Consider the following 70306-nt stretch of genomic DNA (forward strand, 5'->3'; position numbering starts at 1 on the left):
GCTCTGCCTCTGACACCTGGGCAAGTCACTTGGACTCAATTTTCCCATCCTTGAAATGGAAATAACGACATTGCCCTCCGTGAAGTGCTTTGAGACCAGCAGATAACCAGCCTAGAGTACAGCTATGAAATGGGGTTTCTATCTCTCTCTCCTCCCTTCACAACACACACAAATCACAGATTTAAAACATTCAAAACCTAACATGCTGCAGAAACCCTCGGAGTATTTGGGGGCTTTTAAGAGCTGGAAGCGGCTTTATGCTCAGGTTGTGAAAGCCTGATGCACCTACGATTATTTTTGTGATTAGACAGAAGAGTGAAAAATAATTGCAAAAAACATCTGCACTTAAAAACAACTTATTCAGCAGTGCCCCTGGTGACAGCTTGATTCCCCGAGCTGCTCTCAAGCTGTCTGTATTTATCAGCGCTCTCATCTACGTGTTTCTGGGCACTGGAAAGCCCACAGGGTCTTGATTAAGAGACGTACGTTTATTTGCAATTTCTCAGGACTCCCCTCAAGCCAATTTTCCTATTGCAGCGAAGTGCACGTAGCTGCAGCTTGTGCCAGTGGCGGACACACTTCTGCAGGCCCCAGGGCTGGTTTACTGGCTTTTATTTATGACAAGACCAATCTGTATTAGAAACCAGGGGAAAACCCGTAACACTGGGGATTGGGTTTTTTACGTACAGATTTTGCATGTAAGAGGTTCCCTCTGAAGAACGTCAGGGCCTTCAGCTGTTGACAATTCCATGGTCTGCACAGGACAAACGGGCCGACACTACCCATTCCGCCCCGCGTTGCCTGGAGGGGACAAGGGAGGAGTGCGGTCCAAAAGCAGGTAGCCTGTCCCCATTTTAACTGGTAGGGAAGCAGGAGCGAAGTGACTCAGCTGAGGCCCCGCTAACCCAGGGGGAGCAGGGAATCGAACCCAGGAGCCTAGGCAGAACTAGATCCGACACTGCCTCTCAACTAGGTCCCTTTGAAATCCCTTTCCAGCCGCTCCGTCCCCCTGGCAGTGACTCAGGGATGGGAGAGTGTGGCTGTCACGTTGATTTGCTCCAAAAAGCCAGTAAAGCCACTGCAAGCGAAAAGCGGCGTTAACCCAGGAGAGCGCGAAGAATGGGTTTGTGTTCTTGTGATTTGACTGATGAAAGCTCCCGGGGGCAAGGGAGAGGGAAACGGATTCAGGGAGGGATCAGGCCTTGGAGACAGGAAAGGGGGCAGAAGGCAAATGGGATTCCATTTGCAGAGCTTTTCATCAGCGCATCTCAAGCTTACTGGCGCTAAGGGGACCTTGTCCCCCGTCATATATTTGGGAACTGGGAAGTCTCCATTCAAATACTTGACTGACTAGCACTGGAAACCCAGACACTACACAGCTGACACCAAAAGATGCTGCCTTGTGTCACCGAATCCCTCCCTGGTTTCTGCATTCGACAGAGCAGGGGAGAATCAGTGTGTAATGGCTGCATGCAGAACCAGCAGCACGAACCAGGCGGTAAGTAACATACACTGTGCCTTTGGGTGGAGAAGGCTGCAGAGGTCAAGCCAAGAGGCCATGTCTACACTAGGAAAGAAGGCACATTTTTAAACACGTGTGGGTCAAAGCTAGGCTCTCCTCTGAGCAGCTTGTAGCATGCCAAAGGGCTGCACCTATGTCACATTTACAGACATGTACCTGGGTTTTTTAGCGATACGTTTTCAAACGTCACCAAGTGATTGTACACTGAATAGCCAGAAGCCATCCACGTTATCTCATCTCAAATGCCACTGGAACGGTTAAAGCTCAGAAGCTGGGGGGTTATTTAGTAAAACTAGTCACCAGACTCAAAACCCTGAAAGGACTTAATTGCCAGGCATGAGAAATTCCATCACCACAGGAATGTTTGAGGATGTTCTAGACACCCAGGAATAAGCACTTGGAAGAAAATCACTTCCTCTGGTGCAATCACAACCACGATGCTGTAGTTCATGCACCAATATGCACAGAGACTTTGCTATCAGCATTTCCCTTTTGGGAGGGGTTGTCAAAGAACCCCGATGTGGACTCAACATGAGGTCCCCATTTCAAGGCTCAAACTATTCCTCTTTCCACAATGCCCAGCCTCCTCCAACCCAGCAACGATCTCCAGCCGGAAGGGAGGAAGCCGGGAGTTCCCGTTCAGTCTGATCTGCAATGTCACAGCTCAGATTTTGTCACTGAGGCATTTTCAGTCTTCATTAAGTTCTAGGCACTTGACCTCAGGCCTGCTAATGACCCCGGCCGGCACTGGGATGGTGCAATCCCTAGCAGACATGCCCCCGCTGTGGGATTATGCTGCAGTCACTGACTGAAAAGCTGGGGGAGGGGGGTGGTTTACTGTCCCTACAAACAGTCCACTACAGAATCACCCATGTGGAATTTCAGCCACATCAGTTTCTCCAACTCATTTTGCCTAAGCCTGAGAACACGTGGTCAGAGACCTGCTTTCGGTCCCCACCACTCACCCCAGAGGTGAAAGCTCCTTATCCCACCCTTTCCGAGCTCGGGAGTGACTGAGCAGTCCCCACTGCAGGAAAGCACAGACACCAGTTCAGCGTGTCCATCATCAGCATCGTCTTTATTTGTACAACTACCAAGAATGCTGTGAGCAATCTCTGACTGGTGTTACCCAGGGTTAGCACTGCTAATTGTTACGGTTAGCAATTTAGTTTAGGGACAACATGGGGTAGGGACAGGCAGGGGGGAATAAAATAGAGACCTCCCCCCCCAAACATTAAAAATAGGGAACATCTAAATGTGTACAGGAAATATGCCTGGGCCTTTACAACTGCTGCTTGGCTCCACTGAAGGGTCCCGATAACAAGGGTTTGGGACTCGGGTGAGCAGTTTCAGCCTAGGCTACGGCTGGAATTCAGATTAGCTCCAAGGAAAATGAGACAGATTCCGTATGGCTCCCTCCAATCTGACAACTACCTTAGTTAAAGCCCCAGCACTCACATTTCACAGCGACCCTCTTCATTGCCAGTGTGAACCATGTGCTGTTACCAGCGAGAGCTGGCTGGGGGTGGGGCTCCGCCCACGGGCTGCCTCACCAAGGACCAAACTGGGAGGGTATTTTTGGCTTGGATTCCGCCTGGGGTTCCGTGGATAACTCTGAAGGAAACGGAGCCATCGAGATCCTTGGAGTTCCCAGGGGAAGCCGCAGCTCTGGCAGCAGCAAAGTGCACTCCTGCTAAAGCATGAACCCGTCACATGGCAGTAGCGCGTATGGAGACGCATTAAGTAGCTTCCACAAAGAGAAGAAAACGAAGGAAACACACAAGGGAGGAGAGAAAAACGTGGAACAAGAGAAGTGTAAACGTTCCCTTGTTAATAGCTCTAGCTAAGAGTGTCCTACAGTCCAGTTATCAAGCTGAATCTCTGGAGGGAATGGAGATCTGGAGCCTTTCAGGAATTTGCCTCTTCAGGCTGGCTTGACCTTGGCTTACGCTGTGGGAGCCCCTTGGTGTCTGTGCTGGGTGCGCCTGGATGCATCTGTGCTGAGGGGACGGGCTGGCTCGCCAGGGAGGCGGCACCAGTTCCACTGGTTCCTGTGGAATGAGTCTGGCCAGGGTCAGTAGCAATCCCTGGAGGTCGGAACTGGGAATTCTGAGACCGGGAACTGGACTGATACCAAGGCCCATTTCTGTACCGGTTCGTACTGTTGTGTCTTCCTGGATTGGAGGGGCCATTATGGCGCTGGCCTTGGGGCCGGTCGCCCTGGCCTTGTCTCCTGTTACCCTGGAAGACCTGAAACAGAAAGAAAGGCTGGCAAGGGACTGGAGAGAGGAGACTAGCAGAGCCAGCAGCTGCAAAGAGTGAGCTACGTGCAGCAGAGATCTATGAACCACTCGTGCCAAGGCCCTGGTGTGATGGAGTAGGGGCTGTCTGTGTGGGGAATGGGAGAGCAGGGAAGGACTTTAGGGGATGGACGATACCGGAGCTTGTAACCTGAGCTAGGTAAGGGAGGGGAAAGGTCAACACCTTTGCCCGGGAAGGGGACAAAGGAAGGGAGTGGCAGGAGGGAAGCAGTTTGAGTTTGGACTTGGGGCTGTGTGGGCGGAATTCAGGGTATCCTAGCTAGGAGCCAAGCACCCTGAAAGCCCAGAAGGACTCGAGGGAGGGGTCCTGACTGTGCCTGCAAGCTCTGCTGTAACCTGTGTTCCTGTTGTCCAATAAACCTTGTGTTTTACTGGCTGGCTAAAAGTCACTGTGGGTCCCAGGAAGAGGGGTGCAGGGCCGGACTCCCCCACACTCCGTGACACCTGGATGATCCCCTCTCCAGCCACCGCCTTTCCAGCACCCTGGAAGCCCCTAGCTCAGTGGCACCTCATGGGACTGTCTCAGAAGATAGGCAGGTGTGGTGGTGGGTTAGACGTGCTCCTCCCCAGGAGATGTTGCAGCATGCAACTGTGGCTGACTTCGTACCCACAGCTGCCATTGCGGAAGTAGGGGGTGCTGCTCTCTGAGAAAAGCCAAGGTTCCTCCTGTCATGCTGTGATGCCCTGGACTTTTATCATGCCCTCTTGTCTTGTGAGCAGGGCACACTGCCACTGCCCAGTCTGCACCAGGCAAGCTGAATGCCCTCAGACCAGGCACTTGGCAGGAGGGACCCATTAAATACAGAGGAAACGGCCCTGAGCTGGGGTTGAGCTCCATGCCATATTTAAAGGCTTCTCTTGTGAAGTCGTCACTTACCTCTCGGTGAGGCTGGCATGGACGGCTGCCAGTGCTGGCTCCAGCTGCAGGTGTTTCTGCCGAGGACGGGGGCTTCCTGCTTGCGGTGGGAAGGCTGGGAGCAGAGGCACGCTCCAGGGTGGAGGGATCGCTCGGGCTCAAGGACACGGACGCGACGGAGCTGCACCGTGCTCTGATTGAGTAGCTGTTCTTTGGATGGGAAACTGCAATGGAACCACAATGAAGGATGGCGTAAAGGAATTGCATGCCCCTCCACACGCACACACGTCCCCTGAATCTCACCTAATGTGGGCGACAGCGCTATTCACTCCATGACACGAAGGGAAGAACGATGTTTCGGTGTAGTTACACTACCTCCTCACTTGCTGACCAGCCTACGATCTGTGCCAAAGCTCAGCTGGCGGGGGTCAGCACCCTGGCGTTACAACGCCCTGGGAAAGGGCCCTGACTGGCACTGGGCCTGGAAAGCACCGCACATTCCAGCGAAAGCCGACAGGATCATGTCCCGTTTTCATCACTAGACGTGTCCCTCCTTCCCCAAACTAAGCAAATTCCCGATGAAGGAGACCATTTCACTCCTGCATAACTTAAGGGCCTGAGAGAACTGACCAGCCTTCCCAGAGCTTTTGTGGGGTTTAAATAGGATCTGGACAGATTCTGGTAATACACCACACTGTCAATGCTATTGATGTATTCACATTTATACATATGGCTACACGGGGTCCCTGCTCTCGCACCATACATTAAACACAAACATTAAACGGCCAGCAGACTGCTACCCTCCTCATCCCCACCACCAATCCGGGCTTGCACCGAAGCTCACCGCCCACCGCACTGCGTGAAGATACAGGGGCTTTGCGGCATGCAGAAGGTCAACAGACTCCGGCTATTCTGAACAGAGGGGAAGCTTCTTCCAGAGCAGAGAGCCCCCCACCCAGACAGTGCTCTACCACTGGCCCCTTGTTTAAATCCAGGGGCTCCTCTGAACTCTCTCCTCTGCAACAGTACTTGTCCCTGTCCATCCCTGCCAGCTCTGCGCCAGGCACCTTCTCACCTGCCACCTCAGGCCAGCTCACCTTGCCCAAATGAGCTGATGCTCTTCTTTACTGCATCCAAGTCACAAGTGAATCGTGCCACTCTGCCCAGGTCTTCATCATATTTGCGTTCACTGACAAAGTGCTTAATGGGAAAGAAAATGCTTGCAAGTTAACACAATCTTTATGCTAATGCCTGGTGACAAACTGGCGCGTAAGATGGGAAGTTGAAATCAGAGCCTTCTGCCTTGCCTGGTAACAGTGCCTCAGGTCAGGCACGGCTCTGACAGCCTTGCCAAGAAAGGTTACAGTTAAAGCCACGAGTCACCCTGGAGTAGCATGGGCTCTGCTGCATCAGTTCCACCTACACATGTGCAACCAAACAAGTGGCTGCAGCCTCCCCCAGAAATTAACATTTCCAGGTAACTCAATCTCAGCAGCTCAGTCTGCTGCTCTCCACCCTACGGAAGTCAGGGTGGCTCGCGAATCAGCCTTGGATGCTATCGGCAGCAATAATCCAGCTGCGGGGGAAACAAAGCTGGTCTAGGACGGACTTGCTGGGAGAACACAGCGGACCGGTGATCTGACTTTTAGACTGGGTTTTAATTCAGCCTGTAGAGAACATTTTACTGACCTCTAGTGGTAGAAATAAGTGCATGTGTCTGAATACAACGGTACTCAGCGAGCGGTCAGGTGCCTGCTGATGCTGGTGGAAGGGACACCAACCCAAATCGTCAGCACACCCTGTGGTGCGAGCCCTGGCAGAAGCCTGCCAGGCAAACCCGCCATGCCAGAAGCCCTGTTCCGGGCCAATTCAAAATGGTTAAAAGCTGCACTAAGTGAAGTGGTGTTAAGGACCAAAAGGCCCTTTGTTTGCTGAAGTCGGTATCTTGCCAACCAAATGCTGTACGAAAAAATGCAGGACAAAGTGCGCTGAAGCTTACTACACCGTCCTGGACAATATGCACGTGCACCGCTAGGAGCGAATCTATTTTGGGAACTACTGCTATTTCGTGCTGAAAAGAAACGGAAGCTTTACAGACACAGGTGCTGCCCTGAATGTACTTCTGCAGAAGACGGGCAGAGTGATTTGATGTATACACAGGACTGGAGCTTAGAACTCCCAGCTATTCACCTGGCTCCATTTGAAATCTGTGTGTCCTTCAATGGTCACTTCACTTGGGTCAGTAAGAGAAAGCCGGCACATACCTGACTCACCGGGCATAACTAACATTTCATTACAGCATATGCAAAAGGCCGTTCATTCCAAACACAGGCCTGGGGATGCGTCAGAGGCAGAGCTCTCATGTCAGTGCCTGTTGTAATAGGACGGAGGAGGAAAAACGGTCACCTTTATGTCAGCTCTAAGCTCTACCAACTGCTCCTCTGACATGCGCACGGCAACATCAGTCATCTTCTTTAGCGCCCCAGCTTTCTTTTGTCGGCTGACCAGGATTTCCACTGAAATATAATGAAAGGGAGACCAAAGCTTATGTAGAATGAATGCTGAAGAAAGAGTCAATCTGCCAAGCATCTCACTGGGACATGGAAGGTTTAACCAAGCACCCAAATGGGCAGCTCAGACAGTGGGGTGCTGGGTTGAGAAATGGAGCATTCAAGCACCACCACAATACCATTTTGTAATCTACAAGTTAACTACACTGTCCAGATTTGACCTGTTTCTGACCACAAGAGCGTCTTGCTAGGGAAGCCATTGGAAGTGAGTTTAAGAACAGATCTGGGTTTTGTTTCTAGTAAATCCCAAGCACTTCTGAGGGTCATTAGCACAACATCTTCACTGGCACACACACGAAAACAGAATCTGTCTCTCTTCCAATTCCATTTCCTTCCTGATCATCCCAGACTGCCTGCACTGACGGGCAGCTGCCGAGCTGATTTGCAGTACAATACCAGAAACTGAGATGGAGGACATCCAAGAGGAATTTATGCCCTCAGCTTCAGCCTACACTTTCTGTGCTGCCAGGGATCCTGCTTCCTAGCACAAAACAGCCTTTGGAACTGGTGCACCACAGAGAAAGCAATGATTTGGAGAAATTGTTTAATACTCAACCACAAGCCAGATATTCTGCCTTTTGTTAGAATAGTTTACCTTATCTGGTAACAGAACGTTTTGGTTAAGTCTTGGTGGCACTGCAAGTTTCAGCCAGATTAAAAACAAACCTGGTACAGTAAGACCAAGTACAAAACACAGTGGTTATATAAAGAAAGGTATAAGTATTTAAAGGGACTTCACCTGGTTAAAAATATTTCCTTAGCTTTGTAACCCCCCTGGATTATTAAAATTGAAAGGCTCTTATATTTACTTGACTGTTCACCATTTATGTCACTCATTTCTCTCATTAGAACATAAAAATAGGCTAGTGAATTTCACTTTATTCTTGTAATGCTCTTACACACTGGTCAGATTGCAACCACTACAAAGGGATGTTTGTTTAAAAGAAACTTTCCATTGGAATTAGAATTTTTACAGCATTGAAGCCCAAACTTAGCAAAACAAATGTAGCTTGTGACCAGCTTTGATTTGTGCCCCTTTAACAGCTAAATGTCATTCTAACCCATAGAGAGAAACCTTTTAAAAGAGTGTGGGGGGGGGGTGAGGGGAGAAGGGGTTAGTTTACCTGGGAACAATGGAAGTTGGAAGATGTACTGCACATACTGCTCTCACTGGGGCAGTGTCTGTTTAACTTTGCTGTTAGAGTGGAACAGCACCAACTGTTAAGATGAGCCATTTTTAAAAAATAAAAACAGGGCTTACTTGCTTCTGCTTTCACTTTGTCCATTTCGGCCAGCAGCGCTACCTCTCGGTCCATGAGGCTAAGAAGAGAAGGTGACAGGAATTAAAAGGTCTGATCAAGAGCCTGAGTTCACAAACAAACAACCCAGAATTCAAAGCCAGTTACCAAAGGACTTTCTGGGGGGAAAGCAGACAGTAAAAGCTCCCCTCCCTTTATGTGGCCAGCTGCATACAGTACAGAAGCAGGAGGCTGTTCAGTTAGATGTTGGTCAGAATCAGCAGAGAACAGGCCAGCAGATGGCGGCAGAAAGCCAGTGTTCCCATGACCGCAACCTGTCCCGTCTAGCACGCACCTCAACGCTCTCAGTGACTGTTTGGGCTGGAAATCTGAGAGCTCTGTGTGAATGTTTTTAGCATTACAAAACCCAATTCCACTTTAAAAGCAGCAAAGATCCTGTGGCACCTTATAGACTAACAGACGTTTTGAAGCATGAGCTTTCGTGGATGAATACCCACTTCGTCGGATGCATCAAAAGCTCCTGCTCCAAAACGTCTGTTAGTCTATAAGGTGCCACAGGATTCTTTGCTGCTTTTACAGATTCAGACTAACACGGCTCCCCCTCTGATACTCAATTCCACTTTGGCTCACATAAATTACCGGGTTTGTTGCCAGCACAGCCTGGGCACCAGTGCAATCCCCATATGACATGGGAGGGGAGAATGGTAAAGCTGTGCTCTGGAGACCTGCATCAGCAAAACCCGCTTTTCACAGATGAGGAAACTAGGCCACAGAAGTTCAGTGACTTGCCCAGGTCACAGGCTGGGTCCGGGGAAGTACAGGAGCAGAACCCAGAACTCTTGATGGCCAAGACCCCGACCTTACCACCATTTGTCAGTAGGAGCTGAGCTCTAGGACACAGCAGGGACATACTTTAAGTCTCTCGTTGCCCCATCTCATGTTGTGTGGACAGTGTTGGTAACCAGCCTCGTTAGAGAGGGGATTTGTGTTCACGCTCTCACTGGGACGGGGGCAGACACAGACAAAGTTCACTGGGCTTGTTATGAAACACAACGCTAAAAAGCATACTTCCTCTGTTCTGGCTAGCCACATGGCAGGCTTGAGGGAAGACCTCTGAGAAGCTGCTGAGAGGGTACGAAGATGGCTTTTGTGCAGCAACAGAAAGATTACTTAAGAAATCCCAGCAAAGGCCCAATGCTAACAGCATTTCAAACCAACTCTCCAGCCTTTGCTATGGCAAAGCAGCAGGCACGGGGGGCGGGGAGGGAGGGATTTTCTCCTCTAATCACAAAGGCTGAATGCTGATGCAGAAGTTTATACCACAGAGGCACTTTAACAGCTGAACACACCTTACGAATGAATTGACAAGCTCAGGATCTCTCTCTCTCTCTCTCACACATACCCGTATGTGTGACATTCAAGATTTTAACAGCTAAGACACCACTCTGGCCTCCAGCTGTCACCACACACAGAAAGCAGCCCACAGATGTCAAAGAACATGGCATGACCCCCCAAAGCCCTCTATGACTGTAACAACTTTCCAGCAAAGGCAAAACCAAGAGGATCACAATGAAGCTCCCTCTCTCATTTGCCTGTAAGTTGTACTGTGACTTGGCTGCATATGTGTTGCTAGGAGACTAAAAATTCCCCAAGACCTTCAGCTGGCAGCCTGCACTGGCAGCTCTCGCTAGAACTTCAGGTGAGGACCAGGTTCAGACTGGGAAGTGATCTTCAGTTCGCTCCTTTGGTTGCTCAGCTCAACCACTGAAGAGCAGACAAGGAGGCACTTCCTGTAGCTGCTGCGCAAAGGACCAGGCCTTGTGGAGAAGGGCACTTGAGTAACCTGCGTTACTCAGACTTTGTGGAGGCAAAGGAGGAAAGGCCAATGCCCAGAGTCTGGATTCAGATACAGATGGGGAGGGGCTCAGGTCTCCATTCTGCTCCCTCCTCCAAAGAGGGGAGGGAGGCAAGTTCTATTAAGAATTCTGTTAGAGACACACCTTGGGCTTCTCTGTTTCCTTATCACTGTGTCTGTATTGCCTAATTGGACGAAATTCAACAGTGAAAAGTGAAGTACTTTGCACTTAGGAGGGAAAAAACCAAATGCACAAATACAAAATGGGGGGGAGTAACTGGCTGCACGTTAGTCCTGCACCAAGGGATCTAGGGTGATAGTGGATCACAACAAGGCTAACATTCTGAGCTGCGTTAACAGGAGCGCTGGATGTAAGACACTGGAGAGAACTGTCCCACACTACTTGTCCCTGGTGTTGACGACACACTGGAGAGAGTCCAGAGGAGAGCTCAATTGTGATAAAAGATTCCGAAAACCTGACCTAGGAGAAATGGTTAAAAAAACTAGGTATGTTTAGTCCTGAATAAAGGTAACCGAGGGGTGGGTGAGACCTGAGAAGTCCTCGGCTATGTTCAGGGCTGTTAAAAAGAGGACAGTGATCAGTTGTTCTCCATATCCACTGAAGGTAGGACAAGAGGTAATGGGCTTAACCTGTAACAAGGGAGATTTAGGTCAGATATTAGGAAAAACTTTCTAACTATAAGGAGAGTTAGGTACTGGAATTGGCTTCCAAGGGAGGCATGGAATCCCCATCCCTGGCTGTGTTTAAGAACAAGTTAGACACCTGTCAGGGATGGCCTAAGGTTACTTGGTCCTGCCTCAGTGCGGGAGAGATGTCCTAGATGACCTCTTCTGCCCTCCATTTCTAGGACTGTGAGCTACTCAGAGCAGACAGTGCGTCCATGCCCAGTACAAGAGGAACCTGTCCCTGGCTGGGGGGCTCTGGGCATTACCAGAATACAAACACAAAATTTACTAGTAATGAACGAGCACAAAATTAAAAAGATCCAGAAGCGACTTAACCTTGCCTGGTTGACAATTCCCAACCACATCAGAACCAGTTCAGACAGACTGTGTGGTACAGAGCATGAGGGGACAGGAAGGGCCTGTACCCCATGACTGCACTCTGCTAACGCTATCCCACACTGTGTGCCAGGAAGGATTCCCCGACAGAGCATACCAACGACTATTCAGCCATGGGTGCAGGGCCTGAAAAACCCTTGCCTATCTCCAGGGTTAGAAGTAGCCTTGCTGTGCATCGTGTGACCACCCCAGAACTAGCCGCATGCTGCACCCTACTTACACACACAATAGTGCTAAAGCAGCCGCCTGTTTCTATCAGACATTCCTGGCCTAGTACTCCAGGCCTCTGTATTGGTTGCTGGGCAAACCCAAAAGCAGGCCGGGCAGCCTGTGTGAACTCAGGTTTGCTTTGGTTTGTAATTTAGTTTACCCAGCAAAGCTCAGCTGGAGCCTTTTACGCAATTTTACAGCTGGGCTCACTAAGGGACAAAGGTCAAGTGGCTTTGCCTGAGGTTCATACACTGAACGAGCGACTCTCAGATCCAAACCCAATGGTCTGTTACTGAAAAATCCAGACTGCACGGCTTTTAGTTCAAGAAACAAGTGCCTTGTGCCAGACCCTTTCAGAAACAAGGATTCATTTTTTGACTGCTCTGCCTCAGGGGCAAATCTATGTGGGGGGAGGGGAGACCAGTTCAAAGCAGAGATCTGAAGTGCAGCTTCTGAGAAAGCAAGTTTAGGAGAGGAAAAACCCCAGCCAGCTGGTAGCTGCTGAAATTCAGGGGAAAATGAGGAAGGTGAAATAATGCTGACCACACCGTTGTGATCTCACCAAGTGTTAGAGGAGCTGACTTCAGCTGCACCCAAATTCTGGTAACAGCACCTGCAAGATGTTGCCCGTTAGTGAAGTAAAACAGATGTTTGCCTTTGCACATGCACACTAAGGGTTTTGGGCCAGGTTTATTTCAGGCTTAAATACAACAGTCTCTGAAAGACTGGAGGTTGCCTGGCAGCTCCTCCACAAGACAATGAAGGCAACCTACAGCATGTGACATGCATAAGCGGAGGTGGGACTCCCGGATCCAGCACCCAATGCACAGCATGTCCACATACCCCACAAAGCTCAATCCCTTGTGCGCAAAGCCATTCTCCCCATACCAGGGAGTGAAGCATTCTGGTCAATATACATGTTCCCCGGTCAATACTACCAGCCTGAATGCCAACCCAAAGACAGAAAGAGCAGAGGGGGGGATCTGAGAAGCAGAGGAGACTGCAGTCCTTCAGCACAGCACCAGGCAGTGCCCCCAACTGACTAGCCAACTGCAATGCCCACTTCACTGCTTTATAACGCCTCAGCAGAGCCCAGGTTGGAGAACGCTCTGCTGAACACTGGAAACGTCACAGGCTGAACAGAACGTCCGAGGGCTTAAGAATGCCTTTGGCTATTTCCACACGGAGACAGGCCTGACATTCTGGGGAGAGTGTCAGTCATCACGGACTGGAGCAAGTCCAACCCGTCAGCGCCTCATGTTTGGTGTAAGCGTCAGGTCTGTAACAAATGTGTAAGAGGACATGAACCAGCCAATCAAATGGCAGTCATCTGAGTACAGCTTTGATGGCTACAGCACCAGCAGCTGTTCTGCAGCCCACCTGCACGGCCTCTAAAGAGTCTGAACTTTGCCTTTCAGTCAATGCCGGGCCCCCAAAGAACAGACGGCTTTTGAATCTAGCACTGGGGCAAGTACTCTTCAGCCGAAAGCCAGCGGGAGAGATGGCTCAGTGGGCACCATTAGTGCCAAGATCTTGGTTTGTGCCAACAGGAGTTAAACATACTGATTGTTCTTTGAAGCATGGAGCATAAAGGCCGTTGAAACGATACTTGAAGGCACAAACCTACTTCCCAACTGAGTGGCAAGTGCGTCACTTTCGGGAAAGGGCAGGTCATCGTCTCTCTAAAGTTAAACTGACCTGGCTGCAGAGCCCTGGCTTATCAATCTTATATACACAACCTCCCAGCAGGGAGGCACTTCATTTGGCATTTACTGAAGGAGGTTCCCACTGGCTGCATTCCAGACATGTACTCAACATCTCTGCCTCACGGAACTGTTTCCTGGTTCGTGCTGGTTCTGTCTCTCAGCAATCAGAGCTTATCGGAGCAATGCTGCTAAACGGGACTTGAATCTATACCCTTTCTGGAAAAAAGACACGAGTGTTTCATGGACTATAATCCAAAGGGCATGGAATTACTGATACAGAACCAGACACAAAGCTTTCCATTCCAATGGGAGGTTTTTCAGAGATTGTCCCTACAGAGAGGCAGAGGATAAAGCTGCTGACAGAAAAAGGTCATAGTAATAATAATTAATATTAGTTCAACTCCTGCCACAGAAAATCTACGGAAACAGATCATAAATAATAAATAGTATTAATTCCCACCCATAAAAACATTCACTTCAGTTAAGATTGTAAATATCTCAGTTATTTGTAGGGAAAATCTCTTGAGAATATTGGAAAGACCAGAAATTCCAAGTTAAGGTTACACCGAGACATCCCAAACAATTAGAAAGCCTTGCAACAAAGGCAACGTCACCCAAACAGCCTTAACTCTGCCCACAGCTGGGAGCACATTAAGGATGCCTCACAGATCTGCTTCAAACACTACAGATGACACCAGTTTATGGAATCTACACATTTGCTGATACAGGCCCCATCCCTGAAATCATTTACACATGCTTAATTTTGCTCCTGGGAGTAGTTCCATTGAAATCAACAGACTGTCTCACAGTAGCAAAGTTAAGCATGTGCGTGTTTACCGGATTGAAGACATGGTGATCACACACCACTACAGCATTTGAACTGAGTTACATCACTACAGCAAAACCCTCACTCCTTATTTATGGCCAGCTGAGTCGCCAGACAGGTTTTAACACATCTGCAAGCCTGCCACAGAAATCTACTCTCATCCCTTATCACAAGAGTTCTATTTAGCTGCCTGTCAAGCAACGTGACTCACTCCAGTGAGTTTTTAACATTTCTTCACCAAAACTGACCCTATTTGGGACCATCACGTAGGGGAATTCCTCAAAAAATGATGACAGACTCAGCACAGACAGCTATGTAATAGGTACTACCAGTTTAAAAGGGCATCATCTTAAAATAAGTCCTTCAATAACATAGCTGTGACACATGCAAGGTGCAGCAGTTCCATAGTGTGGAAGGCGGGCCTGGGAGGGGGCAAAGTTAAGGTTGTGTGGGATGATCTCTCACGTGTGTTTCTTCTTTTCCACTGGGTTTCTTCCCTCCACACCCGTCACACTACCCTTAACACGGAATTACCACCAAGCCCCAACATTTATATTTTTGAAGAAAACTACAGCATTCTCTTACCGCGTTTCCCTGCAATAATTGGTAGGATTAAGATGATAAATACCTGTGAATTTCCTCAGATTATCAGTGTCTAGAAGAATGTGTGTGTTGGCCTGGATGTCGGGGCAGTGACGATAGCAGCACCCTGTCAGCAATTCCAGAGAGTCATGGCTGGGGTGGGAATAAGGCACACGTGGTACATTGCTCCAACATGGGCCGTATGAAGGCTGTAGCCTGGGAATGCAGGTGTGCTAAGGCACAGCAGGCCCTAGGCTGATACAGGTGTTGCTGATGCCAGCACCTAGAATTCCTGTTTATTCTTTAACAGTGTTGATGTGCAATGTTCGGGGCAAGGGGAAAAGACAAAGAAACGATCCATGAGGTAAAACATTAGGTCTCCTATTTACTCAGTTCGTTGATCCCAATTCCTAATTGCTGGATCTCTTCCTATTCTACTTACCAACTCTGCAGTTCAGCAAAGGCCTGCTTCATTTTCTTAATGGAGGCATCCATCTCCTCTTTAACCACAACCTGATACCGTGCCAATGAGACTGTGCAACGCTGGAGGTCCTTCACTGATTTTTCAATATTTGAACCTATCGATAGAAAATAATAAAAATAACAAAAGAGCCAAGCACATTAGATTATAAAATCTTCCAGATTGTGATAAATCATAAAGGCGTCTTTCAGTTCATTTCAAAACCACAGACTGCTTGGCTTTAAACTCCCCTCTGCCTTTTCCTGTTACAAAAACATTGGATTTAGTCTGGACAGCTGCGGAGTTTTCCACATGTGCAAGTTTTTCTGGGCTTACGAAATCTCCTCCTTACAGCTGAAAACACAGACGTGTCACTGGATTTTCATACACAGGAGAAATCTAATGCATCTCTTGTGTGTCGCTTCTTTGCTACAGATTGGGGGACTACTGAATGGAAGCCCACATCAAGGAACAACAAGCAGAAGCATTGAATCATATGGAAAAATTGTCCAGTTGTCAATAAAGTTTACAGGGGAAGGGAAATCTTTTAGAAACTAAATCAAATCCATGCAGAGAGCTATTTCCTCTGAAAGAAAAAGAGATGAAAGGCTTGGCTATTTGTTACAAAAGTTTGTCTCTACACTTCAGATCTCCAACAGAGCAGATCACCATGCCTATGTGCGTCTCTGCAGCTCCCTGACTGCCATCACCCCCGACAAGCTAAATTAGCAATGGCTCGTTACGGTCCTCATTACAGCAAGAAGGTGAACTACCAGCACTAGGGGCTGGATGTTCTCATCTCACTAAAGCAGAGGATAACGATGGTGTTTAAAATTGGGGTCTCAGAGGTCTTTCCTGCTGATAAGATAACAGAACAGAGGTGGAGAAAACAGAAGGGAGGAAAAATAACCAGAGGCCGTTGTTTCTTGTAACTGGGTCTCTGGGAAGCTTTGGCTCCTAGACAAACTCTCATGGAGGAGGAGAAAGAGCACACAAGCTCTAGTCCCTATGATGGGACACACAGAGAAACAGGCTAAGCACACGCAGCATGAGTGACTGCTTATCTACTACCCCTGTCGTAGAGATGGGTTTGGTGCTACAGGCATTACAGCTAAACTGCTGTCAAGACTCCAGGTGTGCACAGAGAGGAGAGTGCACTACCAGTTACCAGATAATAAAAAGGATGCTAGTATGCATTACAAAGAAAGTCCAGTGTGCCTCTCCATCCACCAGCAACCAGCTAAATTTGGACAGTACAACCAGAGAGGTGGTCACAGAACCCTGCTGGAGGTAACCAGCTTTATAACTCAAGCACATGTAAATCCTCAAGGCCTTACCTAACTTCTTGTTTGAAGAAGAAACCGGAACATCTTCCAGCATTGCTGGAGACAAGGAAGCAGACGTCTGATTGCTTGCCGTGGACCTAGACAGAGACTTGCTAGCATTCCTCTGCTCTGGCTGTGGCCTGACAGATGGAGGGCTCTGGGAAGAGTGCATTATTGGTGACTTTGGCTCAAAGTCCACTATTCCACTGTCTAGCTCAGACACTGCTGTAGAAAAGCAAGTGAGTTCAGGGAAACAAACAAACAAAACAGGGAGCACAGAAAGTATTCCAGGCTCAACAGCCCCCTTCCCACCAAAACTTAAATCAGCAGGGTGAGCAGCCCTTCTTTCTGTGACAACTGCCACAGAGTGGAAAGCAAACAGAGTATTTACACAGCCAAAGAGTTAATGCCATTTAAAAACACCTCCGTATTCAGAACTGGTACAGAGAAAGGCAGCAGTAACAGAAGGGAGAAAATAGCTGTTTGAAAAATTACTGAGCTGTTCAATTCCTACAATGCTTTAGAAAGTCTAACCTGTTCCATCGGGCACGTCAGGTGTGGCAGACTCACAATCCTCTAACTCTCTGGCATCTATTGAAAGTGTATCCAAGCCTTCACTCAGCGAGTCCACAGACTCCGTATCATTGGCCGAGCCATTGACATGGTAACCATTAATCCCGCCCTTCTCAGAGGAAGCTGCAGACTGTTCCCCTTCGGTGGATGCCAGTTTACCAGGATCTGAGAGGCCTGGGCTTGCTTCAACTGCAGGTTTGGGTTTCGTTTTCTTCTTTTTGTTCTAAGGATTAAATTCCCATCCCACAAAAAATAGGTTAAGCTTAATTCCTGAAGGGAAAATTCATTCTGTGCTTACTGACCGGGAATCGCTGAATTAAATGCTTTTTCAGACCCCGGATGTTTGTCCTATAAACGCAGGAGGGATTTATTCAACAAAAAAAGATGAGGTGTGAGTGCACTAGCCCCTGCAGCGGCTGGTGGGGGAGGCCGAGCCTCCGTTACCAGATGAACCCTACCTTTCATTTCAGTTACACAGCAGTGACATTCCACACTACCTCCCCGTGGTTAATCCTGCTGGGTGACAGTGATCCAGGAGATGATACCATAACCCCTGCCTCAGCTCACACCTATCCACCGTTAAGAAGTGACTCACTGTTCCATCCACCATCAGCCCTCACACACTCCCTCTCTTCCCCCACGTCTCCTATACTTTCTGCTCATCAGAGCTATAGTATTTTGTTTTGCTCCTTAGTGCCTGTTGGTTATTTAGCAAGAGTAATTTGGTATGATCATAGCTTAAATTCCTACACTGTAGTGTACTTCAATGCGATGGTATTAATCACTGAAAAAATAAGTGAACCCCCCCCCCAAGTTAACTGTTTGTGTAGGGCTCTGAACAGACTAGCAGGCAAAACTATCAATGAGCAAAACATGCGTTGCAAAGAAGGGCACCAAAGCAGAGGCTGCTCAGCCCCACGGGTTCATGATGGGACACACAGAATAGGCTGAACACATGCAAAGTGAATGACAACTTCTCCCACGAAGATGTGAGCCTCGCAGCATAAGGGTGGGATGGGAGGGAGGGAGTGTTTCCATCATCATGGCAAAGGGCAGGGGAGGACAATGTGTGGCCAAGGTAGTAAGCGTTCATGGTGATTCTGCAAGGCAGTGTCATCAATATTACACCACAGAACTGAGCTAAATGCATTATGGTGTTTTGGGGGGTTTCAAACCTTCTTTTGAAGTCATGAGATAAAGCATTTCACCTCAGCTGGGAGTTAGACTAGCTGGACTGGTGACCACCTCATGTGAGGCAGTTCTGCCCACAGCAATATATCTATCTGTACCTGTATTTTCCCTGTGGTTTCTTTCCTTGTTCTTCATGATTTAGCATGGAATTATAAAGGGTGCTGGGTCTCTAACATGCCCTGGAGCCATTAAAGAAGAAAATGCCAGGGTGATATAGATCCTAGCAAAGTAAGTTAAAGCACATTTTAAAGGTTACCTTTTTCTTGCCTGTTATTGTCCATTCTTTCAATACTTCACTGGCATTGCCTGAAATGAAACTTAAGATAAGCAATGGAGAATGCTTCACACTCTCTTACACCCGTGCCATGCAAAAACCAGAGAGTCTCCATATCTAGAGCAGCTGGAATGTGTCCTGCAGCAAATGATGTAAAGAAGTTAAGTTTCAATTCTCTTAGCTGATTAAATGAAAGGATCGGTTTCATTTTTGCTTTGGGAACATCCCACTGATTAGACTGACTCCTCCGATATAATGTTCTGTGCTGGCTGCTTCCAGGTAACAAACCCCCTATCGGCACTGCCATGTTAAAGATTTTAGCCATGTTGGAACTTGGACTAAACAGGATTCAGTCCAGGTCAGAGGATTTATACGGCTCTCCCCTCCAAGGACAATTTTATAAAGTTGTTCCAGGCATTAGGAGTAGCTGCACAACTCATATGTACTCTTAGTCAGAGGTAAAGCACCATGCTGTGAGTGAGGGTTAGTACAAGAAACAGACAAGAAGTGCAAAAAGACAGTTTCATTGGTGAACACCTCCTGTCCTACAAGGTAGGAACTTGGTCAGATGCAATATGCCACCGGCTCCTGATACATGAGCTGTGATCCACGTTTCAAAAGGGAGGACAGAACTACCTCAAGGTTGATGCAGACATTCCTTTTCTTGAGCACACGAGCAAGAAATACAATGGTTAGATACTTGGTATCTCCTGGATTCGGTATCTTTTGGTACAAAGTAACTGTCTTTTTCCTCTTAAAACCTAATGGGGCGGATTCTGAATAAAATTATGGGAAGGCCGAGAGGAACATCTTTGGATTGTCTTCCAGGAAAGCCAATCTGGGAAGAGTCCATACTTGGATGCTTTGCGAAGAAGATCTGAGAGAGTCCCCAGCCAAAGTATACATACTGTATAAAAACAGCACATGGCCCTTTCCTGAAAGCTGTACGGTGCCTGCTGAAAAGCCATGCTATTTCTAAACGAAACCCGCAATAAACATTGTCGCTAAAGCCCAGTTACCCAGATGACGAAACTAGAGATTGTTACCTTCCATAAAGGCCTGCACTGTTCTATCCACACAGTTGTCAAAGTGCTGTAGCACCAGGATGATTTCATTGTTGCTCCTGTTGGGAACCACCGCACGCACTGCACTGATCTGGAAGAGAGGAAGGAGGAGTCACATCTTTGCCACTTGCTTAACTTCTTTGTACCATCATTGTAACTGCGAAGCTTGCATCAAAGGGTATTATACTGTATGGAACATGGGATCACTTGGATACGGTTTTAATAGGCCAGGACAATGCATCTTGGAGAGCAAAACTGTCCAAACAAAAACTTTAGTCAGTGCATGTTTTCCCCATGCCTCAAGCAATAACTAAGAGATGCACTTTCACTAGCACTTCCACTGCCAAAGAAAACCTACAGAATTGCCCGTAGTAACACTTACCTTCTCCTTCATGTTTTCAAAGGTTCCTCCTTGGGCCATCACGGTGTTGGATTGCACATCAAAAATGAACCCTGTTGGCTCTGTAAAAACACGAAAGGCTGTGCTGTGAATGGTGGACATCAGAAAGAGACATTCAGAATAACCTAAGGCAACGGGTTAGCTCAGATGCTTGCCTTGCAGCGGAAAGCAGGAGACAGTTTTCTGAAGCTTCTGCTGAATGTGCAGCAGTGAAGAAAAAGGCGAACAGAATGTTAGGGACTACTAGGAAACAGATAGAAAATAAGACAGAAGATATCACAAGGCCACTATATAAATCCATGATATGACCACACCTGGAATACTGTTGTCCACTTCTGGTCACCCCATCTCAAAAAGGATATAGCAGAGCTGGAAGAGGTTCAGAAGAGGGCAGAGATGATCAAAGGTATGGAATGGCCTCTGTGTGAGGAGAGACTAAAAAGATTAGGGCTGGTCAGATAACAAAAGAGATGACTATGGCGGGATACCACAGAGGTCTGTAAAATCATGAATGGTGTGGAAAAAGTGAATAGGGAAGGGTTATTTACCCTCTTCCACAATACAAAAGCCAGGAGTCACCTGATTAAATTAAGAGGCAGCAGATTTCATACCAACCTTTTTTCATACAACGCACTATTAACCAGTGGAACGTGTTGCACGGAGATGTTGTAAAGGCCAAAAATATAACTGGGTTTAAAAGAGAACTGAGTAAGTTCATGAAGCACAGGTCCATCAGTGGCTGTTAGCCAAAATGAAGGCTGGAGAGGAAAAGGGGGTGGATCACTCCAACTGCCCTGTTCTGTACACTCCCTTAAAGCTCTGGTAGTGGCTTCGGTCAAAATACTGGGCTAGATGGACCATTAGTCTGATCCAGTATGATCACTCTTACTTTATCACCTGCAAAAATACAATATTAACTGGCTAATTCTATCATGCAATCAATGAGGATGAATAGCAGCATGGACTCAGACACATTATAGCCGAACCTCAGACTATGAGGCAATAGCAGATTGATCTGGCTAAGAATTGCCTGTGGACTGGCTATCATGAACAGTACATTTTCTTCATGCTATAAAGAACATCGACTTCCAACATCAGATAAGTTGGCACCTGTTCCCTGGTAACATTTTTATAACATGAATTTTGCTAAATAAACCTTTTTCAATGTCCAAAGCATCAAGCCTAAGATTGCTCCCTGCCTTGCTCTAGATAAAATAAAAATGATCTAACATGTTAAAAAAAAACCAAACTATGTCAGCTGGCAACATCTTTAACTAAACATATAGTGAATGACAGTTTGTATTACAGCCTTAACAAGTCACTGAAATTCTGATTCATTCTTCAGCTCCGGGCCAACTGAAATAAAGAAAAAAGCACTGCAGATCACAGCAGCAACCAGCAACTTTAACCACCAACAGGGTTGGTCTGACGCACTAAGTTAAGTTAATCCAAGCAGCCCAATGCATCTTTTGTATTTCTGTACTAATCTTAGGACAATGTGCTTTTATTGGGCTCAGTAATAAGGAACCACCAATAACCCAAGCACCTTGGCCTTTGCTCTACATTTAGCAATTTCACCTACCAGGAAATACAAACCGCAGACACTTCGATAAACATCCAATAGCTTCTGTTAAGTGCTACTATAACTTCCAATTAAACGCTTATTTTCTGCCCTCCATCAATCAATTATCCTGAAAACATTTCCACTTCTCCACCCTGTGCTGGAAACACTTGTCATCAGGACTCTCATGTCTTCTACCCTAGTGCGGACACTTCAAAGTGCAGACATAAAACAACTTTGCAGCTGTTGACTCCAGCTTGACAATGACCATGTAGGGCTGGCTACAAAGGAACTGATTTTAATGCCATTAAAGCACAGTCATCTCCACTAGATTTGGTTCCCACTAGCCAGTAAGGGTCACATGGATCTGCAAAACCTGCCATTTGTCATAGCACACACATCAGAGCTGATACAGACGAAAAGCCAACCGCATTCAACAAGAAGGATAGCGGATGAGCTGCTGCAGCAGTAGATATGTATCTTTCCATTTTGAATTCAAACACAGTTGTTTCTTGTCCAACATTCTCTGTACACACACCAGGAGCTATAAAAGCTGTGCAGTGATCCTCATTCATTTCAAACCACATTCCTGAGACTATGATCCGGCACAGCACAAAAGACATTGCCCCGTTTGGTGACATTCTGTAAGGATGTCTCTCACTACTCAACACTCCTTCTAATGCTCTCAAATATCTATTCAATATCACTGCTTACATGACCTGAAATGTTAGATAAACACTATGATATTTATGCAACTGACAGACCCTTTCAAACTAGACAGGTCTCTCCGGTGGAAAAAGAGAAGGCATGTTATCTACAACAGTAGTGTCTCAGTGTGCAAGCTTCCGAAAGATGACACAGAAAAGAAATCAAGTGCCAACAATTAAAGCAACAACCTGATAGCAAGTCAGACTCTTTCAGTTAGCACTGGTGAAGACAAACAGAATCTTCACGCTCTCTACATATGTGGAGCTCTAATATCTTCATCTAATGCCGCATTAACAAAGTTGACCATAGCACTGTGCTTGGAGCTACAGTCCATTAAAGACTCGCAAGGTAATGAAACCCCTGTTTATGTAACACGTATTTGTCTGTCTTCCTGACGTTGCCTCTGCACAGCAAGGGGAAGGGTACGTATACCCTGACCAGCAAAATGCAGGACTGGAGGGATAGCTGTGTGCGCCCTGTAACATTCAAATACTCTTCAAAAAGGTTTGTGGCCAACCACATGATTTCTACAGTTCTGTAGGGACAAAGCACAGAGAGTGACTTAGTAAGTAACCTCTTTTCCTCCCCCTCCTGAACTGCCTCATCCTGACTGCACTGCTGTGCTAAAGTATCTTATCCTGCAAAGATCAGGCAGTGTGTCTTGCCTGGGCAACAACGAAATATGAACTACAGTGAACTAAATAAGCAGCCTAGGCAGGAGTTTCTATACTAGTAAAAGACATGGGGGATGTATAGTTTACATCTTATGCTGTGTTTTAGTTGTTTGATGGTCCAACTCCTGTTATTCCTGATGGGAAGTATCCTCTGCAGCACACTAAATATATAGTGCTAGGCATTCAAAGGGTTATAATCAACAATAAATAATGCCTTCTTATAGGGTCAGAAAAGCTAGCGATGGAGACGCATACAATTTCCAATTCCTTATTGGCACACAGACCTGTATTGTCCAGTTTTAAAAGCCTTACTCAACATATCTGCTCCTAGTGCATATTGAAGCCATAGCTGCTCACCAGTTTTTATTTCCCATTAGCCCTGCAGAGACAATACAGCTCTGGGAGATTGAGTTGAGTTCTAGTCTGTCTTGTGCAACATCACTAGAAGTCAAATTCACAAGTGTAATGTCTTCAGTGACAAATCAGAACACACGAAGATTTTTAGATTCCACAGAGTTTGTGGCACCAGCAGCTAGAAAAATAATCTTTTAACTCGTAGGCTAAGATCATTAGCTCTGGATTCACTGAAGGAGAATAAAAACGAAATCTAACATTTTTACAATTCCTTTACTGACTATAATTCACTTTAAAGGATGCCTATTGTGAGAAAAATGCTAGTTTCTAGAATAATTTTAGCATGTAGAATGATCCAGCATCAACAACATAAGACTGAAAAAGAATTCTCTTAATTTCCAGAATCGTTGGAAGAGGCTATGAACAAGTTCAGATATTTCTTTAGCTTGTTACACAATTCTAGCCTTTCTATCCTCACAAACACACGGGACAAAAATGACACTTTCCTTAAAACAGCCTGTCTGGTCAAGACAGAAGTTACAAGACCATGATACAGTCAATGAAAAGATTTTCCTCGCAGAAAAGTACTTCTGGAATTCTGGGAACTGAAGTACTTCCACTGCTGGACTGTGACTACGTAGTAGCTAGATCATTTTACTTGATAGCTAATAGATGCTACATTAGATTACATCAAACGCGTTCTGAAAATGGAGACCTGGCTTGTCTACAAGGTAGAGTGGTGAACGTACTAGTCAAAATCTTCCTTCACATGGCCTGTCTAGTTACCACCTTGCCCTGCGGTAGATGATCATGTGCCATTACCTACTGCCTGTGTGGCACACTTCAACACTGGCATCAAGACTGCCTACGTTCCATTCTTATGAGAGTTCATTGAAAGCCCAGTTAGAAGTAGCATAAATTTTTCAGTTAGGCAGGCAAGAGGACAAAGCTCCCCTTGGTTTCTATTCCCTGCCTAACGACTAAAATCATGTTCCAGACAAATGGCAGATTCTTCTGCCTGTCCTAGTAAAGACCCAAGCAACTGACTGACTATGGGGAATTATGTAGCATAGATCCCTGAAATCCCACCCAATAAAACTTCAGCTAAACTGTGAAACATTTATAGTCACAATGGCTTTTCAGGTCAGTGGTAACTGCTCTTACTCTCTCTCTGGGATAACACATAAGATCTCTGCTAATATGAAATAAAAAGCTATTTAAAAATGGAATTTTACTGCAGGCTAAGAGCAGCTTGAATTTGCTCTAATTACAAGTTCTCTTCAGCTGTTCCTGGATCACAGCGATCATTAAAAGTCAATCGTGGATATTGCAGAGAAGGCCAAACCTGAATTATTGTTGAGCATTATCTTCCTAGGACAAGGTGAATTTGTCTCAATGGGATTAGGCTGATAAAAAAAATAGTATTACTTTACCATTGATCTTCTACCATGGCCAGGGGTCACTGAAAGACATGGAAGATCTATGCAGAAATTAACATCTCAAAATTCTTTGCAAAAAAATATGCTACATAAAACTATTCTCTAAGCCTTAAATACCAAAAGTTGTCATAGCTTCACTGGCACCAGGACTCAAGGCATCGTGCTTTAAGAATGCACAATGCAACAAGTCTATTTTTAAAAAGTAGATATATGTTATATTCCGCATTTATAGCTGTTTGTGAATTTTAGCAGAGTATCTTGCTGTTCTTCCAACCTTTGTAGAAGTACTGCTCCTGAAAGAGACTGGAGCCACAGATGTGAAGTGCCTTCCACAAAGTTACACAGAAAGTCGAAGGCAAAGTTGGGACTAGAACCCAGATCCCCTAACTGCCCATTGCTGCTCTAACCACGAGAGAAGGCACTGCGTTTCCCCTCCATCACCAATCATACAGCACCAGAATAAAAGTATAGAGCAACATTATAAACATTCATGCTTTACCAAGACTGAGTATACATCAGGTTTACAAGTGTAGCTTCACCACAGCATTTCAGGTCGTGGAGAAGGCAAGTTAAAGTCTCCTGCATGGTTTTTGCTCTGAAATGGCAACTTGTATCTTTCTTCGTGGTCCCTGGTGAGGAACGTCTTTTTCATGCACACATCTATTCACACACAAATGAAAACACTAAGATAGGATTTTAAAAGGCAGGTTGGTTAATAAACCTGTATCTTAAACTCCTCCTCCTGCCCCAAATCACTTGTGTACAGCCTGCTCAGATAAAGAAATCCAGGCTTGAGACCTCAATCTGTTTCTATGGAAGTTATTTTTAACAGCACAAGGGCCCTGTTATGATCTCATTGTATTGTCAGCCAGGGGAAAAAAGTGGCAGTTGCACGCAAGGAGGCTGTCTAGACAAAAATATCACTTATTTTCCTCAAACAACATTTTAAATACATCTCCAAGTAGGATACAGCCTCTATAAAGTCAGAAATAAGAAATATTGTATTTGAAGGTTGTCAGCTCATCAAATTTTAATTAAAAACTCTTATTGACAGTCTTATACTGTCTACTACTGTGAAACTCCGCGTGTTGTGATTCAAAGACTTCCTTCACAGGTGAGCAGATTAAACCTGCCAGCTACAGGATCCTCGAGTTGACACCTGTGAGATGAGAATGGAATCCTCTTCTTGAGGAATACACTGAGCTTTTCATTCGGCAGTAGGCTGCATTTCCAGTGTACGGACACACATTCATGTGGAGGTGGAGGGTTGGAACAGATCAGCACTAAAAAAATTAATATTTTAAAAGGTTTCACGTTCTCCCCAATAATCTAGCTACGAGGAAACAGGGTAGAGAATATCTGCACACTAATTAGTGCTGCTAGAGTGCCTACAATGTTAGCCATTGCAGACAGCCAAGACCTACCCAAATATGTGAAGATGGCATTTCAACTCTAAAGCCAGATGTTTCAAACTTGACAGTTTAGTCCCAAGGTAAAACTCCCATAAGACATAGGGAAAGTTGATGGTATGAATACAGTGCCCTTAAGAGCACAGTGCTTCCTTTCCAGGAAACCTAAGAAATAAACCATAATTTAACCAGCAGAATTTTCACTTCACCCCATGTAGATCCCACCTACAGTTGGAAAATGACAGCAAATTAAATTACAACTGCACATTTCCAGCTACTTTTCTAAAGACAATGCGGTTAATACTCCAGTACACAGAGTGTTATGGTATAAAAATATCCAGCAACTTCTTATTCCACCATTCCCCTCTGTGCAGCATCTCTTCATGTCAAATCTGTTGACTTTACTTACAAGCCAAGTTTTACTCTTATCAATGACAGAGGAGCATGTTGGAAACTTTTATCCCTTGTGTATTATCAACAAAGCTACCAGCAAAGTTCTGGGCTGCAGAATCTACTGCCTATGTCAGGGGCAGAAAAAACTCGGCTGAATTATTCTGATCACAAGTTCAAATTCACAGAATGGGCAGTTTAAAAAGTGGTCTTGATTTATAAATTGAAAAATATTGCTAATGAAGGTCACCAAGAGAAAATTAATAGGAGTCCTCCATAATTTGATTGTCAATTTCCTGCATAAACTTTGAACTCTTTCTAGAGTGCTGCAGCTTTATTGACACGTCTGCCTTTGGCTCTCATACCAAGCAAGAGCCTCTGTTTCGCTCTACTCCCAACCCGACGGGAACCAGCGAGGTGATGTGCCTTAGTGGGGGCTGGCTGGAAAATGAAGGTGAAGGAAAGAGCTTGGCAATACAAATAATGATGCTATTATTTCAGGCAGCAATGAATCAGCACAACCACCAAACTACCCAAAATATTTACTCAGACAGTTAGCACCAAGAAGGCCTTTCCTTTGAATCTCTAAGCAGTTCCATAGGGAATAAGTTAGTCACAAGTTTAAATGAAACATACGGTATAACCCAGATACAGTCCTATATCTGGACACAAGAAACTACATTTCAAACAGAGATTCTAGGACTGCACTGGGGTGCAGTGGTTTCTTTGCAGTAGATATCTTTCAATAAAAAGTTATAATTAATACAGCATTATGCAAAAGATACAAAGTGAATATATGCCAATACTTTGCATGCAAACTTTCAAAAGATTTTAAAAATATCCTTCCGAATAGTTCAGAGGAAAATTCTACTCTCTGGTGCTTCAGTGAGCAAACAGATGGACCCATGATTTGGTTTCAAAACTGCTACGTTATTAAAAATAGTTACAGCTCCTCTTACAAATCTTTCAATAGTTCTCGTTGAGGTTTTGTTATAAAGCAGAGGTGGCTTTTTTGAGGGAAAAGATGCATCAAAATACCCAAGAATAAAGATATTCCCTCACTAGCCAGGTTTTTTGATTTTTAAACAAAGCAGTTAAAATCGCTGTTGACTAAGTTAAGGCTATAAAACAAAACAAAGATCTGATTGAAAATTCAGTCCAGGTTCAAACATCTCTATTGACTCTGACCCTGTAGCCCTGCTTGCTGTCCACATGTATGTTCCTCATTCCTTTACTCTTCTGTAGACACTTGGTGTGTCCCCAGTACTCTTCTGTAGGCTTTCCACATGACTGACCACCTGCTACAAACCCAGCCGGGGCTCCTCATGTAGGCAACTGAAGCAGGCTTCCCGCACTCAGTAAGAGACCTGCAGGTCCCCACAATTAAAGTTTCTCACAGATAACTGCTTTCCCTGCCCCTTTCCAATACTCCCTGCCCCTTTCCAATACTCCCTATCTAGCTAGGTTAATTCCCCTCTGCTATCTCCAGATAAATTTTTCTCTTCAAGTTTGTTCATCAGTTTAATCGTGTGGCGTGTTGCTAGCAGTGAAATTTAGTAATCAAATCATTCATGACACAGTATTTCAGCCCCTGACTATCATTCTGATACAGCATTTTAAAGTTATCCAAGATTATCCTATGCAGTAATCTTCCCCAAGAACGCTAACCTCTCTCAGAGTCCTTCTATAGACAAATCCTGACTTAAGGACCAGATCCTTCTGGCAGAAGGCCATTTCAGTGTAGAAGCTCCCATGAAAATCCTTGGAGAACAAGAACTCCTTTCTTCAGGTAAAAAGCTTTCATTGTGAAATCCAGTCACATTAAAGTGTTCATTGATAAAATGATTCCACAGCAGCAGACAAGTCAGTTCAAACTAAATACTTAGAAAACTGACAGGATGTTTCAAAGAGGTAAATCTGTCAAAAGGGCGTCAGTGCCTTAGGAGCCTACATCTGATTTTCACTTGAGCCTAAATTACACTGAAAGTTACTGGCACTTTGTCTCTTCAGTGCCTAAGGCACTTTTAAAGATGAGCATTAAGCACTTTAAAGCGCTACTCACGTTCTTAAACATTTTCATAACAATATTTTGAAATTCTATTGTTCAAGTAATTGGAGTTATAACAACCCTCTCTCCAAAACAGTAGTTTGCAAAAGGTTTGGGAAATATTAGCAGTAAAACCAAAATTCCTTGACCAATTTCCTTCAACTGTTCAGAAAATGTACTAAGATTCAAATCACAAGGATTTATTTTAAAGAAAGTCTGAAGAGCATCCACAAGGCTTACAATCGAAATCTTATTACAGCCTTAACTATAAAACTGCTACCAATCCATCCACCAAAGTCTGAATAATAATTAACAATTATCTCGGCAGTATATCTTCTACAATAAAGAGGACAGGCATAAGATAGATATGAGAACAAGGAAAGCAAGGTCTAGAGAGAAAAGGAATAAAGGAGGAAGTTTATTTCCACCAAGGACAGTTATTATTTGGAATAAAGCTACTTAAATAATTACAATGAGGAGTCAAAGTATGTAAGCAAAAAAGACTACAGCTAATTCAAAAGAAGAAATGGACCTAACCACATACCTGTTATTCTAAATGATCCAATATGTGTATATGGAATATCTCTTCACGCCAAATAGCTCCAGCAGTGCCCAAGGCAATATCCATTTGCTAGAGGTAACTGTTACACTTTGGAACACAGGATGTGAGAATATCAAGTGTGGACAGCTGGGTGTGAAACTAAACCAGACGGCTATTTGCATATTTCCGTGGTCTGTGAAAGAAATGGACTGTGTACCTTTTGTGGCTATTATAGATGCTACATGTTATGCAAAAGCCATATTAAATGTAAGCAACAAAACCCTATTTTAGTGTCATTTGCAAAGGCAGATACAACTGGCAGGTCAAAAAGTACACGTGTAGAATGTAAAGCTACTTCATTCAGTTCATGGCAAACCTAGGCATAGTTAGATGCTAAATTAAGTATTATGTGACTGTTGTGCCCAAGAAGGTTGCCTAACATACCAGAAAGTCTTTTATCTGGACTTGGTAAGGAAGCAGGATGGTGGTGGGGGGTCACAGTATGATACTGTTCATAAATATTCATTTGAGATACGAGGAGCAAAAAAACCCATAACGTACATAAAAGAGATTTTCTTAAAGAAAGGTTTAATAGGTAACAGTAGTCCCAATGAAATCAAAATTAAGTACCTGCATAAGTGTTTGTAGGATCAGGGCTTTAATTAAAAAACAAATATCAGTTTCAACCATCATGATAAAACTAGTAATTATTTTCTTTGTCCAGGATAAATTAGGTACTCAATTTTGCCAAGTTTTTTGTTTGTTTAAGATTACTGTTTTGCCTGAACTGCCAAATTAATAGGAAAACCAGGTAGGTTTATATAAATTTCAGAGACAGAATAAAAGCTTCATTTCCCTGAGTAAAAATTATTTGGCACTATTACTTTGCAATAAGACACTCCAATGATGAACAGCAGGAGTTCACTCTTACATAAATTGTCGAAATGGTATAAAAATCCATTAAAATATAAAAAACAAAACACACCAGCTCATCACCAACTGATTTTAATATCTTCATAAATTAGTGCTGACTCTACCATGCGCCTGTTAGTCATCTATTTCTCCACTGACCTTTGTTCTCTGGGATACAAACAAATCCTGTTACAGAAATACAAAACTATACCATTGCAGAATGGCAAGTGGGGTAATCAATGCAAATGAGATGTCACTCACTAGTATATACCATGCAGTTGTGGTATCTATTTCCAGACATTACAGCAGAGCCTACTAATGCGACCGTAATTAATGCAGTATTAGCATTTAAAACACCCTGGAAAAATCATGTACTCTAGAAATAACATTTAGGCCTAGGTCAGAAATTGTCAGATTTTTTCATAGGTGAGGGAGAGTCCAGTCAGGATGGGAAACACTGCTGTAGGATAAAGCTTGGTACGTGCGCCAGAATCTCAAAGACCAAACCATAACCTTTGAGGGCCACAGCCAGGGAGCAAGTCTTTCATGTACAGTTGGCTACTCAACAGTGGTGAAATGTCCATGTTTAGCGTACTTTTGGATCCCATGTCAAAGACATCGTATTTAAATGGTCTCTGGTTTGAATCCAGATCAGGGAAGTGGTGACCACAAGGCGGCCTCACACACCATCTGGCATCTGCTCAATGTCTATAAAACAGCTAAGTGGTTTCAAAATGGTTCCTAGTGGGAAGGTGCCCACAGCCACAATCACAACTGGTGCCCTTGTTTAAAAGTTTCAGCGGATGACCGAATCCACGTAGAATTATAAATAGTAGGCTCATGAAAAACCCCACACACTTAGGACATCCAGCCTAGTCCCTGAACTTTGGCATGGAAACCAAACTGCTTTCCCACTCCCAGAAGTGATCCCTAGGCCAAGGGGAAAGTGTGTCTTACAAAGGCAGTATGAGGAAACTTGCATGGTCATTGCCATTTCTTTGGAGAAAGGACATCAGTTTATCCTGTCATCAACCCAGAACCTTTCGTTAGCTCTAACATGGACAAAAACTTGTGTCTAGAATTTGGTCTAAACACTTATACAAGAAGCTGCAAAAAAAAAAAAAAAAAAAAAAAAAAAAAAAAAAAAGCAGAAATACTGGAAGGCTCATTCATCTTAAAAAAAATGTATATATATACATACACACACACACATACACACACATATATAAAGACCTCTGTCCAAATAGCTTTACTTGTAACCCTAAGACCCTGTTCTTGCAATGCTTCGTGCGCAGATGGCCCCTGCAATTGCACGGAACTCCATTTCCTTTACGCAGACACAGAGGTTTGTCTGTGTGCGTCCCACTGCAGAATCAGGGCCTAAAATTGTTACAACTGAAACAGATCAGAGACAAAGTTATGTTCCTCTAGGATTTCAGCTTGTTTACTTTGCGCATTTGACAACATGCTGTAGCTAGTCAGTCCCACCGTTTCCCTGTTGTCTTTCACAGAGCAAGAAAAGAGAAAGATTTCAAAAAATAGGCAGCAATTTTAAAGACAAAAACCGTCAGGATGGCTTGGAGGCAGGTGTGGTACCTGAGATGAATTTTAATTTTTTTTTTTAAAAGCACTAGATTCCAACTTGACAGTATCCCTTTAACTCTGAGATGTTATTATGCATACATAGTCATTCTTCACAAGTATTTTAATGGCACACAGAGCATGTGACAAAGACACTGTCATGCCACTTCTGAAAGGAAGCAAACTTGGTCATCACTTCTGGAGTGAAAGAATGATCATACAAAATGCTAATAACCAGAGAATGCCCATAGCTTCATCCAGTCCAATGTGTGCTATGGACATCTATTCAAACTCAAAAAGAACAAGAGTCCTTGTGGCACCTTAGAGACTAACAAATTTATTTCAGCATGAGCTTTCGTGGGCTACAGTTCACTTCATAGCCCATGAAAGCTTATGCTGAAATAAATGTGTTAGTCTCTAAGGTGCCACAAGTCCTCCTGTTCTTTTTGCGGATACAGACTAACACGGCTGCTACTCTGAAACCTATTCAAACTCACACATGCAACAGCAAAACAGTGTCCCCACAGGAGATTATTTTGGTTCTAGCAGATCACAACTATCAACCCCAATTCTCTGATCTTATTTCCATACAGGCTGATTGCAAATACGGTGCAATATTCACACTGCAGTGGAATTGCCTGGAATCAGATGCTATCTGGATGAACAACTGAAGTGCTAACAGAAGCAAGACAAAAACATGAATTATACAAGCTGACAAGTTCTGTTATCAGATTTGGAAGGGACAGGGAGAGCAATTGTCCTCCAAAGTTGTCAAAGTTTTTACAAACTGATCGCTTCAGAACCAATAACCATATTAACTGATGCATGATCCAGACAAGAAAGCGTCATTCACAAGTAACCTTACCTTTCTGATTTTGTTTCTTAGACATCCCCGCGTATTTGTTTCTTTGGGCAATTAATTACGTGAGGGGAAAAAATAGTCCTCTCCCTTGAATAATGTGGCTGACAGCTGCAATTCACACGTCGTCTTGTATCAGACAGGAAATGGCAAATATCTGGTATGGACAGCAAATGGGAGCTAGAGTAGTCAGAAATTCTGCTGACTGAACAGCAAAACAGTCTAGGCTCCTTCCTCCCAACACCAACTTTTCAGGATGCCTGAAGGTAGCAGCTCACATTGTCCTTTTCACAGATTCTGGAAGTAAAAAACAACAAAAAAACAAGAAAGGAATTAAGTTAGAAAACTCCTGCTGTATTAGCCATGTCTGTAGAGGAACTCTCATAGGCTACTGGGCTCTTCTGGGTAATGCTTTTTAAAAATAAGATTTATGTTGCTTAAAGGTCACTGTAAAACTACCGGTAAAAAAAAAAAAAAAAATCTAAATACAAAGCAGCGAGGTCTCTAAAGACTTTGCCCTGCGTTTCAGCAATCTTGCACTTCTGGAATTCAGAGTCAGTGTAGCCTTTACATGACAATTTTATTGACACACAAAAGCATTACGGCCAATTTATGACCCATTATAAAAACAGCTGTCTAAACTGATAGTAGCGTGGAGATTACATTTCTGTATGCAGGGTTCATTATGCAAGGGACTAAGAGCCCGAATTCCTATATTAGACAATAAAATTTAGCAGAACTTTCATTCAGGAATCTCTCTTCATATTAAGTAGTGTTAGCACGTTCAGTTTGAGCAGGGCACAGCATTACTTTGCTCTGATTTTTCTCTAACCACACCCATAGTTTCTGTTACTTTTTTTCAGCAAAGAACGTGACAGCAATTGACTAAAGCAGGAATAGTTCTCGCTCCGCATTGCATTGTTTTAAATTTCAAGAACTGAAGGGGTCAGTTATGTTACTGTTCTTGCTCCCATTAATTAGTGCAGGAGCCTTGACAGCAGTCACCACAGTCAGGTGTGACAGGTGAAACAAAGAACAAGGTACTCCCTTCCCCCCTCAAAAAAAAAAAAAAAAAAAGACTAATAAGGAATTCTCTGCTACTGTAAATTGGCACAGCTCTGCGGAGCCAGCTGGCCTGCGAAAACCTGACAGCCACATTCAGAAGGAAATGTAAAAACTCAATGAAGAGCTGATAGTAAACCACTGCTCAGGCATGTGTGCTAAAGACATTCCTGGGATATGGTTTACACATCTATGGAAAAAAATGAGGTGTCCTTGTGGCACCTTAGAGACTAACAAATGTATTTTGGCATAAGCTTTTGTGGGCTAGAACCCACTTCATCAAAGCCCAAGGAAGCTTATGCCCAAATACATTTGTTAGTCTCTAAGGTGCCACAAGGACTCCTAGGTTTTTTTTTGCTGATACAGACTAACATGGCTACCACTGAAACCTGTCACCACATCTAGGGAACGCCAAAACACTAACGTAATACAAGAAACTAGTAACACTGGCCAACTGAACGTTAGCAGATTCCTACTACACAGGTGCTTACACAAATGTATTTGATTTATAAATGAAGTATTTGCTATAACTAAACTTTCCAAGCTAAACTATACAAGTGTTCAAAACACTTTTTACTTCTAGTCACAGAATTCAAACACACTCTTTACAATCATGAGACATACGCTCTAAGATACAGAGGAAGCTGCTAGAATACAATCAAGGCTCAGTGTATTTTGAAAGCTGCATGCTTAAGAGAGCCCTTTTACCTGTCAGCAAAGCTCTTGAAAGGAAGAAACACAAACTCCTGTCTTGCTGCCTTCGGCTCTTGGAATTAAATAACGCAATTGGTTAGGTTCTGCTGCCTTGAGGCACACCCATCCATTAAATTTGGAGTGTGTCAAATGAAATTCAGAAAATAAAATGAGATCCTCACAAAAGCCAGGAAATTTAGTGAAGGACTAAATCTTCAATATTTGGATAGAACAAGGAAACCAGCTGAACTTTTTCCTACTGCCAGGAGCTTTAGAAAATCATTGCTTGAAGAAACACTCTCAGTGCTCAAACAGCTGTGCTCTGCATCATACCAGTATGTGTAAGTTTCATTTCCCCATCCTCCTGCCTGCTCCCTGGCTGTGAGCAGGCAGTAAGTACACTGTAAATGACACAAGGAACCTGCTGTTGGAAATGCTAGAACTGAATTGCTGTAGATTAAGATAATTCCTGTTCAGGAGAAGGAATGTGGTATATATACACACTTGTGATCACAGAACTAGGACCCAGAATTTGTGTAGGATCTTTCAGGAACATAGCGATAATGTAAGGTCAAATGCAACATTTACTTTCAGAAAACAAAACAGCTTCTGCAATTCAGAGTAGTCTGTGAAAATACCCAGGCAATTTTAAATATAGAAGCAACATTTTTTCTATAACACTTGACCAGAGGCAAATTAGGGGTTTGTGGGGCCCTGAGCCAAAGCAAATGGGAGCCCCCACATCCTGATCTGGCTCCCCAGCGCTCCGCTGAGCAGGCGGAGTGCATATGGGCACCCATTTTTCCAGGGGCCCACGCTCTATTGGCTCAGCGTTTAATCCGCCACTGCACCTGACGGTCCCTTTAAGTGAATCTCCTTGCTTTATGGGATTGTCTAAACCTTGATTTACTTTTTTTTAAAACAGTATTTTTGACTGTGGATTTTCTATATATGCAAATTCTTGGACAGTAAATAGCTAGAGAGATGCCTCAGACAAAATATGGCAGCAATACATTTAAATAGCCTAATGTATTATATATTGCTCTTCTCCAATGCCTTTTATCTGAGGATCTCAAAGCACTTTGCAAAAGGTAAGCCTCTCCAACTGTGAGGTAAATTATGTCTTCATTTCAAAGAGAAAAATAATTGCAGTAATTAAGTCTTGGAAAAAACAAAGGCATTTACCAGCAATTATAAGTTATTCTTTACCAAGCCTGACAATATCATATAAGTGATACTCTAGTAATGGATCAAAGGAATATAGCCATCGATAAATCTGATAAGCATCAAATGGCTGGCCATTATATTCTTGAGGATGGAATCAATAGTACATTATCAAATGAAACTGCCAGGGTGGAAACATAACTTGGATAATAGGAAGCAACTTCAGCTTATGTTAATATTCAGTTTCATAAAATTGTGCAACATTCACAACCAGATGCCTTGTAAATAACTGACCAGCAGGGAAATTGCAACATGGTTGTTAGATGAAAGGCTTGGATAAATCACTTTTGTTTTTAAAAACAAAGTGGAAGCATCTCTTTAAATTCCAAGACCGGTAAAATAACCAAAGGGTAGTATAAGTTAAAAAAAAATTGCAAAGGACAGTGTATTTAGTCAGAAAAGATATCCCAACATCTAACACATTAGGTATGGTATAGTTCAATAAATCTGTATAAAAACAAATATTAACCTTTAAAAACAGTAAGAAAATTTAAAAAATGAATTAATATCTGATTTGTTGGATTTTAAATAACTTCATTATTAAATTTAAATCCACAGACTATGTAGGACCTATAAAGGAAAAACTACAATGATTTGTGCTTCTTTTTCTGGCTCTGGAGCAATTAAGCCGTTCCCAGAGCTGTGCAGTCACTCAGCTGATTACATAACACAGGATGTGAAAAAGAAATTAGGGTTTCTAAAGTAGCTTGAAATTTACAAGTAAAAAAAACCACATCCTTTGGGATATATTTTCAATTTTCTTTATGCCTTTATTGTAGGAAGTATCAACTTTAAAATATACTCATCCATAGTCTCTCAAGAATACTATGATAATAGTCTAGGACTGATAGTCAGTATTTTAACGCACTAGCTATCTAATATCAGAGGCGTAGCTGTGTTAGTCTGGATCTGTAAAAAGCGAGAGTGTCCTGTGGCACCTTATAGACTAACAGAAGTACTGGAGCATAAGCTTTCATTGGTGAATATCCACCTAGTCTATAAGGTGCCACGGGACTCTTTGTAGCTATCTGATGTTTGCTGGAAGAAAAAGCATCTACCTGCTGAAAGCTTTCTATGGGTTATCTATTAAATAAGCTACAAAAGCTGCTGCTGCTGCTGCTGCTATCCTGAAGCCTAAAGAATAAGTCTGCTACTTAGAAGGATTTTTGCCATTTTCATGCTGGGATTTCAAGCAAGTAGTGGGGTTTTTTTCTCTTGAACTTAAACAACATAATTTGTGCTATACAGTAGCATCTGGCTAATTGGCTGTTGAGTAAAGTAGTCCCTTATCAAGCTATTTTAATCTTGTTGATCGAGCACACAGAAGTTTCTGTGATTCTACACACAATAGGATTTCACTAGGATAAATCTTTCCATTTGTAATTTATCATCATTCACAAAAAGAAGCTATTTCCAAGATACCAGGATGACTACCATCAGCAGAGGCCTCAAAACACAAAGATGTTTATCCAAAATATTATGCACCCTGCCTTTGTAACACATACACATGGACACAGGATTAAAGATCAGTTAAGTCCCATGTACTAGAAGTGCCCACAAATTAACCTAGGAATCCAAAGTATCGTATTTTGTCTTACCACAAACAATACTTAGAGCTGTAACAGGTTTCATATACCTGCTAGGGGTAAGAACAGCGAGAATAATTAAGAATACTTTAAAAAACCTTTAAAGTTTTCTTTTTTGTTGTGTCCCTGCAAAAAAACCCTGCCTCCCAGCTGAGAGCATTCACTTTATTTGTCAGCCTGCACTGGATCTCCAACACTTCCTCTTTAAGCGAAAGCCAAAAGAGCCATAGAATTCCAACCGCCAGCATCATGAAAGCTTGACACAGGCCTCCGTCATTCCTCTTCAAAGACTTTTAGCTTTTCCGCTCCAGAAGAGATTTAAACCTGGTTCACAGGCTAGTGAGCCCAGATGGCCCCCATCACACACTAAACTTTACGTGCTCAATGTTTTAATAGCAGGTTAGCTTTAGTATCTCCTGACAGAAGAGGGAACAGAATATGCCCAGGAGTACTGGAACAATTTGTATAGTGGAGGTTCTGAGAGCCACTGAACTAAGCTGTCAACCCTACATATGATGGAAACCACTTCAAGCCAGGGGTGCGGCAGTGCCCCCAGTTTCAGCACCCACGAATATGCCAGACAGCAGCAAAAGCTATTAGAAAAGCATGACAGGAACTGATTTTTGAATCTATACAATCAGATTCCAGAAGTTTATCAAAGAAAAAAGGCACATTTAATACACAGTGCTATTAACAACTTGAGATGAAGAGGAAGGGAGAGGTAGAGGGGAATTTTTATGCTCTCTGGCCACCTTGGTTTTCTGAGCACAGTGTCTGAAAGTGTCTCCAATACCAATGGCCCATGGGGAATCTCTGTTGCATAAAGCAACTTTTTTCCCCTGCCCCAGACTAATCCTTTAATGTTTCTAGAAGAGGAAAGCAAAATCATTTCGTAAAAAACAATCTTTTCCTACTATCCCATTCAAACTTTTATTCAGGATTTTTCCAATTTGAACATATCTTGCTCTAACCAGTTCATTATTCTGTACAAGAATGAACTGAATATTTAAACAGAGATGTCACTGTCTATAGTCTCCTTAAATCCACACCTATATTGTTCTTTCCATTAAAGCATTATGACAAGCACAAGCTAAGCATTACATATTCTAGAACATACATACCTCTTACAATCTAGTTTTATATGGTCTTACACCTTAGAGAAGTGAAAATGCAAACACTGCTCAGAACACACTGATTATTTGTTGCACAAACACACAACATATGTGCACATGCAGATGCAGTATACAAAGGTAAAAAGCAAAAGACAACCATTCAACTTTTCCACAAATTTCAGATCACCACACCACCAACCAGCAGACTGCATGAGTTAATGCCAGGTTATACCGTGTTTTACACAACTGTATAGTGAATGGATACCATTCAATGCAGGATTGTTCTTATAAGACTTTCAATATTTAAAAAAAAATGCTGTAGTCCAGCGACTAGTCACGGAACTGGAAGCAAGAACTCCCAAATTCCAGTCCCAGCGCTACCACTAATGTGCTGTGTGGCCTTGGGAAAGTCACTTCACTTCCATGTGCCTACTGTAATGCGGGGACAATTCACATCTGTTGCAAAGTGTTTGTATTGGTGTAAAGTGCTGAGTATTACTCTGGTCTTCAACTATTTCGTTCCAAGCTCTTTGGTCCTGAGGGAGGCATGTGTGCCACACAGACAGTGTAATTAGGCCCTGTACAGAAAGAGACCCTCATGCTCTAGCAGCCATTCTGGATGGGCCTGCATCCAGCCCAGCTTGGCCACATGAGAGGAGACAAAGACATTGCATATTCATGTGGGAAGAGGAGACAAGAATAGATAAGGAGGAGTTGAGTAAAGGGAGCAGAGACTAGCAGAAGTCCATGTCTTCAGATCCCTGGTAGAAAATGTAGAGGGAAAGAACGAGATAGAGATTCTTGTCCTGATGGTATTTCAGTGTCCTTACAACCAGCTGTGAAGCTTTAAGGCATACTCTGGACTGCATCTGTGTGCATACTCTATCAGGTGTTCCAGGCCATGTCTAAATGCATTGCCACCACCGTTACTTTATCAAAATTCTTACTTCCCTATTGCAAATATTTCTTTACTCTTCACTCTAGAAAACCTTCTATTAGAGATTTCAAAGCACTTTGCAAACATTAAATAAATTTCAAGACTGTCCCCCAAGAAGTAATAATGGATATGAGCTGTTTGCTCTTTAGATGCAGCTTGCTCAAATAGATACACACGAGTTTCTCTCTTGTGTTTGTTGTTAAACCACCATGATTACTTTCAAATAGCTTTCTGGGTCTGAAAGACACAAAAATAAGATTTTTGCTCGACACTGATCTATAGAAGGATTTTTTTTTTTAAATGAGCTGGTGTCTTTTTGGCTAGTCTTTCAACATAATCTGTAAAAAAAATTCCTTTTAAAAGTTCAGATAGCATCAGAAGAAAAGAAAGTCATGGAAGACATGCAAAAAGAACTTACTGGAAGTCTCAGAAAATGTATGCTGTTAAATCTCCTGCCTTAACTGAAGGGGCAAAGGTGTTGAATCTTTAAGATCTCCTAAATTACATAGGGGTTAACAAGGAACAAACAATGAATTTTAAGAAGTCCCACTTAAAGTTCCTTTCTCTCAGTTGCTCAGCTTTCACTCTTCTGGCTCTTGTGATGTCAGTTTGAGTGGTCCAAGTCTATCAAAGAGTCATCCAATAGATAGATATTTTAAACTTAAAAACAAGCAGATTTAAAAAAACCTCACACCTTCTTTGTATTAATAAAAAGTTTATAAAAAACATGCATCTATCCTCACTCTTTGTAGGCCACCATTTCCTTTGTCTTGAATCTAATTAGCCTCTTTTGCTTACGGACTATAGTGCAGTTATTCAGCAAAATCATAAAATAATTGAAAGATACGTGAAAAGTATCTACAATTCAATACACAAATCAACTCTCCCTCAAAAACAGAAGTACATGCTGGCAAACCCTTAACTACAGTGGCTCCAGCAACCACCACTACCGCTGTACATTTGTGATGCAGGACAAATTAGCTGATAGATATGTATTACTTCTGTATGGATTGTGTCAAATGCTTTCCATCAAAATTTAATTTTTGTCTAAACAAAAATTTTAGTGGAAAGTATGATTTCCTTGAAAAAAATATTTGTATTGGAAAAGAGTTTTCTGACTAAACAATTTTTCATCAGAAAACTGAAAACTTCATTTTTTCAGCTGTAAATTTAGACAAAACCAAAACATTTTGATTTTGTTGAATTTTTCTACCAAAACCACAACATTTTAAAGCCAGTGCTAAAAGTTACTAAACCAACCTGTTAAGCATTCCCCCCCAACACACACAGCCACCCAACAGATTCTTTATTACATGTTACATGTTAAACGTTTGAATAGTCACGGAAACCATGCCAAAACCCTGCAGATTCTGAGCACCATCCTGCCTATCACAGTGTTACCTGCCTTTCATCGGACATATTCCTGCTGCCTCATTCCCAGTCATCATTTGTTACTTGCAGGATAGTAATGCCTGCAGCCCCCGGGGGGGGGGGGGGAGATCAGGACCCCATTGAAGAGGTTGTTGTATAAACATAAGACCCTCAAAGAGTTTACAGGCTGGGATGTAACAAGTGGGTGTAATATACAGACACAGGGAGAGGGGCAGGATGGTGAGGGCAGCAGGACACTTGGCTGTGTGTGTGCCCCTGTGCAGCACAAATTAGGAGTCCTTCGCCCTGACACAGCTGACACCAGTGACCTTAGTCTCCCCTTTTATGTTCTCCAGCCTGCTGTTGTACATCTCCCTCATCACCCCCGTTCAGCCGTTCGCCCCAACTCCTCGCTGTGTCACTCTCCATGTCCCCCCTCGCTGCTCTATCAGAGACCGCCCCAGACCAGCCCCGGCACCGCTCCACCTGCTCCCCCCATCGCCCCCTCCCTTCACCCCCCACCCCCTCAGGTCTCTGCCCCCGCAGCTCCCCAACCCCCTGGGCCCACCAGCCCCCTCCCTTCCCAGAGCCCCCCACAGCTGTTACCCCTTATTGCCCCCGCCCCCGCACCGCTCAGCCTGCTCCCCCCATCGCCCCCTCCCTTCACCCCCCACTCCCTCAGGTCTCTGCCCCCGCAGCTCCCCAACCCCCTCCCTTCCCAGAGCCCCCCACAGCTGTTACCCCTTATTGCCCCCGCCCCTGCACCGCTCAGCCTGCTCCCCCCATCGCCCCTCCCTTCACCCCCCCACCCCCTGAGCTCTCTGCCCCCTGGGCCCACCAGCCCCCTCCCTTCCCAGAGCCCCCCACAGGCGTTACCCCTTATTGCCCCCGCCCCCGCACCACTCAGCCTGCTCCCCCCATCGCCCCCCTCCCTTCACCCCCCACCCCCTCAGGTCTCTGCCCCCTGGGCCCACCAGCCCCCTCCCTTCCCAGAGCCCCCCACAGGCGTTACCCCTTATTGCCCCCGCCCCCGCACCGCTCAGCCTGCTCCCCCCATCGCCCCTCCCTTCACCCCCCACCCCCTCAGGTCTCTGCCCCCTGGGCCCACCAGCCCCCTCCCTTCCCAGAGCCCCCCACAGGCGTTACCCCTTATTGCCCCCGCCCCGCTCTTCCTCCCCCCGCACTCACCGCCTCCGCCCCGCCGCCCCGTGCCCGAGGCTGGGGCTGGGGCGGGCCCTGGCCGCGCGCGCAGGGAGCCAGACGCCGCCGCGACACCCCCCTCACCGTCTCCTCAGGCCGCCGCTGCCAGGCACCGGGGAAGGGGGGCGGGGCCAGGGCCCGCTCCGACCCCGGCAAGCGCCTTCGAGCCTAACCAACCAACGGGAAAAGGGCTCGGGAGCCACCCAGCCAATGGCGAGCGCTAGAGACGCAAAACCAGCGCGCGGACAGCGAGGCCAACCAATGGCGGTACGGGACACTGAGCGCCGCAAGCCAATAAGGAGCGGCGAGGGGCCGATCCAAGTGCCACTGGCCAATAGGACAAGGAGAGGCTCCCTCGCCAGACCGCCTGCGCGCTGTAGCCAATGGGCGAGCAGAGCGCTCAAGCCAATACGGGTAGCGAGGACGCCCCAGGATAGGGGCGTGGCTAAAGACTGTCGAGGACCAATCCAACAGCGTCCAGGAGATACCTAGCTCCACCCCCTTTTCTCGCCGGCTAACGCCGAGGGGCGGGGCGGAGCGAGCCGAGCTCAGCCGGAAATTGCCGAAGCCGCCACCGCGGCTGATCTGGCGGAAAGAGCCGAGCTGGTTCCGGAAAGTGCCGAAGCTGGGAGCTGGCCTCAGCACTGATGTGCCAAGGGCTGGAACCTTGTGGGGAGCCCGGGGGTGGGGGGGCGGCTGCAGGGGACTCAAGGGTCACTGGTCCAGGGGCTCTGGGGTCATTGGTCCAAGGGACTCAGGAGTCAGTACTCCGGGTGCCCCTGGGCTCTGGAGTCACTGGTCCGGCGGGGCTCTGGGGTCATTGGTCCAGGTGCTCTGGGGTCACTGGTCCAGGGGGGCTCTGGGGTCACTGGTCCTTGTGGGCTCTGGGGTCACTAATCTGGGTGACCCTGGGCGCTGGGTTCACTGGTCCCAGGGAGCTCTAGGGTCACTGGTCCAGGGGGACTCTGGGGTCACTGGTCCCAGGGAGCTCTAGGGTCACTGGTCCAGGGGGACTCTGGGGTCATTGGTCCAGGGGGACTCTGGGGTCACTGGTCCTGGGGGGCTCTGGGGTCACTAATCTGGGTGCCCCTGGGCTCTGGGGTCACTGGTCCAGGGGGCTCCTGGGTCACTGGTCCAGGGGGGCTCTGGGGTCACTAATCTGGGTGCCCCTGGGCTCTGCGGTCACTGGTCTTGGGGGGCTCTGGGATCACTGGTCCTGAGGGGGGTCTAGAGTCACTAATTTGGATACCCCTGGGCTCTGGGGTTATTGGTCCAGGGGGGCTCTGGGGTCACTAATCTGAGTGCCCCTGGGCTCTGGAGTCACTGGTCCTGGGGGGCTCTGGGGTCATTAGTCTGGAGGGGCTCTGGAGTCACTGGTCTAGGGGGGCTCTGGGGTCACTAATCCGGGTGCCCCTGGGCTTTGGGGTCACTGGTCTGGGGGGCCCTGGAGTCACTGCTTCCCCACCTCCAGGGTCCCAGCCTATCCCATGCATAATGCCTACTCCCATGGGGGCCTCTTGGCTCGGGGATTGCTGGCCCCCTTCTCCATGTCCCATGCAGAGGGCCTGGTCCCCACCCAGGTCCCATCTGGGCAGCTTTGGCTCCAGAGTCTCTGTTCTCTCAACGCCAGGGTCCCACATCCCAAATAGCATCCGCAGTGCCACGTTCTGCCCAGATTTTCCACCCACAGGGCCCCACTCCCGCCCTCCCCAACACTGCCAGATCTGGACAACAGCAGGCCCTTCCTGTCCCGGGCTGGATGGGAACCAGTGACCCAGCAGCCAAAGGCTCCATCCCCTGGAGCCCACCAGCCCTTCCCAGAACGTCTGACCCAGCCTGGCCCTTATCATCTCTGCCCTAGACGCATCACAGCACAGGCCACTCCAAACCCCAGGCTCCTGCTGCCTTCTCTGGCCGGGATTTTTGGGTCTCCTCTGTCCACCAGCAGCCTGATGCCGACACCTACTGGGCACCCAGGGCATCACAGCGACGTCGAATACCGTTCCCACACTTGACCCCAAGCGCTTCGCTGGTGCTGTTTATTTGTAGGACAAACGGCCGGTGGGCCCAGCCCAGAGCAGTGCTCAGTGCTGGCCAAACGCAGGGTAAAAGACAGTCCCCGCCCTCCATATCAGCTGCAGAGCTCGTGGCAGCGACGTGCGGAGCCCCCAGGCCACCGCTGAGTTTGGTCCAATGGCAGCTGGCAGCGACATGACGTTGTCGGTCCTTGGCCCCAGCCGTGGGTGGGGGCAGCTCATTGGCTGTGGCTGCACATGGACCCTGGCCTGTTGAATCAGTTCAGGATGGCTGTTAAATCAAAACCAGGGGCATGTTTGCCCAGTCAGTTATAAAACTTTGCTGATGCATCTCCACCCCACGTGCGAGCCAGGGGCTGGCCCTGACTATACTGTAGCTCAGCGGGGAGGGGGGTCAGCAGCGAAATGCAGCATGATCAGTCCCTGCCCTGAAGCGCATGCAGTTTAAACAGACAGGACAGACACAGAATGGAAGGGAAACAGAGATCAAGCAACTTGCCCGAGAGGTTCAGTGGCAGAGAAAGGACTAGAACCATGTTCCTGGCTCCCACACCAGTGCTCCAGCCACTAGGCTACATGACAGCCATCAGAAATGACAAGGGAAAAACCCTGCTTTATAACACACCCTGGGCCTGACCCACAGTCCATTGTTCTCAATCGGAGCAATGGGGTCCTGAGCACTTTTGGCCATTTCATTGAGGCTCTTCTGATCATTTGTCCCCTGTCCCTGGTTTCTGATGAGCCCTGGCCCATCTCGGCCACCTTCCATCCCTGGATCTCAAAGCACTTTGAAACCAGTCACCTCAAACCCCACCTGGGGACCAGGCACTAGCCCCCTTTCTCACGGAGAGGAGACATGGCTGGCATCATGTCACGCGATGACTCATCAGCAGAGCTAGGAACAGCACCCAGGAGGGCTGGTGGCCAGTCCCCTTCTCACAGGCAACTGAGTTGCCATCCAGAGAGCCACCTACGCCCTCAGGAAGGGGAAAGCAGCACACCTGAAAGCCTCTCTCTTGCTGCCCTGTGCAATGTGCCAGCCCGGTGCCCTGTCCGTCCCTGCCGCAAGGTCAGGATTGAAGGGAACAGCTGAGGCTACTGCCGCTCAGCCGAACCGTTTTCCTTTGCACCTGGGTCACTGTTTTGCATTTCACTCTGCTTGTGAGAGCAAACCCAGCCTGCTGAGTTTCACTTCCTGGTTCTCCTGCCCCTCCCCAAAAAGTGCTGGGGGGCTGGATGGAGGAAGCAGGCACATTCTTCAAGGACTCTATTGCAAAGCCATGGGAGGGGCGCGGCAGCTTGGCCTCCCCCACAAAGGCTGCTGCCCGTCATGCAGGCTTGGCTTTCCTCGAGCGCATGAGGCTCTCGTAGGCAGCCTGCACCTCGATGAACTGTCTCTCGGCCTCCTCCGCCCTGTGGCGGTTGTGATCCGGGTGCCAAAGTTTCACCAGGTCCCGGTAACTCTTGTGAATCTCCTCCACGGGGGCGCCGTCCCGGAGGCCCAAGACCTGAGGAGTTGCAAAGAGAAATGACCCCACTGGACTGGCAGCGGGGGAGGGATGCAGTGGGTCTCTGAGCTCTGGGGCCTTCCCCCTAAGGGATTGGGAGGGGAGATGGATCCAGATTGGGGACATGAGACCCAGGACCTGCATCCTGCCTGGAGACTGGGCCTTGGCAAAGGATGGGCAGTGCAGGAGTTCCCCTGCAGGAGGCGGTCACGTGAGCCTGCTGGGAGCAGCGCAGCCCCTAGGGGGCGCTAGTGCTCCATGTGGTCCCGAAGGTTCGGGAAGTCACGTGCTTCCATTCACGTGCATTTGCTCCCCCTGGAACATGGGTGTTGAACGACTCCCACCCCCAGCTTCATGTAAACCAGACTGGAAGCCGCTGCCCCCTCAGGTCCCCGAGTTTCCCTCCCAAACAGAGCTGAGGATGGATCCCAAGAGCCGTGGCCCCCGCTTTCCCCACTGCTCTAACCATTAACTCCCAGCACAGAGCGAGGAATAGAACCCAGGAGTCCGAGCTCTAATCGCTAGCCCCCACCCCACCCTTACACTTCTCCTTTGTCCATGTTAACGCTAGTCCGCACCCTCGTGCTGTGACCTGGCGTTCCCGCGGGCACCCTTCCTGCTCCCCGCTGGAGCCAGCAGCCCCCCACCTTGTATGCCAGTTGCTGCCGCTCACTCTGGAAGCTCTGCACAAACTCATAGACCTTCTCCCACACCTGGAAGTAGCCGGCCCCAAAGCCTGCGCCCTCCATCAGCAGCCTCCAGGCGCAGTAGGGCAGGAGGAGGAGCTGCTCCAGGAAGCTGCCCAGGGTCGGGAAGAAACTGAGCCAACCCAAAACAGCGCCAATGGCATCAGCCAGGTAGCGGGCAGTGGCGGCTGTGTTGCAGAAGGCGCAGTAGGCCAGCGGGGTGGTGAAGGCCAGGTAGGCCAGGCCCAGGTGGTACAGCCGGGCACGCAGCGTCTTGCGGGGGCCCTGGCAGGGTTTATAGCGCCGGCACTGCTGGGCGGTCACGCTGGCCGTCAGGCTGATGGGCAGGATGGCCAGGGCGTGGCCATAGAAGACAGGGGAGGTGAGGAAGGCCGCCACCAGGGTGCTCCTGAGATCTGAGGTCTGATCGCCCACGCTGGACACCACGTGCACCCCCAGGCCCACGGCCAGCGGCAGGGCCAGCAGGTAGAAGCCAGCCAGGGAGGAGAGGCCAATCAGCGCCACCAGCCCGAAGTAGATCCCCACCAGGACCTGGCCGAAGAAACGCACGGGGCTGAGGGCTGGGGGCTCTGGGCTGCGGGGCTGCAGCTCCCGAGCGTCATTGGCTCGTGCCACCCAGCCGGGGAGCTGCCAGAACTCCCAGAGCCAGCCCACCCCGAAGCCCCCTAGCGTGAGCATCCACAGCAGGGCGTGGCTGTCCCGGCCCAGGTAGACGTGGTGCAGCCCGACGGGGCCCCCCAGTGCCCACAGGGCGTAGGTCACCAGGAGCCGCTTGGCCATTGGGGATTGGCTCACATGGGGTCCAATTCCGGGCTGCGGGGGTGGGACATCACCCCGCTGCGATGCCCCCCGCTGGCTGCTGGCAGTTCTGCAGGTGTCCTGTCACCCTAGAGGAGGGATGTGGAATAGATCATTGCACAGCATGGGGGGCGGGGGCAAAACTCCCTCCTCCTATGTTACACAGCTGCCCCCTTTGCCTGTGCCGAGAGGGGAGACGGGGCTGGAGGGAAGACAGAACGGCCCCGTGGCTCTGTGCCCTGGACTCCCTCCCTAGCCGGACACCTGGCCCCCCAGCACAGTAACTAGAGATGCCCCCTGCCCCCCCCAATCCAGATGTGCTCAGTGCCCCGGCGTTCGCAGTCACCAGACTAGGTCCTTCTCCACCCCCCAAGCCCCCAAGAGCCCTCTTCCCACCCGAGATTGGGGCCGGCAGGGGTGTGGAGACACCTAGATGTTCCCCACTGCTCTGGAGCCAGGGCCAGTGTGAGCTGGGAGGGGGGCACCCAGAGCCTGCTAAGGCCAGGAGAACCGGGACAGTGAGCAGAATCCACCCCTCCACACACAACCCCCAGCCCCATCCCAGAGCCACCCTGCAGCTGGGATCATGTACCTCTCTGCACGACCACCCAGGCACGGGCCCCCAGCTGCCGGCTGCAGGGCGCAGAGGGGCTGGGCCACGAGGACTTTGGTCCCCTGCTCCCCACACCGGGTTAGACTTTGCCCAAGTCCCACGAGTCTGAGCGCTGACTCAGTGGGGCTTGGCGAGGGCTGGATTCTGGCTGCACCTGACAGCCACTGGTCAAAGGGCACTGGCCTTCCCAGCAGCCTCTACTGCCCCGGGGGCCTGGCGGGGAGCGGAGAGGGCGTCAGTGAGGCCCCCTGGAAATGTCTGGTGGAAAGACAGAAAGACTCCTGACCCTCACTCCTCCGCTAGGCGCTGCACAGGGCTTGAGCTGTGGGGCCAGCATGTCCCTCCCGCTCCACTCAGGGCCCAGGTTCGCTGCCAATCCCGGCTCCGACCTGGCTCTAAGCCCATGAGGTTCGTTTCCTCCCACCACCTGGATTTTCCACACCGGGGCCCTAAGCCTTGCCCTGGTCTCGTGGGGCCGTGTGCTGGGGCGCCCCTGCACCTGACCTCTAACCACTGGGCTCCCGCACGCTGTCCCCTGGCTCCGGGAGCCATCCGCCTCGCGGGGTCCATGGGAATCGCCAGCCTCCGCTGCAGCGGGGAAACAGCAGGTGGAGCTCGTTGCCTTCCCTGGCACGGCGCCCCCCTCCTCCATCTGCTCCCCTCCTGACCAGGGCCCTGTCCCCCCGGGTGTGACGGAGCAGGGAGCGGGCAGGATTGACCTGGGGATGTCGCAGGGGAGTTTTACTGGGGCTGTCTGCATGGGGGAGGGAAGAGCAGGGGGTGACTTCACTTGAGGGACGGTACCTGAGCCTGTAAGCTGAGCTGGGACAGGGGTGGGGCCAGGTGACACCTTTGCAGGGACAAAGGGAGAAGAAGGGGGGAGGCTGGGTGAGTCGGCTGGAGGGGGTTTCAGTTTGGAGCGGTCTGGGGGACTGGAGGGAACCCCAAGCCTGGGGTCTAAGCTCCCTGCCCCACCCCCCCGAAGGGACCCGGCTGAGGGGTCCTGGTTGTACCTACAAGCCCTGCTTGGGACTGTGTCCTGTCGTCTAATAAACCCTCCATGTCACTGGCTGGCTGAGAGTCCTGGGGAATCGCAGGTGTCTGGAGGGGCCACGCTCAGGGCTCCATTGTGCTGCACAAGCACAGAGAGGGGAAGTGACTTGCCCAGGGTGTAGGTGAGGGGCAGAGCCGGTGTCCCGAGTCCCTGTGCTGCCCACCAGCCGGAGACAGGGGGATGAGGGCCCTACCCAGTGGGAAGGGCAGGCAGAGTTTGAGAGAGGGCCCTGACTGCCCTGTGGGGCCGGGGGGGCTGGAGCGGGCTGTGTGTGTTTGGTTTTCCAGGGGGTTGCATGCAGGGGGGGTGGGACTCAGTGCCCCCAGGTGTTACTGGGGAGGGGAGAGGGAGTTTGTTGGGACACAGGACTGGAGAGGGACTCGGGACCCCAGCCGATGGCCTGGAGGATGGAGACCCCAGTGACCGATGACCTGACAACCCAGAGACCCAGCTCAGGAGTTGCAGCCAGTTCTGGCCAGTGGGGCAATGGGCTGTGGGGAGAGGACCCCAGTGACCTGACCAGCCGGTTCCAGCCAGAGGGGCCAGAGGACAGAAGACAATGGAGGGAAGACAATGGACAGAGAGGGCTTGGGGTCGGGGGTATCGGAGGCCCAGCTGGGAAGCAGGGGGGCTCGGGGCTGGAGAGGGGGAGCAGGCAGAGCCCCCCTGGCTGCAGGGGGACTGGGCTGTGCTGGGCTGAGGGAGGCCAGGCCTGAGGCCAGAGAGTTTCCTGTGCTGGGTTCAACACTCAATAAACCTCCTGTGTTACGCTGGCTGAGAGTCACTCTGGGCTAGAGAACGGGGGGGGAGGGCATTGTCCCCTTCGGGGTGAGGAGGCCCAGGGGGGCCAGAGCACGTGGACTCCCTGAGGGGGCCCATGGCAGAGACAGGTGTGCTAAGGCTCCCTCCAAGAGGTGCGGCTCCAGGAGGTGCAGGGGCCTGACCCCAGGAGAGAGTGGCCCCCCGAGAGGGGCTGTCGCACTGAAAGGGGCACCCCCCACGGACTGCATGGGGCCCCGAGTGGGCACGACCTGTGAGTCCATGACAGCATGACTCAGACAGACACACAGACGTTGCCTGGCTAGAGCCTGGAGCAGGGCAGAGTTACCCAAGCCAAGGGCCCAGCCCGGCCTCCCCAGGTCCCAGCCAGGCCGAGCAGCACCGGGGGGCAGGCTGCTAGATACGATGAGAGATGGGGTGAGGGACCCCTCCCCTGGGGGCCTGATCCTGCGAAGGGCCAAGGGGAGAGAGACCATCTCGGATGCCAGGAAACTCTGGGGCATGTGGGCCCGATGGCCCCCACATATGGGCCCCAATCCTGCAGAGTGCTGAGTGCCCTTGATTGTGGGTGGGGTGGGGGCAGACAGCTCCCACTGAACCTCACATGTGGCTGGGCTGGGACTTGGGCCCTGGGCAGCGTCCCGCGCCAATCAATCCATCAACCCCCCAGGTTATTGTGGCCGGTGGCCCCAGTCGGCGGATTTGATAGGGTCTCTCAGCTCCCAGCCCCCCGTCCCGCCATGCTCGCCCCCAGGCTCCTGTTTGCCGAGGCCAGCGGCAGCAGCACCTCTATTTACATGGATTAGCAGGGAGCAGGCCGCCAATTTGCTCGAATTCATTATTAATCAGCCCAATCTCCAGCCTCGGCCTGCGCTGTTGACTCAGCCGCCTGCCACTCGCCCCATGCAAATGGGATCCATCCTTCGCCCATGGCGGGAGGGGGCCTTCAATGTGACTTCTCCCAGTGGGACTTGGTGGCAGTTCCGGAGCCCGGGGGGGAGTCAGACATTGGGGTCGGGTCTGGCTGGCTTGAGGCCTCGGGGCCTGGAACCCAAAGGCGTGAGGGGGGGCGGGGAGGCAGGGCCGGCTGGCTCGGGGGGGGGTGGTTTAGTTACAGCGGAATCAGGGGAGCAGGTCCCTGGGGTGCTAGGCCCACCTCTGCCACCCAACTAGTTGTGTGACCTTGGGTGCACACAGTCCCTCTCCGTGCCTCCAGCTGTACAACAGGGCTAGTCCCTGACCCCTTACCTCCCCACCTTCCGCCCCCAGCCTCTCAGGTGCTCCCACAGTGCCCCCCTCAAACCAGGCCCCACCCACCCCACTGGCAGGGAACTAGCCAGAGCCCAGCTCCGCAGAGGAAAGGAAGGTGGGGGGAGGCATCTCTCTCTCACCCCAGCTCAACCTGGGGTGAGCAGGGGGCTAAAGAGCCATGGTGGGGTGGAGGGGTCTGAATGGAGGGGGTGGGGTGGATAGAGCAGGGGGAGGGAGTGGATAGAGCAGGGGGCCCTGGGGGTGCATGGAGGGGGAGGTGGGATGGAGCAGGAGCCTGGGGGTGCACGGAGGGAGGGAATGGAGCGGGGGCCCTCGGGGTGCATGGAGGGGGGTGTCCTTGGGGTGCATGGAGGGGGGGGAATGGAAAGGGGGGCAGACGTAAAGGGCAGATGAATATTCAACGGGAGTCGGAGCGGCCGGTGCCAGGGGACCAGAGAACAGGGATTAGTGGGACTCGGCCGCCCACCCCATGTGCTGCCATTAGGGGAGAGTGAAGGCACAGCTGGGTTGCAGCGCCTCTCCCCCCCCGCTCATGCTGGGGGAGCTGGAGAGCCAAGGCCCAGGTGGGAGTCAGGGCCCCCAGGCATGGTTCCCAGTTCAGGCAGGGCAGGGTAGTGGTTAGAGCAGGAACTAGGCATCAGAGTCCTGAGCTCCCAGCAGTGGCGAATCCCCCCCACAACCCTGTGGGGCTGGGCCCTGAGCTCTACAAACTCTTGCCCAGCTCTGAGTTGGGGATTGCCCACTGAGAGCAGAGGGAGGCTGTGCGTATGGGAGGGGCCATGGGGTGGGGGGGCACAGGGGTTATCAGTTTGGGGGGCTCCTGAGTGGGGGGCAGGGATGACCAGTCAGAGGGTTGGATCCTTTGATCCTGGGGGCCTCAGTGTCTGGGTCTCTCTGTTCAACGGGGCTGGAGTTTCCTGGCTGCCTGACAGGGCAGTGGATGCCCCCCAACCACCACCCCCCCCCAGCCTGTCTTATTCCATGACAGCAGCGTCTGCGCAGCAAGTCCCACGGGCAGCGCGGCTGAGAATCTTCCAGCGCCGCGGCCCAACGCTTGGCTGGCTCCGAGCTCAGCCGCCCCGGGGGGCTCCCGGGGAGCAGCCAAGGATGGAGCCAAGCGGAGCGCAGCCCAGCTGGGCCGGGGGATTTCAAGCAAGGAGCCGCTGCCTGGGAACGGAGCAGGTGTGGGGCAGGCACGTGGGAGCTGGATTCTGCCCCTCACTCCTGACCCCCAGCCCCTGCTCTCCCAGCCCTGGGCTCCCCACCCCCAGCTCTGCTGGTGCCCCTCACTCCTGACCCCCAGCCCCTGCTAGCCCAGCCCTCGGTCCCCCAGCTCTGCCAGTGCCCCTCACTCCCAAAATATCATTCCCCCCCAGCCAATTACAGTGGGTCCCATTCAGGTCTCCCCGGCTGGTTATTTTTACACACACAAACCCTGTTCCACACACACTCTCCCTCAGCCTATAACAGATTTCCAGGCCAGCTGTGTCTGCGCAGTCGGGCAGATCGATTGCTGGGGCGGGGGGTGGGAGGGGGGCCGGGTTTCCTGTGTCCCTATTGATTCTTTTAAGTATCTGGATTTAAAAATGTCAAATTTGCCGTTTCCATGCGAGGCCAGATCTAGCATCTGAGAATGAAACGCCAAGGGATCGATGGAGCTGTGCCCAGAATGAGAAAGGCCTGATTGGACTGCACTAGTGCCCCCCTCGCAGCAGGCTGCCCCCTGCCAACCCCCAGTCCCTGCCAGCCACATGCCCCCCAAGAGCTGGGGATAGAACCTGGCTCCCAGCCCACCCCACTCTAACCACTAGACCCTACTTCTCTCCCAGAGCTGGGGCAGAACCTAGGAGTCCTGGCTTCCAGTCCCCTACTCCAATTTGGGGATGGGAGCTGGCACACGGTTGCCAACCCTGCCAGTACAGCCCAGCACACAGTGGGTTAACTCCCTCCCCCCCCCGCCCCCAGGGCAGCTCCAGCCCTTTATCCCAGGCACGGTTTGTGAGTTGTCAGGGTAACGCGGATTTGGCATTTCTCTGCTGCCTGCAGACAGGTGCCTGACAGTGATGGGCCTGAGTACAGCCTGGGACCCCTGGCGCCTCTCCCCACCCAGACCGCAATGCGACGGGGGCTGGCGAGGGCTGGTCTCCCGTTCCGCCCCCAAGCAAACCAGCCGAGGGGTAACTTGGGGGTGCAGGGGCTGTCCTGGGGGTGAGCTGGGGTGTAATTTGAGGTCCAGGACTATCCCAGCCGCCCCCCTGCTCTAACTACTAGACCCAACTCCCCTCCTAGAGCCAGGACTGGAAGCCAGGCATCCTGGCTCCTGCACTAACCACTAGGCTTATGGTCCTAAATGATCTGCTAGGGAGAGCAGAGCCCCTCGCCCACCCGTCCGCCTTGGGCCAGCTGCCGGGCTCTCCCCGCCCCGGGTGCGTGGCTCCTGACACCGATCAGACGCCCATTCTAAGCCATAATTGTGGCCATTGATCAGCGCTGGCCACCAGCGTTTAAGGCATCGATTTTTGGAACTTTGCTGCTAATTGAAGCATTTGTCACCTCCTTGTTCCACGGGGCCCAGCGCCAACAGAGACCTGGGCCGGGCCCACGGGACCCACCCGCGGGCACATGGCGGGGAGCAGCAGCCATGACCAGAGACCCAGGCTGGGGTGCAGGCTACGGAGCAGCCTGGGAAAAGGGGGATCCGGCATCTCAGACACACAGAGCGGGAGGGCAGCGGGGTCTAGTGGGTTAGAGCAGGGGATCGGGGTGGTGTCGGGGAGCCAGGACTCCTGGGGTTCCATTCCCAGCTCTGGAGAGGGAGGGAGTCTAGAATTATAATGAGGTGGGAGCCAGGACTCCTGGGTTCTATCCCTGGTTCCGCCACAGACACCCAGTGTGACCTTGCACAGACACTTCCAAGGCCCTGTGCCTCAGTTTCCTTGCTGCTGGGCAGTTTAGTGGCTTTGAACTCCAGGGGCAGGGAGCAGGATCATTGTCATTGGAGAGAGGAGCCCAAACACAGCTGCGCACTTCCCCACCCGCGGCTCTGCCCCTCTCTGCACCCCCAGCCCGGCCCCCCATGGCATCTGCAGAGGTCTGGTGTCAATCCTGGGGTGGGTGGCGTGGGGCCGATCCCATCCAGCACTGGGGACTCACTGAATTTCTGCTCAGGGTCCCTAGGCCATGCAGAGCAGGAAGGCGGCAGGCAGGGCAGAGGGGCTGCCCCCCAGGAGGGACACGGGGCGGCAGAGCCAGCCCCCGCCAGCCCGTGAGTGTATCGCTCCAGCTGGGCACAGCCCACCTGCCAGTGCCGATACGCATCCTCGTACAGGCGTGAAGAGACAGGCCGGCCCCACGCACAGCGCCTTGCACGCCCAGTCCTCGCCCGGGGCCCCGCCGGGCTGGTTAAAGAAATCCGGCGCCTGATCCGCGCTGTCACGTTGGCTTGTCAGCGGGCTGGTAATTAATGCGACCTGGGGGGCTGCGGCCCCTCTGGACTCGTACATCAATGCCAGAGCCGGCGCTGCCAGGCCACCCGGGTACCCAGCATGGTTAGTAGGGGAATTGGAGATGGATTAGCGGCTGCTGCACATTCATGCATTAGAAATGTCAGCCGGGGAGGCCAGCTAATTGTCTGATTTAAATGTCTATTTGTCAGCGCGCGGCTCAGGTGCGCATGAGGCGAATCTGGAAGAAGGCACCAGCGGCGCGGCGAGGGGAGCGGGGCCACCGCCGGGGGCGGCTCAGACTCGGGAGCCGGGGAAAGGGAAACACCGAGAGGACAGTACTCCCGAGACGGGGTGTCCCAGCAGGAGCGCTGGGGTGGGGGGGCAGAAGCGCTGGGGGTAGGGGGGCAGGAGCGCTGGGGGTGGGGGCACTGGAGGTGAGTGCAGGAATGCTGGGGGTGAGGGGCAGGAGCGCAGAGAGGTGGGCTCTGGGGGTGGGGGGCAGGAGCACTGGGGGTGGGGGCGCTGGGGGCAGGAGCGCTGTAGGTGGAGGAGCTGTGGCTGGGGGCACTGGAGGTGGGGGGCAGGTGCACTGCGGGTGGGGGCGCTGGGGGCAGGGGGCAGGTGCGCTGTGGCTGGGGGCACTGGGGGTGCTGTCTCCGCCCACACTCTTTGAATCCTCCATAAACGCCACTTATCCGGAGCAGGAACCCACCGCCCTGCAGAACCCATCTCGGGCGGCGCTGGCGTTTGTCGGCCAGGGGCTGCACTTCCCAGCCCAGTACGTCCCAGCTGGAAATACCAGGGGGCAGAGAACTGGGGCATCCCCTGTGCCCGGGCAGCCAATGAAAGGGACAATGGCAGAAAGCCCCCCCCCCGAAATGTCAGAAGGGGGGAGATCCATCAGGGAAAAGGGGATTCAGAGTGACTGACCAAAGAGGGAACCTTGGGGGACATTCCCCAGCTGGCGAGGGGGTTCCGTCATCTCCCTTGGCCATTTCGGGGCTAGAGCCCAGGCCCTCCAAGTTCAGGCCTCTGCTCTGCTGCTCCAGCTAAAGGAGAATCCCCAGTGGCTGCTCGCAGAATGGGGACTATGATACACCCATGATCAGCTTGGTCCTAGAGGGCAGCACTGGGGACCAGGGGGCCAATAGGCCTGTCTCGGCTCGGAGCGATACTCAGGGAGTCTCTCCAGGGGGCATTTATTACCAACGTTTTTCAGACAACACCCCCCCTGCAAGGAGCTAAGAGAGGCTGAATCCAGGTGGGGTCAGGAGAGCACGTGCCCCTCCCACCCTGAGCAGGCCTTCACCAGGCCACCTTCCTTGGGAGCAGACAGCACAGGGGGGCTGCTGGAGGGAGACTAAGGGGACGGCAAGAGCCGGTACCAGGATGCAGGGAGATCCTGCTGACTCACCCTGCGGCGGGAGCAGGGGGGCCATATCACCTGCTGAGCTGGATGCTGGCACAGGCCTGTGGGACACCCTAAGCTGTGTCCTGGACCCTGTGGGGTTCGCAGCAGCTGGGACGCAGCCTGGGTACAGGAGTGACCCAGCCAACCTCTCTCTGTCCCCCAGTCTGCTCCAGAATCTCCCCACCGCCGAGGGCTCCACGCAGCCCAGGCCCCGCTGCAGTGCTAGGCCCTGGGACCCCCCTCCTGTTCTGCTGTTTGCCCAGCCCCTCCCACGACCTGCTGGGGTTCAGTGTGCCAGCCCAGGTGCCCCCGTCTGTCTCCGAATCCAATATCTGTCCCCGCGCTGAGCCCGCAGCAGGCAGCTGTCTGTCACCAGCAGGGGCCTTCAATATTTCATTAAGCAGAGGAGAGTGGTGACTCTGCACGGGGGGGGGACAGGGGGAGAGAATCTCCTCCCCCTCCCATTCGTGACAGGTGGCTCTTGGCAGGTGACAGGTGCCAGAGCCTGGCGTGACAGCCCGTCTGCAGCCTGGAGCGCACTGGGGGGCCATGCACCCCCAGCCAGGAGGGTCCATGCCATGCCCGGCACGGGGGAAGGTCAAGCACTTTGCATAGGAATCTCTCTGCCCAGGGCTGAGATGCAGCCACCTCTGGGGTGGGCCATGGCAACTGCTTATACATCAGTGCTGCGAAACAGATTGGAACAGGTGCCGTCAGCATTGGACTGGGCTATGGGGGACAACACTGACTGCAGGGGGAGAGCGCCTCCTGCTGGCCTCCTGCCCTGCAGCACAGCACCCCCTGCTAACCCCCCACCCTGCAGCACAGCGCCCCCTAGTGCCCAGCCCAGAGAGCCAGGGGAGAGCACCCCCTGCTGACTTTCTGCCCTGCAGCACAGTGCCCCCTGCTAACCCCCCACCCCGCAGCACAGTGCCCCCTACCTACCACCCCCCACACCGCAGCACAGCGCCCCCTAATGCCCAGCCCAGAGAGCCAGGGGAGAGCACCCCCTGCTGACTCCCTGCCCTGCAGCACAGCGCCCCCTGCTGACCCCCCACCCAGCTCCCTGCAGCACAGCGCCCCCTGCTAACCCCCCACCCTGCAGCACAGTGCCCCCTAGTGCCCAGCCCGGAGACCCAGGGGAGAATGCCCCCTGCTGACCCCTAGCCTGGCTCCCTGCAGCACAGCGCCCCCCTGCTGACCCCCTGCCCTGCAGCAAAGCGCCCCCTAGTGCCCAGCCCGGAGACCCAGGGGAGAATGCCCCCTGCTGACCCCTAGCCTGGCTCCCTGCAGCACAGCGCCCCCCTAGCACCCAGCCCAGAAAGCCAGGGGAGAGCGCCCCCTACTGAGCCCCTGCCCGGCAGCACAGTGCCCCCTGTTGACCCCTCACCCTGCTCCCTGCAGCACAGCGCCCCCTAGTGCCCAGCCCTGGGGTCCATGCAGACGGAAGGTTTACAAGCGGGGAGGGGCGCCCTGCATTTCCCTTCTAGGGGGCAGAGCCAGGCCCGGAGTCCTGCTCGCCTGCCCCCTACTGGCAGCAACCGCCCCGGTCAGGAGCCACACCAGGCAGGGCGGGAAAAGCTCCGGGGAGCCCCTGCACTGTGGGGGGGCTCTCAGAGAGCTGGCAGCCAGCAGGGTCAGAGGGCAACCTGTGTGCTCCCATGTCTGCCCAGCAGGGAGCAGTGTGGAGAGTGGGGCTGGTTGCGGGGGAGCTCCCAGTGGGGGGAGCTGGCTGGGGGAGGGGGAGCTCCCATCTGGCTGGGGGAGGGGGAGCTCCCAGCAGGGGGCACTGTCTGGGGGGAAGGAATGCCAGCCCAAGGGACACTGTCTGGGGGGGAAGCTCCCATCGGGGGGCACTGGCAGTTAGGGGGGAGCTCCCAGCAGGGGGCACTGGCTGGGGGGAAGGCATGCTGGCCCAAGGGGGCTGGCTGGTGCGGGGAAGCTCCCATCGGGGGGCACTGTTGGGGGGGAGCTCCCAGCAGGGGGCGCTGGCTGGGGGGAAGGTGTGCCAGCCCAGGGGGCGCTGTCAGGGGGGGAAGCTCCCATTGGGGGCACTGGCAGTGGGGGGGGCTCCCAGCAGGTGGTGCTGTCTGGGGGGAGGCGTGCCAGCCTAGGGGGCACTGTCTGGGGGAGGAAGCACCCATCAGGGGGCACTGGCTGGGGGGGGAGCTCTCATCTGGCTGGGGGGGAGAGCCTCCCAGTGGGGGGCGCTGTCTGGGGGGGGAAGCACCCATCGGGGAGCACTGGCTGGGGGGGAGGCGTGCCACCCAGGGGGCACTGTCTGGGGGGGTAGCTCCCATCGGGGGGCACTGTCTGGGGGGGACGCTCCCATCGGGGGGCACTGGCTGGGGGAGGGGGAGCTCCCAGTAGGGAGGACTGGCTGGGGGCGTCCCATCGGGGAGGTGCTGTCTGGGGGGGGTCGGTGTGCTGGCCCAGGGGGTGCCCCAGCTGCTCCATGCCAGGGCGCTGCTTGCTATCGACCAGCCATCAGGCAGTGGCTCAGCCGCCCCTTTGCCCCCGGAATCAACTGCTCGCCCCGATGCTCTTTAAATTGCTTTCTGGCAGCCCAAGGTCCCCAGCGTGAGGAGGCTGCAGATTGGGCGGCCTGACAGCTCGGGGACCTGCCTGCTCCTTGGGAGCCTCCCTGAGTGGGGGGAGGAAGCAAACACAGAGCGAGCTGGCAGCGTGCCAGGGTGGGCAGGCAGGAGCCGGGTGGGGGGAGCCCCTGACGCAGCACGGACACTGCTAATTACCCCGGGTGCCTCCGGGGAGCCCCGGCTCTTGATCACCAATTAGGAGTTGGGCTTTAATTGATAGCGAGTGGCCTGGGAGAGGCTGGAGCAGGGGACGGCCCATGGGGCAAGGCGCGGGTGGGAGTGAGCAGTAGTGGGGGGTTGGTGAAAGTAGGCCCAGGAGCATGTTGGTGAAGGGATGGGGCCTGGCCAGACCTGGGGGGCTATATCCGGCCCGGAGGGGTAGGGTGTGGGCAGGATGGGCTGCAGAAAGCTGTCAGGCAGTGCCCAGGCCGGAGGGGAACCAGGCTAGTTGCCTGGGGTGCACACACGGCGCACGTGGCTTGCACACAGCTTGCACGTGGCTTGCACGCTCGCCCCCTTTCAGCCTCCAGGTCGTTTTCAGAGCCCCTAAAAGTTGCTGAGCATCGCACCAACCCCCCCACAGCCAGCACCCCTCTCTGTGGGCCCCGGCGCTGGCAGCTCACTGGCGGCGTTGTTGACAGTAGCCCGCGGGGGGCTGGTTTGTGATGTACGAGTCCGCCCAGGCGTGACACTAACAGCTCCCAGAGCCGGGCTCTATTATGCTAACAAATCTATTACTCTCCGCTCGTTCCGGGCCACGCGCCGTAAGCCCGACAAGCGCGTCAATTTTCATTTCACTACAGCCCAGGCTGCTCCTCCGTTTGCTCACCTCTGACCAGGCGGGTGTTTGCCAGGTGTCCCCCCCAGCCCTGCGCCCATCACGGCCCCAGCCTCCCGTGGAGCCAGGCCCTGTCCCTTTATTGTCACCGCGCAAGGAAAATTTTCGTCCAATTTCGGCCCCGGCCAGGCAGTATTCGCTTTATTGCAAACATGCCCTGGATTAAGCGCTGCGGCGGCCCGGGCGCAGCAGCCCATCTGTTTTCATTTGCACCGTTTTCCTGCCAAGCCCACTCCAGCTGCCGCTGACAGGCCAATTTGTCTCCGGGTCCCGGCGCAGCCCCGTAATTGGGAGGGGATGGTCAGGCTGGACCCTGGGAGCAGGAGGGTCTGACATCCCCCCAGCCCCAGCAACTGGCTGGCTCGGGGGGCTGGGAGTGGGACGTGGGGCCTGTCCCCTCTGAGGAGCACCGGCTCCACCCCGCTGGCATTGGGAGGCACAGCACCAGCCCCAGCCTGCATGAGCCGAGTTGGTGGGTTCTCAGCCCAGGGACCAAGCCTGTTGTCACTAGAGAGACCAGCGATGGGGCTCCAGGGCAGGGCCCCAGGGGACCCTCTGCGCTCCCTAAGGGCTGACCCGCCAGCCAGGCTGTCCCTCTTTGGGGGGCCCCAAAAGCCCTGCAAAGGAGCACCTGTGCCAATCGGCCTAGGCATGATACAAAGCAAGTGAGGCTCAGACACGCAAGGAACGTGTGTGTGCTCCATCCAGCACACAAGGGACATGTACGTATCCTCAACCTGACATGCCAGGAACCTGCACACACATGCTCCGTGCACCAGCCTTGCACCCTGCCCTCAGTGGACGCGGCCGGCAGGAAGCAGCAGGGATGCACACCCAGCCCTCCCCCCTCCCCCAGCACCGGTGCGGTGACGGTGATGAGAAGTGACCGGATTTATTTGCAGGGCCAAGACACCCAGAGGAGGTGGGGCTGCAGCTCGCCCGCCCAGGGACAGAATCGGCCTCAGCAGGGCCAGGCTAATTAATGGGAAGTGACTGATACGGGGGAGGCAGCAGCAGGTCTGTTACTGGGATTACATGAGCAGCTCTCTGGGTCCTCCCCCCTGTCCGCAGGGCGGCCCAGGCCTCAGGCTCCTTTCAGGGCTACCAGCCTCGCCAGCTGCGAGTCCATGGGGAGGGAGGGCCACAGCCCAGGGTGATGGGCACGTTAGGCCTGGCAAGAGGGGACAGATAACCATCCTGCACGCTGAATGCCATGCGAGCCTCTCGCTGTGTCTGTGCAGCGCCTGGCGTGCCGGGGCCCTTGTCTCAGCTGGGGTCTCTAGCTGCTACGGTAATTTGGACATGCCCTGCCTGGAGCCAGCTGCATGGGTGGGGATGGGGGGAGCTGTGCGTGCTAGCTTAGGTCAGAGAGGCAGGTGCTGGATCCCTCCTGCTTGGCGGGGGGGGGCAGCCCACATGGAGGGAGGACCAAGTGGCCTCATCACACTGCAACAGCAGGGGGGAAATGGGGGGGGTCACAGCCCTCCTCGCCCTTTGGGTATTGCTGGATGCGGGTGGGGTTGCAGGTAGCTGAGGGCGACCCATCGTGGCTGAGGGCTCAAGATGGATTAGCCCCCCCCCCCCCCCACGCTGGTGCCCCTTCAGTGTCCAACCCTCTCCCCACAGCCCACACCAGAGCCACACCCTGCAGGGCCAGCACGCTCCAGGAAGGGTCTCACGGGGGGTTGTGCCTAGGGACCCGGCCCCCCGGGCCAGCCCAGCCCAGCCATCTGCTGCCCCCCAGTGTGTGTCGCTCCTCGCCCCGGCCGCCCCAGCTCGCTGCCGCACAACACCGGCCCCATCGCGGGGAGCACAGAGAGCAGGTCTCCTGGGTTCTAGTCCCTGCCCTGACTGAGGACAGTCCATCCCCCGCTGCAAGACAGGGCAATCCCCACCTCGCTAGGGGGAGGCTGGGAGACTTAATTCAAGGGGGAGGAAGGTCTGGCTGGGGGCTGAGGCCCCAGCATGAGTCACGCACTTGGCTGAGAGACCTGTCAAGGGCAACGTGCTGCAGCCTGCTCCCCATGGGCACCAACTGGGGCTCTCTGCAGCTGGGGCTGCCCAGGCCTGCATGCTCTTTGGGGCAGAGGCAGAGAGGGACTTATGGGGCTGGCTCAGAGCAAATCCCAGCCCCTTGGTCTGGGGAACTGGCCAACAGGACCTCCCCAAACAGGAAATCCCAGCTCCCAGCCTCGTCCTCTAACCCACCAGCCCCCACTCCCCTCCCAGAGCTGGAAGAGAATCCAGGAGTCCTGGCTCCACCCCACCAGCCCCCACTGCCCTCCCAGAGCTGAGAGAGAACCCAGGCGTCCTGGCTCCCAGCCTCCTGCTCTGACCCGCCAGCCCCCATTCCTCTCCCAGAGCTAGGAGAGAATCCAGGAATCCCCAAGCCCAGGTCCAGGCCATATTCAATGGCCCCAATGCACCACGTAACCTCCGCTTAGGAGGAGCTGGAGCCCAGGACTCAGCCCAGCTCCTATTTCCACTCGGGGGAACCTTGGCCAAGCCCAGGGGGCCCACCCCTGGGCCCCTTCCCCTAACTGCCTCAGCACCCCTTTAGCAGAGAGGAGGGAACCGAGCGACCCATTCACGGGGGGAGCATAGGGGAGTCACAGCGTTACTGCTCAATCTCGCTCCTGTGCAAGGGGGAGCTGCCGGGAGGGGGGCCTGAACCCACCGCCGGGGGGGACTGAAGCGTTTCACGCCCGAGGCTTGGGGCTCCGGCCCAGGCAGATCCAGCGGGGAGAGCAAAGCAGCCAATCACTTCTTACGTGGCTGGAAACAATAAACCTATTGCAGGGAAGATGAGTAGGTTCAGCACAGTAACCCCCCACCCCCCTCGCAAGCAGGGGGACCCAGCACCCCGGGCTGGCGAGCGAATGCTGAGTGCGGCACTGGGCAGCAGCTAGGGCACTAGTCACACCATCAATACAAATTCCAGGCAAGGTCTCCATCGCCATTCGTCTTGCAGGGGGGCTCTAAGGGCTGGCCAGGCACTGGCTGGTGAATGCGTAATTGGCGGCTGCTCGCCCCGCGGGGCCTGTGATGGATGGCTCAGAAGCGCCAGTGCAAAGGTTGCTCTTTAAGCGATTCCCTCCCTCCCCAATCCAGGCCCCCCCTTGCTATGGGATGAGGGACACGCCCAACCCCCTCTGCTGGGCAGCTGGGGGGGGAGCTAGGCCTGTGACAGGGCTGGGCGAGGGGCTGGGGAAATGGTAAAGCTTCATGAATTTATTGATGCTCTGCTGGCTGGCCCCCCAGGGCTGGCAAATGAGAATCCAGCCAACTTCCCTGCAGCTGCGCTTCAGGGAGGGGCACCCCATCTTTTCCTTCCAGGTGCGGAGGGAGCCCAGCACAGAACCAGAGAGAAGCGAGCTGCAAGGCGGGATTTGGACCCACAGCCTCCCGTGCCGGGGGAGGGGGAGATAGGATGGGGGAGGGGTGCGTGGGACTGCAGGGACTGGGGTTCAGCTCTCTGTCACAGACAGACTGTGGGCCCTGTGGCCTCCCCTCGCCTCTCAGGCCCTGAAACCCCCAACAAAACAGCTGGGACGAGGAGCCTTCCTTGGTGTGGTCAGACAGAGCTCTCTGGGCCACGGATGGTCTCCACTGGGTTTGCACGGCGGGATGGGTTCCCCCCGGGGTGCCACCTGGAACTGGGGTACCACTGAGCCCCCACACCGGGCTCCTTTTCACGCTGTGCTGCGGTGACAAGAGGCAACACCCGCCAGCCTGCACTTTCACCAGCATTCACACAGGTGGGGCACACCCAGCTGCAGCTACACGCAGGCTCTCTGACCAGCCCCTGCCTGGGAGGGCGACAGCTAAGACAACCCCCAGCTCCCCAGGAGCACACCCCCTCAGGAGTGTAAACCCAAAGTGATACCGTCCTGCGCTCCACAGGGACCTGTACAGCGTAAGCTCATACAATTCACCCCCTCCCGCAATGTGGAGAGAATATGCAGCAGCCTTCGCCCTGAGCTACGATTCCCATAACCCAGTGGGTTGGCGTGTAGCTCATTAACTCCAAACAAGGAAGTAGTTCTAAGGGACAGCAAACAGATCAAAGCAGATTAGCCCGCAAATAAACAAAAAACGCAAACTAAGCGTAACATACTGAACAGCGTGGGAATGAACAGCAGGTTCTCACCCTACGAGGATACCAGCCGGCTGCAGATCCTCAAGGGCCAAGCTGCCCTTGCTTTAGAGCGTGGAACCCCCAGGTGTTTCATTCGCAGGCTAGAAATCCCTTTAGCCTGGGCCCAGCACTTCCCCCCGTTCAGTCCTTGTTCCTCGGGTGTTTCCAGGAGTCTCCTAGTGCGGGGAGTGAAGAACCCCAGGTGATGTCATTCCCTGCCTCTTGCAGCTTTCGCATCTGGCAGTTCCCAAAGCTCGGTTCCCAGCTAGGGCGACCAGGTGTCCCCGTTTTATAGGGACAGTCCCAATTTTTGGGTCTCTTATACAGGCTCCTATTACCCCCCACCCCATCCTGGTTTTTCACACTTGCTGTCTGGTCATCCTATTCCCAGATCAGTCTGTGGAAAAACACTGACATCCCAAGATGGAGACCAGCCTCATGTGGCCTGGTCACATGTCCTGGTAGAGTCACGGCAGCCATCACTCCCAGGCCGTCTGGAGCACTCTCAGGAAGGCTCCCCAGACGGGAGGTGAACGTCTCCCAAAGCCTCTTGTTTTCCCCCATGGCCCATTGCCCTGCACAGGCCCTTCCCAGTCAGCGCTCTCGTGGTGTCCCCAGGTGCACCCACGTGTGACATACAGAGACAGTGTCAATAGTCATAACTTCTGAATCCAAACAGGAGAATCAGATTCATCAAGTCAGAACTTTTCCAGTGACCCCTCACATGACTTGTATAAAATACATCAGAGTTCTGTCGTAATCATGTAATAATAATGTGGGGTGCAGTGTCTCACGCAGCCCCGGCATAACAGGGGCCCCAGTCTCAGTCCAGGGGGGCCCAAGCAGTGCCCAGCACAAGAGTCCCCCTTCCCCCCATTCTCAGTCACAGCCTGTAGGTGCTACATGAATACAAATCATTCAGAGCCCCAAGCTGCCCCCCCAGCCCTGCCCAGCTCTCCGTTACACCACGGCCAGAAGACGACAGCGCCCGCTGTGGAAAGGAAGCTGGTGCTCCCCGAGGAGAGCCCTGCCCTGGCCAGCACTGCCCGGCACGGCACAGCACAGCCTGCATCACCGCTCGCCAGGCCCGCTCGCCGACCTGCGGCACGTGTGGTCACCTTCCCAGCCAGGGAAGTGCGGGCCACAATCCTGCACCGGGCCCAGCACCCCAAGTCTGCAGTTCTCCCAGGGCCGACTCTCGCCATGTTATTCTCTGCCCATGTGTCCAGCTTCAGCCTTCGTGCCCCTCGCTCACCAAGCACGATCTCCAGAGTGGTGACGTGCGTTTCTCCTACGAGCACCCCAGCGTGCCGGGCTCTGCGCAGGGAGAGACGGTCACAGTGCCTGAGCCCAAAAAGCTTATAGGCTAAAACAGGACACACCCCGGCAACAGCAGCATCCCCATTTCACAGAGGGGGAAACTGAGTCACGGAGCAACTTCAGAGCGAGATTATCAAGAGCGCTCCCTGGAAACCTGGCCCCAGATGTGGGCGCAGAGCCCTTGAAAGTCTGCCTGTCCAGTGACTTGTCGAGGTCACCCAGGGAGTCTGGCACAGCTGGGACTTTGCCAGCCCAGCACCCCAGCCACATGGGGTTACATCCCTCAGTCTGGTCAGGGCACAGCCACCTGCCCCGCGCCGGCCCCCAGGGACAGCCGCCTGCCCCGCCGCCGGCTTCCAGGGAAAACACCTCCCTTGAAGCTTGGGGTTAGTTTTTTCCAGAGCTCTTTCAGGACTGGTTAGCTGTGCCCTCGCACTGGGTCCGCTGTGACCCCCCCAGCCTGGCCCCTCCCCTCTCTCGGGGCTTAGCGGTGGCTTGCAGCCCGGCCTGGCCAGCTGAGAGCTCTCTCCCCTTCCCACCTCGCCTTTTACCCCCCAGGCATGTGATGCTTCTGCATGTGGCCAGCCTGGGGAGCTGCCAGGTCTCCCTGCAGGGCAGTGGCTTGGCTGGGGTTTGTGAGCGACTCCGGTGCTTGGGAAGGCGGCCCTGGGGGACAGAGCCAGCCCAGGACAGGCCGCTGCAGCACAAGCTTCTCACCCACCCCACGTGGATTTCACCGTGACACAAAAGCGCTTGGGAACCCACAGCCAGGTTCCTAGGGCGCGGAGGCCAGGCCAGGTACCGTGCCCTGCAAATGACTTCATACCCAGCTCTGCCCAGCCCTGGGCATCAGACGCAAACCAGCAGCTTTAGTTCGTGGCTGGGGCTGGCCACGGTTCCCCGCCCTGCTGTGACGCAAACCCTAGAATCCTAGAGCCGGAAGAGGCCCCCCGAGCCCAGCCCTGGCGCCGAGGAAGGGTTCATGCCCGGGGATGGCTGAAACAGGCGCTTCTGCAGGGCTTCGGTACAATTCCAAGGAGCCCCAGGTGGGGAGCAAGCCCTCTTCTGGGGCAGGGACTAAGTGAAAGACACTGAAGGGCCCACAGGAGGGCCCTGCCACCCCAGGCTCAGCAGAGTCAGCCCCAGGGCTACGGTTCCAGGAGCGAGGTTCTCACGCTCCACCTCACACTGCGAGGGGAGACCGGCGAATGCGGCTCCTAGAGCACGTGGCCCCGCACTGGGTGTTTTAAAGCCAATCTCCTGGCTCTGGGGTCTGGACTGGGATTTTTTGGGGGGGGGGTTGGAGTTGGCAACAGCATGACCACGGCCCTGGCGAGCCAGGAGCCTTCGTGTCTGTTGTACCGCAGATTACCTGATCGCCAACGAGTGCCCCAGCACCAACCCCCACATGCCCATCCCAGGGTGCGGCATCAGATGAAACAGCTATTTTAACCCCCCAGAAGAACAATTCCCACCTCACGTCCCTCTTGCTCCCTGCCCCCACCTGCACCCCCAGGGGAGAAAAAAAACACAGGGACACCCAGTGGCACCAGCTGCTGGTCACAGCACTTAATGCACTTCTGGAGAGTGCTCAGACACCAGGGTGAGGAGCAGAACCGGGACAGGGACACAGGGGAAGGAAACAAAGAATACCCCAAACACTTGCAGAGAGCACCTCAGGCATCCAGCCACCCCAAAAGTCTTCAGGGATACACTGGATCCAGTCTCCAGGGAAGCAGAGATGAGAGAGAGAGAGAGAGAGAGAGAGAGAGAGAGAGAGAGAGAGAGTGTGTGTGTGTGTGTGTGTGTGTGTGAGTGAGTGAGTCAGTCAGGACAGACATCCACTTCATGGGTGTCTCCTTGCTTTAATCTCCTGGGACAGCCCCACCCAGAATCCCTTTTTATAGCAGAATCCCTTGCACAGCTGGCTGGGCGCGGCCAAGGCAATGGATTCTGGGAGATGTAGTTTCCCATTGAAGTGGGCGGGGCATGCATGGTGGGCAGGGTTAGCGCTTTACTCTGTATCTGCCCTTTTGTCACCCAGTTTGGGGTGGGGGCCTGGTAGGGTGACCAGATGTCCCGATTTTATAGGGACAGTCCCGATTTTTGGATCCTTTTCTTATATAGGCTCCTATTACCCCCACCCCCATCCCGATTTTTCACATTTGCTGTCCAGTTACCCTAGGGCTGGATTATAGCAGGGGCTCTGGGCTCCTTGTGGGATTTGGGGTCCTGGCTGCACTAGGGGCTGCTCCATCCCCTGCCCTGTGTACAGTGATTTCCATCAGGGCGCAGTGGGTGTGAAACGCTGCCATGTGGACGGGCTCTTTGCTCCTGGGTCAGGGACTGCATAGGGCGAGGGCGAGCAGGTGTCCACTTGGATCTCACCATGGACTTCCCAAGGTGAAATAAAACCTCGTCCAAACCCTCAGATGCCTGCCTCCCTGCTGTAAATCTGGAGTCGCTTTGGGGCAGGCATGGGGGAGTCTGCATTGACTCTGTAGGAGCTTAGCGCAGAATCCAGCTCTGGCCCCACTGCAGCCAGTGCCTGACTGGATTTCCCCCATGGTGACAGAGACCAGAATCCAGCCCATGAGCACAAGCCCCAGTGCTCAGCACCCACATCTCCCCCCTGCCCAAGGCCCCTTTTTTCACCCCCTGGGCCCTCCCCCTCTGATTTCATCGTTCTCTGCTCTGGTGTGAACTCCTTTTCCCCTGATTTTCCTCTGCAGCTCTGACCTTGCTCTTCTCCTCTGCCTCTGTTTTTACCTTCAGCGTTTGCTGTCCCCTTCAGTCCCTCCCTCCTCTTCCATCTCCATCCCTCCTTGTTCCCCTCCCCTGTGCCACCTCTGGGGTTAGAGCAGGGGAGGCTGGGAGCCAGGACTCCTGGGTTCTAGCCCCACCTCTGGGGGGGATGTAATGGTTGTGGGGGGAGAATAGGCATCTGGGTTCTATTCCTCCCTCACTGCATGATTTTAGGCAAGTCACGTCCCCTCTCTGAGCCTCAGTTTCCCAACACGTCGGACGATCTCTTTGAGCACAGCCAGGGTCTCCGGCTGGCGTTCTCTGCCCTGTGCTCTGACCTTCCTGGAGGGAGGGCAAAGGCTGGAGCTGATGGGGCCAGAGCCCAGCCCCAGGGAAACCAGGCTGCATTCTCCTCCCTTCCTTTGCTGGGTGTCCCTAGTGTGGCAGCTCAGCAAAAGCCTCCCCGTGCCCCCGTGGGTCAGAGGAAACGCCGCCAGGGCAGCCGGGCAGGGATCGCCCTTTACTCCAGGGCACCAGAATCCTGCCACGTCCCAGCCAGCCCTTCGTGCTCCTGCTAATTAACAGACGGCTCCGCAGGGCTCCCCCTTGTCTCCTCACTAATTAATTCGCTGTTGCTGCTCATTAGGATCAGCTGGTGGAATAGGCTGGGGCAGCAGGTCCTCTGGGCTAGGAAGAGAGCAGCTCTGGTAGCCCATGGAGCAACCCCTCCCCCTAGTCAGAGAATGGGCTGCTGCTGCTCAGCTAAAGGGGAGGGGTGGGGGGAACAGATAGAGGGATGCGTCTGTCCAAGGTGGGGAGGAAAAGCAGCCCGCTGATGCCTCCTTCGCCCCGGAATTTTCTCCTCTCCCTGCCTGGGGGAGGGGGACGTTCCAGCCGCTGTAATTTGTTGCACAAACATTGTTTGAATTTTTTTTTCAGAATTGCATTGATCCTGGTGCATAAAGCGCCCATAAATCTATCTAATATCCCAGCTGATTGATTATTGCCCTTTGGAAGGGGGCTGGCCCGGCCTGCAAATTAAAACCGATACGGCTAACCGCCACGTACTGTCGCAAGGGCTGCGGCGGCAGGCCTGCTCCAGGACGCAGGCAGGGGCAGTCAAATCGTGGGCAAGTCGCAGCCAGCCAGATACACAGATTTACACCAGCCCGCAGCCGGATACACAAATTCACACAGACTAAAACACACAACCCCATTGGAACACACACTGAGAGACACACCGACCAGCACATTCACATGCACACACATCAATGGAAGACCCAAGAATGTCTCACATTTAAACCCCCATTAAAAGTGACCGTCTGTCGCCAGCGGGTCAGGGGAAGGAGCAGACAAAGAGACAGAATCCCTAGAGGGCATCGGCCCAATTCCCAGCCTGCCAGCTGATCTGAAACGGACCGGGTGGCAGGGAAGCTGGAGGTCGCCACCCTGGGGAACCAGGCAGCCGTTTGCACAATTTTCCTTTTTGTCCTAATTGCTCCAAAAATGCAGATTTGACTCTCTCTGGACGATGATTCTCCGGAATCAGCCCAGCTCCCTGGAGCTGTGAGGGCAGGAGCTACATTTTGCATAAAAGGAGCAAATTCAGTAAAGATTCGAAAAGAGCAACCATAAATCAGATCCCAAAGCACAAAATGTCCCCTGCTCGCCTCTAAGATGAATGTGGGAGCACGGGAGACAACAGCAATGGGCCCAGAGACAGGTAGCTATTGAGATGTATTGGAATAGCCAGACCCTGGCTCCGAGCTTGGCCTAAACATTAACTACAATTCCCCCAGGTCATGAGTGCGAGAAAAGGAAGGAACCTTTGCTGAGAAAGGTTTGACGTGCGCAAACAAACTGCAAGTGCTAAGGCACACATACACACACACGCTAACTACACAAACTAGCAGACAACAAGCAGAGAGAGAGACACACACACACACATAACGCAGTCTAGGAGACAGTGCTACCACCCAAACACACACACACAGGGACATGGAGCAAGGGGATTTTTAATTCTCTGTAACTTGGTTTTGTTTGCAAGGTTCTGCAGCCAGCGCAGAACAGACCCGTCATGACATTTCGCTTGCCTAAAGCCACCTGAGGCCCCTCAAAATGCATTTTAATAAGGGGGGGGTGGTTTTTGTCAGGGGAGCAGAATCCGTATCAAGCTCTAAAAAGCCGCCTGTGGAATTTCTGGAGCTCCTAGGTAGAGATCCCTGTGGACGAGGGATAGGAACCTTCCTCAACTAGCCCAGAATGGGACAGTTGGCCATTCAGCGAGTGGAGTGGCTATATCCTGACAGCCAAGTGTGACAGGGCTGGCCAGCTGCCTCCCTCTCTCTCACACACACACCCCCTAACACACCTGCAGCGCTTGGTCGGTCAATATACAGCATTCTTGTACCCTCCTAATACAGGCCTATTGCTCTTCGGCTGTACCTCTGCACATTACACACCACAGGCCCCGGACCCCCCCCCCCCCCCCCCCCCGCAGAACTGACACACACAACGTGTATTTGTCTATTCAATATACGTAGCAATAGCAACTTGCCCCTATCTATGGGGTGTATCTAATTGACCCCTCTATAAATACCTGCCCTGCAAAAAGGAGTGCGTCTGATAAATGGATTTATACACACACTCATATTTTGGCCAAGGTTTCCAGAGGGAACCAGCGATTTCTAGGAGCTTTGATTTTGGGGTGCTTTGCTGATGCTCAGAGTCTCCTGCTCTGAGAAACAGGCCCCTTGTGACAAGCTGGGTACGTAAATACAAACTCACCAGAATCACTGGTCACGCTGAAAGCCAGCGCTAGCTCGGGCAGCCACAGGACACCGCTCTGCCCAGGTGAGGCTGTATCTCTGATAGGCGACAAAGCCCACGCGAGCTCAGCAATGGAGGAATTCTGGGCTAGGCCAGACTGAGCTGAGTTTTGCATGTCATGGGGGGCTCCGGTCTCTGCACCTCTGAGACGCTGCTCAGGAGGAGCCGGAGCTGCACTCCACTGCGGGCTGAGACCGGGGGCATGGCCACTGGTGTCACATACCCGCATCCTTCATGTCTATGTATGTGTGGGAGAAACACACCCGTCTGGCTCCTATGCAAGTGTCGGTTACACACCCCCATGCCCCTCACGCCCGCTATGGCTTCTTGCAAGATTGAGCGATAGGCTCCCTGGACGGGGTGGGGGGGTAATTGATTAATTAATGACTGTGATGGTTTGCAGCCCCTGTAGCTGTTCTGTCAGCTGTTAATCAGTCTCTGCAGAGAGAGGCGGGGAGGCACCAAGGTAAAGCGCTT

At 51.7% G+C, this 70306-nt stretch overlaps 2 protein-coding genes across 4 annotated transcripts; both read right to left on the bottom strand.

Annotated features, from left to right (window-relative positions):
- Nucleotides 1-2572: 2572 nt before the first annotated feature.
- On the bottom strand, nt 2573-41794 carry SPATS2 (spermatogenesis associated serine rich 2). 3 transcript variants are annotated; one of them, XM_030554782.1, is made up of 13 exons: nt 41726-41794; nt 32559-32849; nt 20060-20139; nt 19660-19768; nt 18596-18645; nt 17110-17371; nt 16588-16797; nt 15233-15368; nt 8531-8589; nt 7106-7215; nt 5797-5899; nt 4721-4923; nt 2573-3772 (listed from the first exon to the last, which is right to left on the bottom strand). In XM_030554782.1, exons 2-13 carry the CDS (start codon nt 32581-32583, stop codon nt 3431-3433), a joined length of 1689 nt encoding a protein of 562 aa, XP_030410642.1. In that variant the 5' UTR covers nt 32584-32849; nt 41726-41794; the 3' UTR covers nt 2573-3430. The 3 variants fall into 3 exon arrangements, with proteins under 3 accessions (XP_030410642.1, XP_030410641.1, XP_030410643.1); XM_030554781.1 differs by having other exon boundaries at nt 16588-16800; nt 41726-41793; XM_030554783.1 differs by lacking the exons at nt 32559-32849; nt 41726-41794 and adding an exon at nt 29204-29226 and having other exon boundaries at nt 16588-16800.
- A 3307-nt stretch (nt 41795-45101) lies between these two features.
- On the bottom strand, nt 45102-46768 carry DNAJC22 (DnaJ heat shock protein family (Hsp40) member C22). The gene is made up of 2 exons (XM_030554813.1): nt 45929-46768; nt 45102-45281 (listed from the first exon to the last, which is right to left on the bottom strand). Exons 1-2 carry the CDS (start codon nt 46766-46768, stop codon nt 45102-45104), a joined length of 1020 nt encoding a protein of 339 aa, XP_030410673.1.
- Nucleotides 46769-70306: the final 23538 nt, after the last annotated feature.

The sequence above is a fragment of the Gopherus evgoodei genome, chromosome 3, assembly GCF_007399415.2.
Source record: "Gopherus evgoodei ecotype Sinaloan lineage chromosome 3, rGopEvg1_v1.p, whole genome shotgun sequence".
NCBI classification, from domain to species: Eukaryota; Metazoa; Chordata; order Testudines; family Testudinidae; genus Gopherus; species Gopherus evgoodei.

Excerpts from the sequence above, each read along its gene's own strand:
- SPATS2 (XM_030554781.1), bottom strand. The coding sequence starts at position 32,583 with ATGTCTAAGAAACAAAATCAGAAAG. Across the intron at positions 18,646-19,659 it reads AGTGCAGGCCTTTATGGAAG|GCAATGCCAGTGAAGTATTG; the intron begins GTAACAATCTCT and ends GTTTCATTTCAG. Across the intron at positions 7,216-8,530 it reads CAAAGTGAAAGCAGAAGCAA|TGGAAATCCTGGTCAGCCGA; the intron begins GTAAGCCCTGTT and ends ATTATATTTCAG.
- DNAJC22 (XM_030554813.1), bottom strand. The coding sequence starts at position 46,768 with ATGGCCAAGCGGCTCCTGGTGACCTACGCCCTGTGGGCACTGGGGGGC. Across the intron at positions 45,282-45,928 it reads GGCAGCAACTGGCATACAAG|GTCTTGGGCCTCCGGGACGG; the intron begins GTGGGGGGCTGC and ends GCAACTCCTCAG.